Below are 72,089 nucleotides of genomic sequence, written 5' to 3' on the forward strand. Positions count from 1 at the left end.
CAAAGAATATCATTGTTTTAGAATATTAGTTGGAATCGAAAAAATCAACTAATTCAATAAAGTTTCTTTTTGGCAGTAATTGTGAGAAATAGCATATCCTTATAGCTGTCATATATTTACTCAGATTAAGATACATTTTAGAAGCTGAACTACCTGTGTTTTTTGGCAAAAAATGTTTTTATATTTTATTGAGTGATACATACATTTTCTTCCTCAAATTAAAAATTCTGTATCTCTTCTAATTAAAAAAATGCCTAATAACTTCATGTGAACGCTCAAGTGACCAATCTGAAATTTTAGAGAACTCTCAAACTCAGACCAGTGAACGCTGGTTGAACTTCTGTTTTTTAGTTGATTGTGCTTAGCATGCAGCTCAGGTTGATAATCTTGTCCGTGCTGACACTGAAGTATCTGTGCATTGATATTTGGCTGCCAGTTATAACTATTTTCGTAAGTGATAAACTAAATTTAGCTCCTGATAGTTCAAAAATATTTAGCTGTTATCATTAACATGTCTCAAAAAATGATATCGTTTTATTTTTTTTTTCATTTCCTAGCATATTTAGAATGGGAAACTTTCGCTCAAAATCAATGGTGAAAGGTGTGATTAGGTATTTGTGAACTACATGAAACTCTCAAGAGTAGTTTACATTTAAAAAATATATAGTGCAAATTTAATCTATGCTTTATACTTAAATTGAATCAGGCTAGATTAACTATAATAATCACAAATAGCATTTCTCGTTACTAAATTAATTATTCCTTAAGTTAATATATGGTAGTATCACAATTGGGACAACCACTGCATTAAAATAGATTACTTTTTACAAAATTAATTTTACATGTTGTATATTTCAAACCAGAATTAAATGTACTAGACTCTTATTTTTCAAATAATGCTGATGAAGCAAAAAACACCATGTAACAAAAAGATAATTCCTCTTGAGTGTTTACAGTATATAGTGATCATGAGATTTCTAATTTTTATTCCTGCATTATGGATATTGTTTGATCTACAATTTTATTAAGATGCTGGACTTTACCTGTGAAATTTACCTGCAAACTGTTTTATAACAGAAAGTAATGTTCTTTTGCTTTCAGTATTTCTATTGTAAGAAAAAATGGGCTGAAACTAGAATGTTAAGGTTTCCATTCTTTTTCTTCCTAAGGACAGCAAAGAAGTTACAATACAAAGTAAAATAAAAATAAGGAGAAAGCATGGATTTGTGAAGGTACAAGTCAGACTCAGAAATCTCTCCTAGCCTTAAGCATTACAACGGACATGGAAGGCAGGCAGCATCTTAAAGGGAGGCTCCTGTGTCATCAAGGCCTCGGTTACATCATCACTGATTTCATCTTTTCCATCTTCTAATTTTAATGGCTCTGCTTTCCCAAAGACTGCCATAATTTTTCCCATGGGTCCTCAAAATAAGTAAAATGTAAAACAGAAACATTGCTCTTGTGTTTTCTTTATTGTCTTTGTCATTTGCTGATACCACACCTATCCACAGAGATAACAAGTACCTTCTGCTCCAGTTCCAATGAAAACGAACTTTATATTTCCACTATTTTGTCAATGAGATCAAGAATTTTTGTGACTTGTGAAATGAAACACTAATAATACATTTACTCAGTTAGTGTAAAATTTAACCAAAATGAATTTCGCTGAATTTATGAGATAGGTTATAACCAAAATAAATTTGCCAGAAATGTTTTACGTCATGAAATACTTCAACCATAATTTTATTTTTCTTCTTAGATCATACTGGAGCAACCCTTCCCCAAACATGTTTTTAAAATAAACAAAATTACAGTAGTTCATACTTTCTAATATGTTCACTCCTTCAGAGATTTACAGGGAAGGAGTAAAAATCTTGAACAGGATAATGGTTACCAGCTGAGAATCATGTATGAAGACACTGAATGAATTTTTTTTCTTAAGACACAGATAATAAAGATAGAAGACAAGTTTAGCTATTTGGGAGTGTTTCTTTAAAGGAAAAATCTATATGTTGCCACCTTGAAAATAGGCAAATTGCAATTTCAAATTGCCTCAACTAATCTGAGATGGGGAAAGGATTTAAGAAGTATGAGCCATTCTCAGAGGTGTCTGCCATGTGGTGCCAATTCAGGTAGAAGTTGCCACTGGTCTCTGGTAAAGAAGTTAAATTTAAACTCCTTTTCCGGTACTGTTCTTTAGTAAATCCTTTAACTCCTTTGGTGTTAAAATAGCAATTTTAGGATGAAATACTGTGAAATTATAGCTGTTACTTTTAATGTCCTCACTTAGCAAGATAAAAAAAAATTGCAACCTTATATTGGTCCTCCACCCTTGCCCTGAAATTGTACTGGTTCATAAAGCCCCAAATTGGTGAACAGTGATCTAATAGAGCTGACATTACACAGATACTTATTGAGTCTCTGGGACAGATTGTGAACATAACACACAGGTATTGAACAGGGCCTAGAATCTAGTGATAGACACAAATAAATAATGATAATAATGCAGTGGGATAAGTGTTCTTAGGGAAAGGAAAGTCAGGGAGTACTGGAGCATAGGAGAAGGCCACCTAACCCCTATCTAGGGAAGTCAGGCAAGGATTTCGCTAGGAAAGCAGTAAAAAACATGAGGTATCTAGGTACCTGGAAAAGCAAAACAAAGGGCTTCTTTATTATCATAGAATAAAAGCAAATGTCCATAATAACAGCCTGCTGAACTTTGATGAAATAATCATGTCCCAGACAGTACAACAGTTGTTTAGTGGGCAGATATTAACTTCTCTAGAGACAGAGCAGTGGGATAACATTTTTGAGGTAAGAAGGGATATTCTCTCTCTCTTTCTCCCACTTTCCCGTCTCTTTGTCTCTCTGGAAGTGAAAATTGCCTCATCCTCCTCCAGACCAAATCATTGTCTCAGGGGGAGAAAACTGGAAATGCCAAAAACTTTCTCTCTGGTTTTGGTTTTCAAAACCCATCCAATAGGATATATGTAGGTGCCTCTGGATAAATCACAAGTAAGACAATGCCTCGGGAATAAAACCCTGAGGATATGGGGGAATCTCCCAGAGACAGAAATATTGCTCTTACAGGGCTGGGAAATGAAGGCAGAAGGGGGTGGAGAGATGTGTGACATGACAGATATGTGACCGGTATGGCTGTACTGGTTGACATATTAACAAAGTACTTTGTATTTATTGATAAATAACTATTTACTCAGAATCGCCCACTCTCCCCAAATTAAAGGATTTACGACTGGAATAGAAGAGGAGCTTCCAGGATGTTTCATAATCACTAAAGCCAGTGTCTGCACCCTATCTGATGGGTTGGTGTATCAGTTATCTATTGCTGTATAACACTTTATGCCAAAAATTCTCAGCTTAAAGCAATGATAAACATTTGTTATCTCACACATTTTCTGTGGGTCAGGGATTTGGGAGTAGCTTAGCTAGGCAGTTCTGGCTCAAGGTATCTCATGAGCTTGCAATCCAGGTCGCTGGGTCTACAGCCTTGACTGAGACCAGGGGACCAGTCCAGAGATGCCTCACTCACATGGCTGGCCTCTTACTGCTGGCTGTTACAGGAGGCTCAGTTCATCACCATGTGGACGTTTCTGTGAAGCTGCTTATATGTCCTCATGATATGGTAGCCGCCTTATCTCAGAATGAGTGGTCTAAGAGAGAGCAAGGCAGAAGTCACAACACCTTTTATGACTTAGCCTTGGAAGTCATACTCCATGGTTGCCGAAATATCCTATCAACAATACCAGTCATTCTATTTATTATGGGAGGGGCTGCACAGGATGTACTAACCAGAAGGTGAAAATCTTTTGGAATCATCTTGAAGGCTCCTACTACAGTTAATGACCTTGTCCTATGGGTTGTCACATATTTGGAATATCACTTTCATACATGAGTCAGAGTGGAACTGAAGAAGAAGGAGGGTATGGTGCAGAGCAAATTCCAACTTGAAATTAAATTTTTGTCTTCCTTCAAGAACAGTACCTCGAATAGAAATTGAGTTTTAAATAAATGCAAATGTAGTTCTTGCAGTTGCACACCTGACTTTGTGTGCTGAGATTTATAGCTACTATGTCTCATGTAAATGTTCCCTAAAATTAACTACCAAAGTTTTCTTTGTTCACCATTCCTCTTCTGTTGCTATAAATCTTTCTTTAAAATGTGTATTTTTTCAATAACTCTTTTATTCATGTGAATCTGGGATGTACTCTGCCTCCTCCCAGTAGGTACAAGGTGCATTGCAGTGGAACTTAATTCATTCCAGAAGACTGTTGGAGAAGCAATTTGTTTGAAAATCAGATGCGTGCCTAATCATACAGGTATTATCATGAAAGGGTTATCAGATGGAAACCCAAAGTTTTGTTTGACAACCAAGACATTTTTTTTTTCTGTGAACAACTTGGTTGAGAACTGAATTGTTTGAGATGGGAAACATTTGAGACCTAAGGTTTGACTGTACATCATTCCTCTGGCAGCCCAAATATGGACCACTTGTAATGGCCTTTCAGTTAGCACAGCAAATGCTAACTAGAGCTGCCTTAGCATATAGAATGGTGAAGAGCAAGTTGACAATGAGGATCTTTTTTGGGGGGAAAGTATTGATAAAATTTGGCCTAGTTTAAGTTTATTAACAAGCAATCATCAATGACAGTATGGCAGGTGCCCACTGAATTATCAAGGGGTATTCTGAGTGCAATGTCTTTGGAATTTTCTAGTACTTCATGGAGATCTTGAAAGTTTTTAGAAAATCTACCATGTTTCAGAGTTAAACTGTTATTCTTGGAAAGATGTTTGAAATTTTTTAATTATTTGGATATACTTGGAATCTGAGTGAAAGAAGAAATATGAAGTTCTAGGTAATTTATCAATGGTATTAGCATTAATTCCCAACCCAAGAAAAGAATGAGTGATTACTGATTTGTGTCTCATAAAAACAAGCAAATTGTCAAGCCTCTGTGGGCTATGTATATTTTACCGTGTCTTTTCTTCAACACGAGGCAACCATTGCTGAGCTATTAATCATATACCAGAAAAAGACATTCCGTAGAGTTGAAATATAATTTCCATATGTCAGATAGCTTCTGAATCTAGCTAGCACTTCAGGGGAACACACACCTCTACCCCTCATCAAAAATGAAAGATTACAGCCAGAATGAAAGAAGAATGGTTACTGTGGCAGCTGTGGAGGTTCACTGTTAGAATCTCCCTTCAAGAAAGAACTTGCTATTCCACTGCAAAGAGTGTAGGAAGCTGACAGCTCCTAGCTGTTAAAGCTTTCAGGATTATCTCTGCTTCTGTCCTGAAGCTGTGCTCTTCAGGGCAGCTGCCATCCAGGGATGGAACATGTGGGGGTCCTCGTGCTTGGCCACTTCTGCCCAATGTCTGCTTCCACTGATGGGTAATCTTTGCTCTGGAGCTTTTCTCATTGAGTTGGCTGATATTTCATCAGACCTAAATTATGGGGTGAGGCCTTTTCTGTCCAATCCTGCTTCCTACTCTCTTTTCTTTCACAGGTATCAAATGTGAATCATGGTCTGAAAGCTTTCTCAACCCTATCCTGCTCCCTCCCCCTTTTATCTTTTACAAAGTGACCTCTAATAAACCTCCTGTATTCCTAACTACATCAATGTCTGCTTTCCAGAGGACCAAATGACATACCTACTGGCTACTAAGAATCTACTATGTGAAGGAGTATATCATAGTGTGTTTGGGGAGGTTATTTAACCACTATCAGCTGTTTCCTCATCTGCAAAGTGAGGTTGCTACAAGAATTAAATGAAATAATTTGCAAAGAACAATTTGTATAGTGCCTGATATATAGTAAGTATTCAAATAGTTACTGGTATACAAGTATACATACCAGTATACATATCAGTAACTGGTATGCAAAAATAAGAGTACTATATGCCATATGCCAGATTCTGTGCGAGGAATTGTTTATTACTTGTAATCCTTGTTATAATCAGCAAGTATTAATATTACGATGCTCATTTTACATACAAGGGAACTAGGTTTTTATGAAGTTAAAATGACTTGCTGAAATTACTTGATTTACAAAGCCAGAATGTGTAGCCTGGGATTGAAACTCAGAAAGTTTTGTAGAAGAGAGCAATGTACATGTATGTTGGCAAAAAGTCCATTCCTATTACCTGGAATGTAAAGGAGCTCCACACCCTCTATGACATGGTATGTGCAACGGTAATTAATATGAAGTACCTTGAGGATTCTTTCATACATGTAAGTTTATGCTCTTAATTCTATCACATGTGTGACATTAGAATCTGTTAATGTGTCCGTAAGACTGAACATTTGTCTAACAGCTCAGAAAAGCAATATATAATGCTATGGCCACTCCCTGATGAGTACTGGTCAGTTATTTTTGCTCTTGAATTGGGTTTGTATGATGTTTTCCCATGATTAGATTGAGGTTATATTTAACATTCCATAATCTTGCTATTGCTAGAGAAATTACATCAACTTAAATCATTCCCCTGCTGCCCGTCCCTGCCTCCACCCACAGGACAAATGTTCAAATTCATTATTAAAAGATGCAAAATAAATCTTTAATGGAAACACAATGAGCAGAAGGAAGTTATTAAAATTGCTGAAAGAATTTCTAGTGAGGTGGCAGCCATTTAAACTCAGTGACATTTTGGAGCACACCTATATTGTTCCTCGCCTCATACATTTAAGTTAAAGAATTTCAAGTAAATTTTTAAAAAATATGTTACATAAAGTTAAAAAAATTGAGACTGTGCTGTATCCTTAGGAATCAGGTGGCGATGGGTGGGGCTGATAGAATGGATTTAGGCGTTGGACAGATTTTTTACAGCCATTCTGCCAGGAAACTCCTGTTTCCCGCCCCCCCCCCCCCCCCCAATTTACGGAGTTTAGTAAATAAGCTCTCCTATGTTCAAAAGAGCACATGATTTATGATCAGAAAGATGGCCATTTAATGCCCAAAGTGTTTCTTTGCCTTTTAACCAATTTTGGCCAAGACAGGTCAGCATCACCACAGGAAGAAAAAGATGACCAGAAAAGTAAATGACCTGTGGCCAGCTGGCAAGGGTAAGATACCTCAGCACTACAAGTCTGAGCAAATAACTTACTCACTTGTGGCTAGAAAGATGCTTCCAAAACACTAAAGAGAGGGACTGTATATTTTTATATGAACTTACCCATAATGCAATTTGCTCATTGAACATTTTCAAGCAGATTTCAGTTACAGTTCTATTGTAGAAAACGGAGTCTAGATGGGCTCCGAAGACCATTTGGGCGACAGTTATAGTATGTAGGGATTCCTGGATGTTTGGTACCCAAAAAGGATGGTTACAAAAATGCATGTCTACACAAGGACTGTTACATATGCACAGATGTATGTGTGTACGAGAACAGAATATGCACTTTGGGGAAATTAAATAAATACTGCCTGAAAAAGTGGATTCAAGTATGGTTATAAATCTCAAAAAGAAACAGCTCTAATTTACTGCCCATGTGGGAGAAATTCTGGGTGTACTCTTTCTGGATGTACTTTCCTCTTCACTGTTACAACTATGGCACAGAGGGGCAATTATCAGTTTGTGAATTCTACTGTGAAAGAACTAAAGTGACCTCACTGGAAATGTTTCCCAGAGGCTCTCCTTTGCTTTCTAAAATAATATAATTGGATATGAAATAAATGGCTGGCACATTTTAAAACCTATATGTTGCAAATGACGGCAAACTTGGAGAAACTAGAAGTGCTTAAATGCTATGGTTGTGTTAGCAAAGGAGGCATAGGTTATTGTGTTTTGGTTACATATTAAGTTACATAATGTTTTTAAAATGTAACAGAAAACAATATTCAAAAGGTTCCTAAAACAATTCCACATTAATTGGGCTTTTGGTAAATAAAACTCGAAGGAAAACTTCCTTCCAAAGGTGAATGTTACAGTGAAAATCTATTGACATGGAAAGAAAATAAAATGAGTATATTTTTTCCTTAAATACAAAGGGATATGGTTATGATTCACTATTTAGAAACACCAACATGACTTAAAGGCTATCGTAATTTTTAAAATTTATTGTTGTTCAAATACAGTTGTCTCCATTTCCCCACCACCACCACTCCCCACTCCCACCCACCCCAGCTATCCCCACCTCCACCCTTGATCCTACCCTCCCATTGGTTTTGTCCACATGTCCTTTATACTTGTTCCTTGATGGCCCTTCCCACTTTTTCCTCATGTTACCCCCCTCCCCCCCTTTTGGTTACTGTCAGTTTGTTCTTTATTTTAATGTCTCTGGTTATAATTTGTTTGCTTGTTTTGTTGATTAGGTTCCTATTATAGATGAGATCATATAGTATTTGTCTTTCACCGTCTGGCTTATTTCACTTAGCATAATGCTCTCCAGATCCATCCATGCTGTCACAAAGGGTAGGAGCTCCTTCTTTCTTTCAGTTGTGTAGTATTCCATTGTGTAAATGTACCACAGTTTTTTGATCCACTCATTTATTGATGGGCACTTAGGTTGCTTCCAATGCTTAACTATTGTAAATTGTGCTGCTATGAACGGGTGCACAGGTTCTTTTGAATTGGTGTTTCAGGATTCTTAGGGTATAATCCCATCAGTGGAGTTGCTGGGTCAAAAGGCAGTTCCATTTTTAGTTTTCTGAGGAAATTCCATACTGTTTCCACAGTAGCTGCACCAGTCTGCATTCCCACCAACAGGGCACTAGGGTTCCCTTTTCTCCACATCTTCTCCAACACTTGTTTGTTGTTTTGTTTATGATGGCCATTCTGACAGTGGGAGGTGGTATCTCTTTGTGGTTTTAATTTGTATCTTTCTAATGCCTAGTGATGCTTTTTATTGTATTTTTTCCCATTACCATTTAGACTCTTTTATTCCCCTACCCACAACAATCACTACACTGTTGCCCATGTAGCCACAGTAAATTTTAGAGTTGTAGTGAGACCAATTTACTTTGATGGGTAACTGTCAAAGCAAATACAGGTTACAGTATGAACTGTGCTGCATAGTGTGGGATACTTTAATTCACTATGATTAAGACAGCACAAAGGAGATAGCAGGTCCTAAATAAATTATTTGATAAAAATATTGAATACTGCAAAATCAGTTATGATGTCCTATTAAATATAATGTCCATTTTATAAATGCCATGGGTTTATTAAATTTAAGAAGTTGCTTTAGTCTTTTATAATGTCTGAAGATATAAATTGGATTAAGTAAACCCTCACTTTAAAACAGAAGCACTCTAAAGTGCTTTGTGGGCCAATGCGGCTTGATAAATAATCAAAGCTTATTCTATCACAAAGAAAATGTGGGCTTATTTAAAGTTATTCCTCTCTGACCCTAGTTCATTCTGATGTATATTATCATTATAACTATTCAAATATGGTCATGCAGAAAAAAAAAGAAAGCATCACTTTCGGAAAAAGCGTATTATAGTCCACAGTCATGTCCTTTTTCACCGAGCTTTTTAAGATCATTAAATGAGGTAGTGCTTCCAATGGTGCCTAACATGGCATAGTCTAATATTTAGCTGATTGGATATTTTCTTGATATTCGTCACCATATTGAGCAGTGTTCAATCAGAGAAACTACATTATATATTTTAAAATACATGAATAAACTCTCATTTTCAAAGGGGTAAGAGCATAAAGGCAAAACTTTGGGAACATCTTGTAAAGGTGGATTTATAGAAAGTATGATTGATATTTGTGTTTTCAGGGTATAATTCTATATAGAAAAGATATTTCTTTTTTATTCATAGTTATAATTACATTATATTATTTAAAAGAGGACTATAAAGAATACTGTCACTGACATACCAGTTTTTTTCCTGACTGTGCCTGTAGAAGGTAGGTTTTATTAGATATTTGAAATGTTACAATATATAAACAATCATGTTCCTCACTTCAGAAAATACTGTTGGTGACAAAATTTCCTTAAACATATTTTTTCCTGTAAATATTTCATTTTTCATCCATGATCTCAACAATTTATCTCCTCTATATGATTTTTTTGTTTTTTTAAAAAAGATTTCATTTATTTATTTATAGAGAGAGGAAAAGAAGGAAAAAGAGAGGGAGAGAAACATCAACGTGTAGTTGCCTCTCAGCCTCTACTGGGGATCTGGCCAGCAACCTAGACATGTACCCTGACTGGGAATAGAACTGGCGACCTTTTGGTTTGCAGGTGAATTTTCCATCTTTGTTACCTACAAATGGCAAGAACATGAGAAAAACCCACTCAACGTCTCAGATTAGAAAATACATATGGTTCACTAGTGCTTTACAAAATATGGGTCATTACCCCAATAGTGGATCGCAACTAATATTCTTATGAACAAAATGGAATTGACTCAATTTGAGTAGAAAATATGGAGGACAAGACACATTATAAAGGCAGTTTTTAAGTTTCAGTTTTAAATATATGTATCCATATTGTATGATGAGATAAAATATATTTCTTAATAAGGTTGCAAGCAAAACACTTCATACCTCCTAAGTCTATGAAATTATTCTATATTCCTGTTCAAAAGTTCTGAAAATGACCTTTTCAACCCAGTGTCATACACAATTTATTGCCTTATAGATAGTAAGTAGCTAGCTATAACGATGTTTAACGCAACTAGAAAATATTTACTCCCTCAATTAGTTATAGCAATTAACATCCATTCTTAAGTTTTTAAAAGATACCTCCTTGGGCTTTCATCCCCTCAAAAAATCCAACAAAATTTTGGGAATCAACAGTTTAGTACACATATTAGTTTGTATGTGTATGCAACATACTGTGGTAAGAAGCTGGGAAATATAACATGAATTGGCAGGGTCCCTGCACTCATTGTTATAATTTTTAGGACAGCATCAGACATAAAAAGAAAAATCCTATCCATAACCAAACAGTAGAATTTATATGGGTAGTACTATGTAATACTATCCTCACAATCACTAGTACAAACTGTCATTTTTTTACTATCTCATTCATTCATTCATTCATTCAATAAACATTTACTGTGTGTCAGGTATTTTTCTAGGTTGGATGTTCCTAGGTTAAAATGACAAAGTACATACTCTCAAGGAGCTCATATAATATAAGGGAAAATACAGAAAATATATAAAAATAAATATCATACAGTGTTATGTGTCATAATGATGTAACGAGCATTAACTAAGGCAACTTTTCATTGGATAGTCAAGGTAGGACTCTGTATGAGTAGATACATTTAAATCTGAGATATGATGACAAAAAGAAGACAGCCACTTCAAGCTATAGAGAGGAACATTCCAGAAAAAGAGAATAGCCAGGCAAATGTCAAACCCAAGGCAGACTGGAATGTTTGAAGAACAGGAAGTGGGTGAGAATAGCTGGGGGATGAAGAGAGTATGGTAAGCAATGAGGTACAAGATGTAGGAGGGAGCCGGACTGAGTAAAACTGTGTAAACTGTGGTAAAGTGTTTAGAGTACATATTTATTGCCAGGGAGAGCCATTTGAGAGTTGTAAGCAAAGAACTTTGTAGTCTGATGACCTTCCTTCATTCCTTCCTTCGTTCCTTCAAGACCTATATGGCTGCTGTGTAGAAAATAAATTTAACACAGCAAGAATGCAACTAAGGAGTTTAGGAGGTTATTAGTTATTCAGGTCAGAGATGGTTGTGGCTTAGAGTAAGGTAGTAGCAATGAAGATAAAAGTAAATAGATTTTAGGGATGTTTTGGAAATACAACATAGAATTTGCTGATAAACTGGATCTAGTATGGTTGGCAAAGAAGGGAATCAAGGAAACTTCCTAGAATTTGTTTGTGCAACTAGGAAGATGGTTTCATCAGCTGGGATAGGGAAGAACAATTTGGGGATATTGGCAGGAATCGAGAGTTCTATTTGGGATATGTTAACTTTGTGATGCTTATTAGCCATCTAAATGAATATTCCAAGAAAGAAGAACTGGGTTTCACAGATCAGTATGAACTACTGGATTTATGAATTTGGGAGTCATCAGCATATATATAGATACCACAAAACTGGCACCTCTGTGAGAATGCAGTCTCTTTTAATCTTGATAACAATTCAAGGTAAATATTTTCTTTTTATATAGATATAATTATCTTCTTTTTATATGTGTTCAACCCTGATGATCAGAATTAAACCTCCTGAAAGTCAACCAGCTACCAAATGATGGAGCCTGGATTCTGTCTGATAGAGTTCTTATTCTTTACATCATGCCAAGTTATTTTATTGAGGCATTTGAATGTGAATTTCTGAGTCAAGAATTTTTAGTTAAAAAATACCTTTTTTTAAATGTCTGTATAGTCTGGACAGAATGATGTCCATTCAGAATTGAATCCGAGTTCATAACTTCACTCTTCTATCTTTATGTATCTCCTCTGTGGCTAGTGCCATAGACAGTTCCTTTTTCTTTCTTTTCACTCCACTCCCTTAGCTTGTGGGAAATGACTCTCCTTTCTTCTTACATGCTGATTGCCTCTTTTCATTAACTTTTAACAATGGCTGATAAGTAGGAATTTTCAGCCTTCTTCCCTCACTTCACATATTCCCCCTTCACAATTTCATGGTCTCATTGCTTCAAATACTAAATATACGTTTATGACCTTTAAATTGTTTTGTTTCCTCTCCAGGCCACTTCTTACTGTGTAGGTCCCAAGGTTCCAGACAGCAATCTGACAGGTGGGAAAGGAAGCTTCCCCGTGAGGTTAAGAGGAACGAAGTGTAGGAGCCTTGATGGTCTCATTCGTACATTATTCAGTATTTATTCACTTATTTATAAACACCTACATGTTGGCTGCTCTTATGGAGTTTCAAATCTAGAGTGACAGGCAGACTGATCTACGAGGAGCAATTGACCAATGGTATGAGACGGCACGAAGTCATTAATGTAACACAAAGCCCTGAATCCCACTTAGTCCCTCAAAGAGACTTAACAAAACATTGGTTGTGCATCAGTTTAGTCGAACACTAAAACTTCAGTGGAGAGCGAATGCCATTAAATGAAGGAAGTTGGGGACAAACAAGGGATTCGGGCAGAACGCTGAACTGAAGCAGGCCATGACAAGAACGAGGAACTGATTAGTGAGTGGGAGGAGAAGGAACACCTATGTAGAGAAAAACGAAAAATCAGGAGTGTACTCCGCACTTGTTAAATCTAAACCCCCACGGCGAAAGGAACACCTCAACCCAATCAACTGCTGCAGAGGGAAGGAGACCAGCACTGAATCCTCAGCCTCCCGACCCACCACGCGCCGTGCTGCTCGCCCCGCCCCCTTGTTCCACGCCCTCCCCGCAGAGCCGCGTGCACGTGCACAGCGGATCCCGCCTCCTTCCCTCTCCCCACCAATGAGAAATGGCGTCGTAATCCGCTACCGCTAGGTCACAGGTCACGTGACGCGTCTCCCCGCCCTCTCACCCTGCTTCCCCTAGGTTCTGAAAAGATGGCGAAGGTTTCAGAGCTTTACGACGTCACTTGGGAAGGTAACTGCGGGTGGGGCGGGCAGGGGAACACCAAAAGTTAAGGGAAGCGGTGCGGGACGTCTTCTGCCTTCGGGGAGCTGAATTCTCCGGTCTCTCTTCCGCACTGGAGTTCTCACTGAGCCGAGCTGAGGTGGTGGCTGAGGCTCACCTGTTCCTGGCCGGCCACCGACCTGTGTCTGCGGTGTCACTCACCAATTGTGTTCCTCGTTGGACCGATCTACCTCCGCGCCAGTCCAGGGATCCTGGGCAGATTTCTTTGGGAGGCGGGAGGGGCTGCTGAGCGGCGCGGAGGAGGCGGAATAGGTTCCTGCTGAAGCTTCTTTGCAGCCAAGAAATACGGGACCTGTAAGGTCTTTTAATTAAGTGCCGTGTAGTAAGGGTTACAAGTGTGCGCCGGAAAGGTGTGTAAAAGACCCAGGAACAAATCTATTCTGCATGCTACTTTACATTTCGCTCTCTCTTCAAAGCTGAGTGTCTGATTTCTTCCCTTTTTAATTACTCCGTGTCCCACTCCTCCATGACACACATTTGCCCACAACACATTTCCTTCTTATTCCGTACCAGGAATTCCTTTTCTGAAGGGGGAAAGAGCTGGTTATCTTGGGCGTGTTCTCAAGTGTGATGGACTTCTTTCGCCATCCTAGTTTAATGTAAGGTGGAGTGTGTTCTTTAAAACTGGAAGCAGTCAAACTTTCAAAACATTTTTTTCCCCTTCTCAAAATCTTGAGCGGCAGAACGTGCTTGAGAGAAGGGCCTTGAGTTTCGCTAATGCGTGAAATTTCTGTAATTGACATTTATATTCCCAGCATTTAACAGTAGACTTCTCTAGCTTATTTAAGGAATGCCATCTTCCAATGGTTAGTGGGCTGACATCGTGTACTAAAAGGTATGTTAACTCATGGTGAATACATCTCTCCAGCATTACAAAGTTGCAAACATGTATGGGAAAAAGTAAAATTCTTTCACACTTGAGCAGAATTCAATGATTTATTATTGGTTTTGTGGCCTACAGCACATTGTGAACCTCAGTGTTTCTACCTGTATTGGAGAATGCCATTATATTAAACAAAAATATTAAGTGCTTAGTGCTAGCCAGATCTTGGATATATGACATCAAGTCACACACAGCCCCTACCTTCATGGAGTTCACAGTCTAATGGAGAAGACAAACCTGTCAGTGTGTAGTTTTAAAAGACTTGTCAGGATCTATTTCTTAAGCTGGATGATAGATGTGTAGCTGCTGTTTTTAATGCTTTTAAAAATGTTTTGAATATATCATGCTTTTATTTTTAGAAAGTGCCGTTTTGAAGGCGTGTCAGGATAGGTTTCTTAGATGATAGTATCAAGTACCTAGTCGAGGAATGAGTAAATGTGTACTACCAGGCAAGGTGATTAATACCACGGAACTTGGAATACCCTGTGGGCATTCTGAAAGGAGTGATTTAATTAGATTTAGAAGAATAAATAATAAGTACTTCACCAGTTTGTTGAGGAACAAAAAATAAAGCATGTTAAAGTGCTTTTAAACTAAGTACTGTATAAAAAGGTGATCTGGCTCCTACCCCATGTCTCTAGCTTTGTCTTAAGCTACTCTCCCTCTTACTCTGAGCTGGCAGTGCTGACTTTTGTTGAATTCCCTAAATGCGCCACGCTTCTCTTGTATTAGGGCTGGACATATGCTACTAGTGGTGTTCTTCCCTCATTGCCCCACTCTTGTCCCAATTATAGTTTATCATTTCTCAAAATCCCCCTCAAAGGTCATGTGTTTCAGAGAGGAGCTTTCCTTGACTACCCCACAGCCCTTCTCCATCCCTCCACCAGCATTTTAAAAAGGAAAAAAAAACAAACACGACAAAACCAAACAAGCAACAAAACCTTCCCCTGGTCCTTTATGGGGTTTCATGCTCTGGAAGCGCTTACCCAACTGTGTTAGATTTTAAAATTTTCTGTCTCCTAGAATGAAGGGAGGGACCAGGCCTCTGGTTCTAGTGCCTGACAAATGAGAAGAACAGAGTATTTGTTGACTAAATGAATTAGTAATTGACTAATAATAAACATTACAATGTTTTACAGAAAAGAACATAAGTAATTTTTCTAGAGTTGGAATAATTTCTTTAGTATCTTAGATAGACTTAGGCAATTCCACTAGAAGATATGGTTTGCTTATTTGTGAAATAAGGGTTTAGATGGACCTTCCCAGAATTCTTTTTTAGGGGACTTTTAAGAAAGAGCAGTTGAGATTTTTCTTTCAGAAACTTAATGGAAGGACTTCCAGAGATAGCTTTTTGTTTGTATTTTTTAGGAGGGAATCTCAGTTGGATCTGTGTCCTTAAGAATTTGATTGAATAGTATCATGAATTAAAGTTGTGGAAATGGTTAGTTCAAAGAATACTGTAATTCTTGTGATAGGCAAAGTGATCACATATTTATAAAAGAACTAATTAGTGCCTTTAATATTCTCCTAGTCTCTTGGGTTCTATAGAATAAATTGAATATATCATTTATTCAGACAATGGAAAGTTACTAAGGTTTATTAGAGATTTGGAGGTGTGAAAGAGTTATAAGGAGGGTGTAGTCAGGTTTTTTGAGAATAGGGTATTTGGACAGGATAGGGATAGGATGCCTAGCACAATGCCTGGCATATAGTAGGCACTAAATGAGTATTTGTTGAAGAAATATCAAAAAGGAATTTTACTTGTTGACATTGGCTCTATGTCCTCTCTTTTTATCTAGTCCTTCAAACAACCACAGTTTTGTTTCTGTGCTCTCCTACTCCAGTATGGTTTCAAAGGCAACCTGATGCTGGGTCTGACCTGTGTACGTATGTGTTTTGTACGTATGTACTGCATTTGTCATTGCAGATCACCCTCTCTGAACAATTCTTCCCTTGGTTTCTTTTTTTTTTCAAGATTTTATTTATTTATTTTTAGAGAGGGAAGGGAGGGAGAAAGAGAAAGAGAGAAACATCAATGTGTGGTTGCTGGGGGCTGTGGCCTGCAGCCCAGGCATGTGCCCTGACTGGGAATGGAACCTGCGATGCTTTGGTTCACAGCCCACGCTCAATCCACTGAGCTACACCAGCCAGGGCTTCCCTTGGTTTCTTAATAATACTAAAGTTCCCATTTTCTTAGACTTTCCTTTGCTTAGTTCTCTACACTATTCACTTTTTAATTTTTGGTTTCTTTATTGCTTCTTTCCTTAGCCCTTTTAAATTTATTATTGGTGGTTATTAAACTTGAGATAAATAGACTCCTTGCTGTATAGGCATCGGTGTTAAGTGGTACGTGAATTCCCTGACATTATATGTAAAATTGAGTGTATGTAAACATGTACTTATTTTTGGGGAAACGGTGATTCAAAGGTCTCATCAACTTCAAAGAGATCTTAAAAAAGGTTAAATGTCTTCTTTGGGCAACCTCAACCACACCTAGTTTTATTTAGCCTATATGCTAAATAACATTAATTAAACATATACTTGAATACTTTGCACCAGGCACTGTTCTAGTTCTTGAGGATACAGTTCAGAACAAGACTTGAGAGTTCAGTGAGAGAGAGGGAGGGAGGGAGGGGACAAGATCTGTTGACTCTGGTAGGTAGGCTTGAACCTGCAACATTTGGGTGTACAGGACAACATTCCTACCAGCTGAGCCACCCAGCTGGGGCTCTTCTTCCTCTGTTGAAATAATCTTGAAAACCCTTGTAATTTCCTGAGTGCTAGGGTTGATAGGAACATTTTTTTTACAATATTTTGTCTTAGTTCGTGGTTCCTGACACAAGAACTTCTAAGACATTAGAATTTCTAGAACCGTGTCTTTTTGTGCACTGTTGAGGTGACTGGTGGCTGGATAGATTCAGGATGGGGTTGGTCACTAGAAAGACCAAGGCATGATTAAGGGTTTTCAGCCTACCTCTTGACTTCTGGGAGGGGAGAGGATTGGAAGATGGAGTTAATCACCAATAATTCAGTCATTCCTGTAGAAGGAAACCTCTGTAAACCCCCCTAAACTACAGGATTGGAGAGCTTCCAGGTTGGTGAACACATCAAGGTGCTTGGAGGGTGACATGCCCAAAGAGGTCATGGAAGTGCCTCTGCTCTTCACTTCCATTGGGCTGTTTCTGAGTTGTACCCTTGAGAACAAACCAATAATATGTAAAGCACTTTCCTGAGTTCTGTGAGCCATTCTAGCAATGATAAGGGGGTAGGAGGAACCTGGGCTTTACAACCAGTTGGTCAGAAGTAGAGATGGCCCTGACTTGTGATTGGTGTCTAAAGTGGGTGGGGGCAAGCTGGTGGTACTGACTGAGTACCCTTCACCTGCGGGTGTGATGCTAACTAACTCCCTGCAGTTGGTGCCAAAATTGAGTTGAATTATTGGACAGCAAGTTGGTGTTCAGGGACTTGGAGAATTGATTGGTGTGGGGAAAACTCCTGACACATTTGGTGTCAGAAGTGTTCTGTGGGTAGGAACAGTTCCTAACAGTGTATGAGAAGGTGGATTAGATACAGACACTAGAGTTTATACTGTGAATTTAACAGTTTTCTAGATAGACAGTATACTGCTACATTGTTTTAATCCTATTTTCCTAATCTCATTTTTAAGAGTATTTTTAGTCAGATATTCATCACTGGATTTAAATAAAATAGCACTATTTGTTTTTGATTTCTGTTTACTAAATGAATAGGTTATGTTGTTTTTTCCAACATTAGTTTGATATCAGTAATTAAATCAGTAACAGTGTTGCTAATACATTCTTATTTTGGTAGTTAAAACTATGCAAGCTATATAACTTGATGAATTTAATGGGATAAAGCTTGGAGATGCATATTTGTGTGTGTGTGTGTGTGTGTGTGTGTGTGTGTGAGAGAGAGAGAGAGAGAGAGAGAGAGAGGGAGAGAGAGAGTTTTAAGCTGTTGTCTGCAAAGCATTTGTGTTTACTAATACTTTGGCATTCTAACTTTATTTCTTGAGATCTTCATGTCAAGAACCATGTGTTTTTAACCAGGCACAGGAAATATATCTCCATGGTGGTTTTGGTTGATACTGAGATTACAAAATATTATACAATAACAGTTTTATGAGAGATTTGAAATCATTTCTAGCAAACATAAGTTCTGTATTTTAAAACTGTTTAGTTAATAAATTTCCATGTCAGGGTCTCAAGGAAATTATACTGCAGCTCTACTTGAGTATATTTTGAACCTACCAATGTTTAATTTGGTAAAAGACAAATGGTTTTCTTCCATCTAAATTTTAAAGGACTATGCTCTTCCTTTTCTCTCTCCTTCCTTCTTCCCTCCCTTGCTCACTCCCCCTCCCTCTCTTCCCTTCACTCAGTCGCTCCCCTCCCCTCTCATTATGTCTTTTTATTATAAAGTAAAATAGAATGAAAACAAAATCACACAGAACAAATTTACTACTGAATTATTTATTACAAAATGAACACCCGTGATACCACCATCCAGGTTAAGAACTAAAACTTTGCCATCCTTCCCAGAAGTTCCTCCTGTGCATGCCTCTTGCCAATCATAGCTCCCTCGTCCTCTCCTTAGTAATCATTATCCTGATTTTTTTAGCTAATACCCACTTGCATTTTAAAATAATTTTATTGCCCAAATGTATATCCCCAGACATTATACTTTGATCTTGCCAATTTTTATAAAGTTTGATAAGTTTTAAAAGTCTCTTTTGACATTTAGGTTCCCATTCTGTCCCTTTGTTTTCCTTAAAATTTACCTGTTGAAGAATGTGGGCCATTTTCTAACATGCAGAATTGGTCATGTTGCTCTTGTTTTTAGTTCACCTGCACCTTCAAAAATCAACTTCTACTTCTTAACCATGAAATATAAAGCCTTTTAGAAACTAAATCTTCTTTCTACCTGCTCATCTCCTGATCCCACTCTGTTTCTTTAATTCTACCTACCAAGAGGAGTTCTGTCTGTGGGAAGTAACCTACTTTTCTGTTTGCCTGCTGAATTCGTCTACTTTTAAGATTCAGTTCAAGGTTATTTTCTTGTGCAGAGTGAGAGTCAAGATGATTTCTAGGTTTCGGTAGAAAGAATTACTGTATTAATTTGTAATTTTCTAAGACCATTTTTATATATTCATCTAGGGTCTGTTTTCACCTTATGATGATTTTTGTTTTTTATAGACTTTGAACTATAGAGACTCAGATAATGCATATAAAAGTAGTGAAAATCCCATGTGCTTCTGTTATATTTAGTCTCAAGGGGTCTAATGTATCCTTTATTTAACTGATTTGGCAACAGGTAATTAAACTTCTAAAATCTATTCATCATCTGTGTCTATAGAAGAAGGTGGTACTTCAGATGAGTGTGTAAGATTTTCAGAGGTAGGAAGAAGGCACATATGTGGTTGGTGAATTGGACAGTTAATTCTATGTTAACTATATAAAAGAAGAATCTTGTTTACTGGCTTAGTAGTCTTTCCCACCCCCACCCCCCAGTTATCTCTATTATTATCAAAATGCTGTTTTTTAAAACTCAAGTTTTCTATTGTATTACAATATGTCAGGTTGTTTTCTTGACTTTTGTGTTTGCTAGTGCTTTTCTCCTTACTTTACATTATTTATATTATTATTGTAAATATAATAAAAATATCTTTTGTTCTCATTTTTAGCTGTTTATTTCCTTTGCACAGTTTTACATTTTATGTATCTTTATACATTCTATGTATTGTTGTAGTAATGTCATGAAGGAAGTTTTGTGAGGAATAACCCTTCAGTGCTGATAGCCTCATATGATACTCTGATTATAAAAATCTTATATTGTTGAGACAGTAGGTCAACTTCAGGAGCACCTTGAATTTTTTAGCTTTCTATGTCTAACTTTATGCATTTTTCTGGGAAAATGATTCCTAGCTTTTATCAAATTCTGAATATTGTCTGTAACCTCAAAAATGTTAAGATATGTAATAGCTTAAAGGGATAGAGGATCTTTGTAGCAGACCCATGCCATTCATTACTTGTAAGTAGTTGTAATATCCATTACAATGCTTTTATAGTCTTCCAAAGGATCTGTTTTTCTTGTTAAATTGGCATTATGCTTTTTAAATTTTGGGATACATGGACTTTTAAATTAATGTGAGTTTATGTTCTTTACCAGAAAGGTTGCCTTCATTTTCTCAATTTCTGCATGTTGATTAAATATACGATATTTTACCACGTATAATGTGCTCCCGTGTATAATGCACACGGTTTCTTTGTGTGCATTACACATGGGGTTATTATACCCATTGTTATACCCATTGCATGTAATCATTGTAACCATGTATAATATGCATTCTTATTTTTCCCCAAAAAATTTGGGGAAAAAAGTACACATTATACATGTCAAAATGTGGTATTTATAATAACATGTTTTTGCTTTCAGAAATGCGTGATAAAATGAGAAAATGGAGAGAAGAAAACTCAAGAAATAGTGAGCAAATTGTGGAAGTTGGAGAGGAACTAATCAATGAATATGCTTCTAAACTTGGAGATGATAGTAAGTTTTTTAATGTATTACGTTTATGCTCAGCACATGTCTGTTTACTGTTCTTGGTTTGTTTAAAAACCTTCTTTTACTATGTTTTTTCTAGTGTTCATATCAATCTATTTGTGATTTGTCACTTTTGAAATAACTTCTCAGGAAGACTAATGATACTTTATTTTGAGAAGGCTTTATAATTGTTAGTAGTGAGGTTATCAACTAGCCATTTTTGTTTTAAAGCTCACGGGGCTGCAGTCCTGATATGGTCAAAATGTATTTCATAAAGAATCATTTAGAACAGTAGAGGTAGTAGGTCATTGGAGATTTTTTTTTTACTTGATAAGATTAAATATTTTACTTTGCTGAAAGTGTATAAGGATGCTTTCCTAATTGCTGATATAATACAGTAAATCAATTTTTAGTTCTAAGTACTATTCTCTAAAATATCAAACAGGAGGAATTTATTATCTACTTTCTGTTGGGAGATTTTCATGGTAAATTTAGTTTTTTTTTTTTCTCTCTGTGTGTATCTAGTTTGGATCATATATGAACAGGTGATGATTGCAGCCCTAGACTATGGTCGGGATGACTTGGCATTGGTAGGTATTTAAACTGATTATATTTTATATTTAATATGCTTCATGGATCATATATAAGCAGTAAAGACTTTAATGTATGGCTTGTATAGAATGCTTTCTATAGCTGGTTTTCAGTGCTACTCTTTGGAGTAGGTAGGACTGAGTAGGCACTTTGACCATAGTATGTTCTTAAACCTTAACAATCCTGACAAGTAGATATTTAGTATCCCAGTTTAACTGAACAGGTTAAATTAATGGGTGAAATTTATCTGCTAATGGGTAGATTATGCTATATTACAGAGTTTATAGTAAGAAACAGACAGTTTAAAACACGTTTATATTTTGGGTTGTCGAATGACTTTCATAGTATATATTGTTGAAAACTGTTTTGCAATATTGTAAATGTGTACCTTAAATTATTGTAAAATCCTGACATATACAGAGCATGACTTGAATTACTAATACTGCTTTTAAAGTAGAAGAATGATAATAGCTATATTTTGCACTCATCTGCTAGGTACTATGCTAAATGCTTTATTACATCATGCTTTGCTTTTCACAATTATTTCTTAATTTGTGTTTAATATTATCATCATATTCATTTTGTAAACAGGAAACAGAGGTTTCTGTTTTTTTGTTTTTATAATTCTGAGTTCTTAAACTACTTCATATTCTTTCCTCAGTTAAGCCAAAGAGTTTTATATAGAAACAGAAAATAGACATACCAGGAGAACACATGCATTGCTGACTTAGCATTATCCTTTTCGAGGTAATTACATTGGGTTGGCTATACACATAATTTCAGTGGAGCTGTCAGTGGTAAAAAGTATTCCGCAGAACCTTTTTGGATTACTTTTAGAACCTATGACATAGTTTTTTGAATATTCACAGAAGTAGCTTGTATCTTGAGGGAAATTTTGAAAAATTTTTTTGAAATAGCCAAAGCTATTTGATAAAATAGATCAGATTAGATAATATTGATAAACAAATCAGGAGATCAAATTAGATAACTCTTTGTAACACTATGTATTTTTTAATGTTTCAGAATTTTTACACAGCTTGATTGACTGACCTAGTAATATGAGTTTGCATGATGTCAAAGAAATAAATGAACATCATTTTCAGTTCTGACTAACCTGAATATTTTCCTTAGCATGGCAAGTGTTCAGCCACACAGTTTGAAGGTGTATCTCCATGTACTTCTATTACTAGTTAATAGTTTTTTTCACTATAGTCACTTTTTCTGTCATTTATGCTTTAGCACACTAGAATTGACCATTTGTATAATCCTTACCATTTCTAGCATATCTTAGACTCTTACAGTCTCTCATATTGTTGATAACATAGTAGGTACTCAGTAAATATTTCATTTATTTATTGAGTTGATGGGTGAATTATGGATATTTGCCTAAAAGAGACTGGTACTTCATAGATGAGGTGTCTGTATTTTATGATCCCAAATGATCCCACACATTTTATGTGTGTACTGACAATAAGATAATATATAATTTCAACAGGGAAAAATTAAGCAAAGTGTTAGTAGTACTTGCTAGGGACTTGAGAGTACTGCCAAAGAACTTAATTTTTATCTAAAGCTAATGTGTATTTAGGAAGAAAATACCAGGAAACTGTTGGAGGCATATAAGCGGGGCCTGACACATTATGTAAGCATTTTTAAGGAGTAGTAGTATGGCAGTATTTCAAGAGTTATTAGTGGACATATGGTCTGCCCATTTTCCCAGTTATTAGTATGCTAATGTCTGAGAACTGATTGTTTCTCTCACTGTAATTTCAGAGTTCTCCCTTCACCTCATTATTCATTAGATTAATTTCATTTCATGTCATTGGATCACTAATGAAATTATTTAAGATACATTGAAGACTTATGTAGGCCATTCCTTGTAGCCCATTTAGTATATGTAATATAATAACTCCTTTGCAAGTCTTTTTTTACCAATTATTTTTTTAGTTTTGTCTTCAGGAGTTAAGAAGACAGTTCCCTGGCAGTCACAGAGTCAAGCGACTAACTGGCATGAGATTTGAAGCCATGGAAAGGTAACTGAATCTTGTAAAAAGTGTGATCCTATTTTAAAATGTCAAACATGGGTCCTACCTTTATATTCTTCTACACTTTGGGCAACATCATTGATTGTGTAAGATCTCTTGCTTCTGAGAGGGTGCTTCTCAGAATAAATCCTGACGTTTACTCCCAGTAAATAGGATTTGATATAAAAGTGTAATCCACTTTACCATGTCTGGTCTTGTGAAATTGAGATTATACTTTGTGGTAAGAACTGGCTTCAAGGTTCTAGGATTTATTAGCTATTTCCCTAGCAAATTATTTAACTTTAAGGTTTTTCAGTCTTATTCCTCTAGAAAGCAAGAATATTGCCAACTTTTCAGGATTTTGGGGGGAATTAGTAATGATATATATATGTGGGACCCTCATAGACACTCAAAATATAGAAGCTATTATTTTATTGAGATATAATTGACACATAACATGGTATTATTTCAGGTGTGCAACTAATGCTTTTATAACATGGGGGTGCATATATCTTCTCAAGATAGTGCTTTTGTGCATAGTGAAATGATTATAGTAAGTTTAGTTAACAATCACCTCCCATAGTGATAAATATTTTTTCTTGTGATGAGAACTTCTAAGATCTACTCTCTTAGCACTTTCAAATATACCACACATATAACTGTTGCTACAGTTACAGTATTGTAACTGTCCCAGTTACAGTCCCAGGACTTATTTTGTAACTGGAAATTTGTACCTTTTGACCTTCTTCACATATTTTGTATATCCTGTACTCCCATCTCTGTCAATCACCAATCTGTTTTCTGTATATATGAGTTCAGGTTCTTTTTGATTCCATATATAAGTGAGGTCACACAGTATTTGTTTCTCTGTCTGACTTATTACACTTAGCATAATGTCCTTAAGATCCATCCAGGTTGTCATAAATGGCAGAATTTCCTTCATTTTTATGGGAAAATACTATCACATTTACATATGTCACAAACACACTCATCTCTCGATGGACACTTAAGTTGTTCCATGTCTTGTCCATCGTAAATAATGCTTTTATAACATGAGGGTGCATATTATCAAGATAGTGCTTTTGTTAATGGTAGTTTTATTTTTAACTCTTTAAAAAAGATTTATTTTATTTTTAGACAAAGGGGAAGGGAGGGAGAAAGAAAAGAAGAGAAACATCAATGTGTGGTTACCTCTTGTGCGCCCCCTACTGGGGACCTGGCCAGCAACCCAGGCATGTGCCCTGACTGGGAATTGAACCTGCAGCTCTTTGGTTCACAGGCTGGCGCTCGATCCACTGACCCACTCCATCCAGGGCTATTTGCAACTTTTTAAGGAACCTCCATACTGTTTTCTATAGTTGTACCAATTTCTATTCCCACAAACATTGCACAAATTTTCCCTTTTCTCCACATTCTTGGAGTCAGACTTGCTGCCATTGGGCTACAAGGTCACTCTTTTCTCCATGTTCTTGTCAACACGTATGTCTTGTCTTATTGGTAATTTCCATTTCAACAGGTGTAAGGTGACATCTTGTAGTTTTGATTTACATTTTCCTGATTAACAGTGACATTAAGTATCTTTTCATGAACCTGTTGGCCATTTCTGTGTCTTCTTGGGAAAAATGTCTGTTCAGCTCCTTCATTCACCTTTTACTGAGTTTTTTTTTTTTTTTTTTACTGTTGAGTTATATGAGTTCTTTATGTATTTGAATATTAACCCCTTATCAGGTATATGATTTCTACTTTCTTGTGTAGCTTGCCTCTTCATTTTGTTGATGTTTTCTTTTGCTATGTAGAAGCTTTTTAGTTTGATGTATTTTCACTTGTTTATTTTTGCTTTTGATACCTTTGCTTTTGGTGTCAAATCCAAAAAATCATCACCAAGACCAGTGTCAGCTTACCCCCTATGTTTTCTTGTAGAAGTTTTGTGGTTTCAGGTCTTATATACAGGTCTTTAATCCATTTTAAATTGATTTTTTGTTTATGGTGTAAGGTAGTGGTCCAGTTTCATTCTTTTACATGTGGCTGTCCAGTTTTTCAACACTTTCTTAAAAAGACTATTTTTCATCCATTGTATACTTTGAGTTCGTTTGTTGTAAATGAATTAACTATATATGTGTTTGTTTATTTCTGGTCTCCGTATTCTGTTACGTTGATCTATGTGTCTGTTTTTATGCTAATTCCATACTGTTTTGATTACAGTAGCTTTGAAATATTGTGTGAAATCAGGAAGTGTGATACCTCCAGCTTTGTTCTTTTTCCTCAGGATTGCTTCGGCTATTAGGGGTCTTGTGTGGTTCCATACAAATTTTGGGATTATTCTATTTCCATGAAAAATGCCATTGGCATTTTTATAAGGATTGCACTGAATCTCAGTAGTATGGGCATTGTACCAACATTAGTTCTTCCAATTCATGAGCATGGAATGTCTTCCACTTTATTTGTCTTTAATTTTTTTCATCAATGTCATAGTTTTATTTTAATGTGCAGGGCTTTTACCTTTTTGGTTAAATTTGTTCTTAGGTATGTTATTCTTTTTGATGAAGTTGTCACTGGGTTTTCTTAATTGCTCTTTCTGAAAAATCATTATTAGTATATTAGTGATTTTCAACCGGTGTGCTTTTGCACACTGGTGTGCCACAATAATTTTTAAAACATGCAATACTTGATTATTACTGACTAGTTAGTCAGGGGCATTGACTTTTTTTCTTTCAGATTGTCAGATTAAAACATCACAACAACTAATAAAATAGCCATCTGGTGTGAATGAATCAAAATTATACCCCCTTTTTTGGTCAAATTGGCAAAAAATATATTTTTTCGTGTGCTGCAGAATTTTGGTAATTAGTTTGTGTGTGCCATGAGATAAAAAAAGGTGTATTGAAACTGCTGATTTTTTTGTGTATTGATTTTGTATCCTGTTAATTCACTGAATTTATTTATTATTTCTGACTTTTTGGTGGAGTGGTGTGCTATAGTAAGCTGTGATCATCCTTGTTTACCTGTCTTCCAACTTGGGGACAGTGGTTTGCACCATGACTTTAATTCTCTGATGGACCTAAGAGTTGCTGGTTTGTTCAGTTTAGGTTTCTTTTCTTGTGAGGATGGGAGTGACAGCTTCTAAGGTCTTTACATGCTATTCCAGGAACCAGAAATCTTGAGCTCCTTTTCATATAGTTATTGACCATTTCTCTATCTTTGGAGAAATATCTGTTCATATTTTTTGTTTTTAAATTAGATTGTCTTTTTATTATTTAGTTGTAAGAGATCTTTATATATGGTCTAGATACAAGCTTCTTATCAAATATATGATTTGCAAAATATTCTGTCATTCTTTTCACTTGTTTAATGCAGTGATTTTCAACCTTTTTCATCTTGCAGTGCACATAAACTACTAAAATTCTGTAGCACACTAAAAAAATACACTTTTTCACAGTCTGACAAAAAAATAGGTATAGTTTTGATTGATCCATACAAATGGCTGTTGCTGTGTTGGCTGTTACCATTTTTTTATTTGACATCTAAAAGAAAAGAGGTCAGTGACCCTAACTAAATAGTCAAGTATTGTGTGTTTTAAAAATTCTTTTGGAACAACAATTGAAAATCACTGGCTTAATGATGGCCTTTGATTAGAAAAGTTTTTGATATTTTATAAAGTCCAGTTTATTTTCTTTTTCTCTATTTTTGGTGTCATATCTATAAACCATTGTGTAATCCAAGGTCATAAAGATTATACCTATCTTTTCTTCTGAGAGTTTTATAGTTTTAGTTTTTACTTTTAGGTGTTTGACACATTTCAATTTAATATTTTTTAAGATGTGAAGTAGGTCACTCTTCATTCTTCTTAATGTAAGTAACCAGTTGTCCCATTACCATTTACTGAAAAGACTGTGCTTTCCTTATTTGTCTTGACACCCATGTTCAAAATCAATTAAATGTAAATGTGAGGGTTGATTTCCCGGCATTTAGTTCTGTTCCATTGATCTATATGTTTATCATATACCACACCATATTGACTCAACACTGTATTGATTCTGTGGCTTTGTATTAAGTTCTGACATTGGGCATTGTGAGTCCTTTAGCTTTGTTCTTTTTTTCTTCCAAGATCATTTTCTTTATTTTGAGTCCTTTGAATTTACACATCATTTTTAGGATCAGCTTATTACTTCTTGCCTTTTTAGCATGGTATTTCAGGTAAGACAGTTAACTTGTACCTCAAATGTAGTAGTTTTTTTCAAGCCAGATTTATTGATGTAATTTTTCTCAACTCCTTCACTCCCGGGCTTACACGTTTGTGCATGTGCACATTTTAACCTCTTTGGATCCTTTGTGTATGTAAGCAAAGGGCATAGATAAAGAAAAGTTAGCAAAAACTAATTTTGAATCAGAGAACAGAATGGAAGAAACCTGAAAGAATTGCTCCTGAATCAGTGCTCTACTCTATTATCACTTTTTTATTTCAAGTATTATGAATTCCTAGACCATTCTTAAAATATATGAATAGCAGAACACATTCCATAGTCCAAGATGAATGGTTTTTGAAAACTATATTATAAAGGATTGAGAGGTACTAGCTTCCAAAGCACACATTTTAAAATTTACCACCCCTTTCCAACCATACAAAATACTGATATGGTAGCAGTAATTTATTCTTAAGTATTCAGGTTTTCTAAGAATCTCAGTGAACTTCAATTTCTTTAAGCCTTATTTTATTGAAACTCATGTCACCATTTTACTTAGTAATGTTGTAATATTTTTATCTGAAAGAGTGTCTGTTGTATGTGACTTTGTCAAGTAGGTTTATTAATCATTGATTCTCACACATGATTGTGTACCTTAGACTCTGGAATTTTTTAAAAAATATGTAGTTGCTGTCCTTACTTTACTGAAATCAGTCTGCTGGGGGATATAATCCAGATTTTCTTAAAAAAGCCCTGTAGGCGAAAAGATAGGTGGGTATTAGAACATTGTTTTAGCCAACAGTGTTCTAATTTTTGTGGACCTTCAGTGTATTAGATTCTCTAGAGGAACAGAGTCAATAACATACAGAACCAAATATATATGTATGTGTACACATTCACAGATATATACATCTGTATACACATACACAGAAATATATGTATAAATGGAGATTTATTATCAAGAATTGGCTTACTTGGTATTGGAGGTTTTGAAGTTTCAGGATCTGCTCTCTGCAAGCAAGAGACCCAACTAAGCTGGTGCTATAATTCAGTCTAAGTCTGGAGGCTGAGAATTAAGGGAGCTGATGGTTTAAATCATAGTCTGAGGATAGAAGGGAGATGAGGTAGGATGTTCCAGCTCAGAAGTGAAGCAGTAAAATAGGGTTGAATTCCTCCTTTCTTCACTTTGTTCTATTCAGGCTCTCAAGGGGTTGGATGATGCCCACCCACATTGGGGAGGCAGTCTGTTTTACTGAGTTTATGGATTCAAATGCTAATCTCATCCTGAAACACCCTCAGACATACCCAGACATAATGTTTAATCTGGGTGCCCCATGACCAGTCAAGTTGACACATAGTTAATTTTAACTATCACACTCAGTTTTTACATAAATGTTCAAATATAAAACTAGGTATTAGTTCCTTATGTATGTAGTTTTTGCATAGCTATAAAACAATGGTTTCATATCTTTTTCTGTCATTTCTGATCTTTTCCACAGGTATTATAGTTGGAAAAGATTCCCAGGTGATTTTCATATAATGTCTTGTGAGAATCCCTGATCTGTAGCATTAATTTTGCCCTTGTTTGGTATACTTTATTGTCTTTATTATTTAGTGATTTTATTTTCTGTGTTTTCATTTAGTTGTAGATTCTTTATGAGGCTCACATACCTAAATGTTATATTACCATGTATTTGATGTCCAAACTATTTTTTTTTTATTTGAACTACTGCTGAGTCTGATTAACTTAGTGTTCAGGGATGTGGTTTGCCCTTCATGTAGTATGGACACATTTACAAATTAAGTCTGCTTTTATTTTTTTCAGTAGTTGGCTACAGTTAGAAGTATTCTTACCTATTAGTGTGGTTATAATCATTAATCCAGGGGTGGATGCTACAATTTTGGTGCTAGTGTATAGTTAAAAGATGGATCACATGGTTGATACAGAGTATTCATATCTATCATTAAGAGAAAAATGTAAAATTAAAAATTTCCCATAGAGAACTTGTGAAAAAAATCCCTACTATGTTTGTTATTCTTAGTTTTAGAAACACTGTTTGTTGTAAAAGTATTTAAACACTGTTTTTTTTGCTTTCTTTAAAAGTCCATATTCAGAAGTGGAGCAATTGATAGGAAGGAAATTATGAATATTGTTAGGAATTTCAGAATCACTCAGCTGTTTCCCTGCATCCTAATTAGGATAATCATAAATGAGTATATATTTAAATAAAGTTCTCTGTGTGGTTTCTTATGCATCCCTACTTTGATTCTGTACCACATAATATTAATTTTGGTTTCTTAGTTATAAACTGTCATATTTGATTATTTTTTCATTTGATAAATTTGTTAACTGTTTCCCTTATGAGATTTTATCCCAGCAAAGAGTAATTATTACATATGCATATTTAATAAAGGCTTTGGACTAAACCAGCTCAACTAAGAAAAGCTACTATTATAAATACTCATGAAGGGGAGTTAATACGTGACCATTTCCTTGTAAATATATTTAAAATCAAACTTTTTCATATGTTTTATTGGCTGTAATTCTGGGTATATCTAGGACCACAAAGATATCTCTTTGTGCTGCTAGTTTTTACCTTTATATTTAGGCCAAATTGAATCAGTATGTTTTTGAAGTAAATTTTTCTGTAAGTACTTTATATGTTACTTTTTTCCATTAAAAAATGACACCAACAGACTTTTACTATTATATGAATATTGGAAGTAACTTGGATAGCAATTGTAAATGCATGTAAAGCACTGCCAGTTTAATTTTTTTCTGTATTTAGTATTTGTCACTCAGTTTTAAGATCATGATTCTTAATATTTCTTTTTCTTTTTAAATAGATATGATGATGCAATACAGCTATATGATCGGATTCTACATGAAGATCCAACTAACACTGTAAGTTAGCTGATGGTCCTGAAGATCATCTAGTTTATTTCAAAAGGCAGAATTAATTAATTCTGGAAATAATGGAAAAGTACATATAGAACCTTGTTTATCTTCTTATTTTAAATATTTCGTAATAGGCCATTTAAAAACAATAGATTTGAAACTCTTCAGTAAAACTTTTTATGAAATATCTTACTAGACAGAAGCTTGTTGAAATTAAGAAAGAGAATTTTATGTGCTTATGAAGCACTTATTCTTATGTGCCCAGAAGAGCTCAATGTTTTTGTAATATTTTGTTGAAGTTTATAAAATAATAACTTGTTTGTGTAGTTACATTTTAGTTATCTTAATGAAAAATGGAAGAAATATCTCAATAATTAGTATATGGGATTAATGAAGGTGTTTTGTTTTAACTTTGGCTTTTCTGACTTATATCTGCACAAGAATGACTATGTCATATATAAATATACTTAAAGAAAAATATCTTTAATTTATCCTGATTTTTAACAAATTTTATATTAGTTTATTGGTCAAAATGTTTGTTCTAAATATACTTACTTAGTATTATTTGTTTTAAAAATACCCTGGTGGAAAAAATTTGTTTTTATTGTTTGGAACATTTCAGTTCACTATTGGTATAATGGCTTCCCTCAGATTTACCTTTCATTAAGTGAAAAGTTAAGGAGACCAGGCATTTTTAATGCTTTATGTTATGTCCATGTATACATATGCCCTCTAAAAGAAAAATATCTTATTGTAATACATAACTCATAATAAGTATAGGGCATAATGGTATCTATTAGAGTGTTCATACCACACCTCTATGACTATAGAAGTTTTAGTTGCTATTCATGTTTATATTTTGACATTGCGTCATTTGTGATACTTGAATGCAATATTTTTAACAAGTTTCACTGTATCTATATAGTTATTTCATCTCAGCTGGTACAAACCCTGTAAAGTTTGGGGAAAGATATTAATATCAAATTAGGTAAGCCTGTGCCAGTTCTTTAAAGATCTCATGGGTGGAGCCTTTGGCAAGGCTTAAAACACAGCATTTAAGCACAACCAAAGGTAAAATGAAGGAAGATAACATTTAATACCATTATATTCTAAGTATTATGTTAGTTGCTTTACATTGATACTTGGAGATTTGGTGGTGTTACTGAGTTTTGTGGACATTAAATATTTTGCCCTTGGTTAGAAAGCTGTTAAGAGGCAGTAGTTGGGATTCAGTTTCATCTCCCCACCCCCCGCCCCAAAACCTGGACTCTGTTCTCTACTGTATTGCCTATGGGAGAACTAGTGTCATGAAGAATGAAAGGAATAAACAGTTAAATAATTTTCAAGTAATATTGGATTGGTGAGGTTAGATATTATGTGTCCAAAATAGTTTCTTCATTATATATTCATTTATTTCTCATCTGTTTTCAGAAGGACTTCAAATGAGGCTGTCCTTTGAAGTCTAATATTTTTCTTTTCATAAAGGTTTTAAGGTTGAGTTACTTTTGGAACTTTACTTCTACTTTCCTTATGAATTCTTGAGACTTTCTAAATTTTGCATATACAGGGTCCAGCACAAATAATGCCCCTTTTTTAATTACAAAATCATAAGCATGTAATTCTTTAACATAACAATATCACACTCAAGCACACCATGTGATATTTTAGATAAAGTGTCAAATTAAGACTATAAATTACCACACCCATATTATTACCCTACCAGCCACACTCAAGCAGGTGTTACTTCTGCTGGACCCTGTAGTGTGGTACTTTCGTTGTTTTACATAGTGGGCTTACTCAAATATATTTGAGTGCCTACTGTGTAGCATTGTGTTAGGCCTTTGGCGTGAGCAGAATATTAGAGGATATGCATTTTTAACAAATAGGTCATTTTTTTGTTACTAAAATATTGTTATCATTATCATTATGAATATTGTCCTTGGCCTTATTCAGGAATCTCTTGATTCTCCCTGTTGTTTCTCTGTTCTTCAACTCGAAACCCCACCTTTCTCACTCCATGACAGGTAGCTCCCTTAGTCTAAAGAGAATCCATTCATTGTCCTTCCACTGTCTGCATCTTGTTGAGTGTGTATTGTTACATAAAAAAATAACAGTCATTATAATTAAGTTTAACCTGGCCCCAGTGTGTTTTGTTGTTTAACCTTCTGCACTGAATAAAATAAAAGAGGTGGGGGGTTGTAAATTTAATACTTCATATAGTGCCCTCCAGCCCCTGACTCCTCACTCCAGCCTCAAGCGTGCAGACTTGACCACATACAACGTTGGTGTCTCCTGTGCCTTTGCTCCAGTGTTCCTCCTGCAGTGCAGTGTTCTTGACACTGTGTCCTCATTTGCTTTCTTAATATCTACTTCCCTTTTCTATTTCAGCTCAGGTGTCACATCTGGGACCCTCTTTGCTTCCTGACCTTCCACCTCTTCTACTCTGCTACAGCCTATTTGTATTAAGATCTACTCCTTGTCACCACAATTCCCTAGATACACAACTCCCCCTGTCATTGTTTTTCTCAGTATTTGATGTGTGTTTCTCTTTATAGTGTCATTGTCTAGCATACTACCTAGCAAATAGTAGCTGTTCAGTACATACTTGATGATTGTATAAATAAACGTCATTTGTTTTTTTTATATTTATCATTTAAAAAAACTTTAAAATGTAGGTTTAAATGTTTTGTTTTAAAATATGTCTTCAAAGACCTGTATTATTTATTTGAAAGACTCATAGGTAGATTGTTCTGTTAAAATTGTGAAAAAGTTATCAGAAGCCATATTTGTATAATGACATTCAAGTGGCCATGGTGGGACTTTTTTTTTCTAAGCTTCACTTTCCCTCTGTGTCTTAAGATACAGATCTTATGAATGAGACAGAGTAAAGGACTTTAGGCTGGATAAAGATTAGGATTCCCTGCTGGCTTGTAATTATCAGAATCTGGATGGTTATTTATTTGAATGAAATGATGCATACATTGTGTACATCAAAAGTAAAGCATATGTGATTGTTAGAGGAATGTTTGAATTCCCTGGTGGGATGTCATGGGGTATGTTTATAAACTCCCACTAAGCAGTAGTTGTACAATGGAGTTTCACTGGCATTGAGATAATAATTTGCACAGTCAGATTACCTTCTTTAAGAAAACCCAGGGAATCATGAGTGCCTAATCCTTTATTAATGTCAACCCGTAGGCTGCAAGAAAGCGTAAGATTGCCATTCGAAAAGCCCAGGGAAAAAATGTGGAGGCCATTCGGGAACTGAATGAATATCTGGAACAGTGAGTGTCTTACAAGAGGATTGTGTTTTGTTATTCCAATAAATCTTTTTTAATTAAAATGGAATTTGCATTTGATTTTCCTTTTTGCCTACATGCTGTTTATTTACCTAATATCTACACACATATTTTTTTTTCATTTTCCTTCACTAGATTTGTTGGAGACCAAGAAGCCTGGCATGAACTTGCAGAACTTTATATCAATGAACATGAGTAAGTGGTTACGCACACATAAAATTTTGTTAGGCTTGCAGTTTTCACCACTATATAAGTTCAGACGACCTAGTGGTTTCTAAAGGATCGGTGGGAAGATATGAATCATGTGTCATTTTAAATGAACAAAATAAATAAACAGTTAAATGAAAAGAAAAACAAATCAATGATTTATTGATTATATTTGTGAATTGCTTCAACTAGGTCATTTGTGTTTTCTAAATTATTTTTGTTTGGGAAGTTAAGTTTTTCTTTCAAATACATAAAGTATTCTTCAGAGTGAGAAAGGCCTGCATTTGCTGAGTTAAGGTTATTTTCAGTGAATCAAAATTGTGAATTTTGAGTTCAAATTATTCTTACAATACAAAGAGTATTATACTCCCTGCTGTTTAAAAATTCTGTCAATTGTATGCATTTATTAGCCTTAGTACTAAGAGAATCAACTCTTCCAAAGTAGAAGCATTCTGTTGCCTGGGTAAAAAACCAAGAATAATCAAGAATGTTGAATGCTGTAGGAACTGGCTTATTGGATATTTAATGTTTTTGTTAGCTTTTTTATTGCTGCAGTGACAGGAGGAAATCCCAGTGTGAGAGGATTAGCCCTGTCTTAGTGCAAGTTTTCTAATATCACAGCATTAACGCTAACCTCCATGTAGAGGCAGGACTTCTTTTTCTCTTTTTTTTACCCTTAGTTCTTCTGAATCTGAAGTATATCACATTGTGTCTTTCCTTCTTTTAGAGAGAATAGAGTCAGATTCTCATGCACATATTCTTACTATGCATGAATAGTTAATCTCATTCTCATAGTACAAATAGCTGACACATGAAATAAAATAGAATGAAGACACTTTGTGTCTTGCCTTTGCCCAGGGCTGTATGTGTAATGTGAAATGGAGAATTAAGATAGTAAACTGCATAATTCTAAGATAAGTAGGAGCTAAAATTAAAATAATAGCTGTTGTTCAATGAATGTGTCTTATAGTCTGGGAAGCAGTTTTCAGTTCTCTACCATACTTTGGTTCAGATCCTCTTTGTTTTCCCTTACAAAATTATTTTCCAAGTCATGTTCAGTATAGATGTGTTTTATGCTTGTGTGTTCACATATGTAAACATACTCAGTATTTCCTTATGTATGAGAGTGGTGGTGTATTTGGTTTAAATGGTAATTTATTTTCATAGTTTATAAAGTATGCAATATATAATTTAAATAACATGAACTGAATTTTCAGAATGCCGTAAAAAACCTATTTTATTTTGTCCATAAAACAGATGACAGTCATTTCAAATATTTTGTGCCTTTTGAAGATTTGTGATTAAAAGCATTTAAAAATATTTTAAATCATCAAATTTTGAAAATTAAAAATGTAAAAAATTTGTATAACCCAATAAAGAATAAACACAGAAACAAAAATCATGTGTAATTACATCATCCTAAGTTAACTACAGTTTATTTTTTATTTTTTTACTACCTCTTGAAACAAACAAACTTAGAATGATCTTTTGTAGCCTAATGCTTTTCACTTAGTTATATTTTATCTAAAATTTCTTACCACAATAAACATTTTACAATGTGATTTCAGTGGCTTTATGTTATTCTCTCTTATTAATGTAACCTAGTTTTCTTAGCAAACTTTCTAGGGGAATATGTTGGTGGTTTTTCATTTTCACTGTAATGGTGTACTGATTTTCTTTATTTTTTTAGAGAGAACAGATATTGTTAGGATTGTCTTAATTGTTTTGTTGGGCTACATTCTTAGAATTACTTGATTAAATGATACATACATTTTTAGGGATTTTGATAAATCGTTCTGAATTGTTAAGTCTCACCCCAGCAATTCTTAGTGTTTAACAACACCGTGTGCTGTCATTCTTTTCAATCTTTGCAAATTTTGATAGATTGAAATTGGTTACATCTTTTAAAAAAATTTTTTAAGAGCTCTTTATATAAATGGTTGGAAGTTTTGTTCTTTCAGAAACATACCCTTGTTTGATATATGTCTTTGTCATATTGATTTTTTAATCTTACAGATACATTTTATTTTTAGATGATCAGATACCCATTTTTATTGCTTTCATGTTTTCTATCCTTTAAGAACTATATTAATATATCACCTCTGTCTTGCATAGTTTTAATATTTCTGTATTTAGTTCTCAAATAGATAATACTTTATTTTTAACCTACCATTAAATTTATTTTCTCCACCTTGTAATGGCCATATTCAGTTTTGCTTTGTTTTAAATCTCTAAAGAGTTTGTTGAGATAGGTGAAAGTACACTCAAGAGAAATGAACTGAAAAATCCCAAGAAATTTAAAAAGATGGAAAAGCACTTGAAAAATTTCTTTTTAGAAGAAATGACAATTGTGTTCATTTTTACCTCAAAGCATATCACAAAATTCTTTTTGGTCTTAAAGCTTGTTATTCACAAAATGGCCATTTAGTTTTTTCAAGGAATAGTCAGATTTCGAGTATGTGGAAATAAATATCTTCATATTTTTTTGAAGTGAAAATTAGAATCTTTTCACTTACTTGTTTGGGCAAGCCATTTCAGTAGATAGGATTTTTTTTTTTTTTGGTAGAAGTGATAAATTATTGTGGTATGTCAGCTTAGCACAGTTTTATGGATACAGTGACAAAAATGTAGCAGTTTAGGAATTGCTAGATATATTTAACATTTTGAAATGTTCTGCATGTAAATAGTTTATAAGCTATTTTAAATATAATAGGCCACAGGCAGCATTGCTTGTTTAGATCTAGTACTTTGTACTCTAAATTCTGTAGTAGAATGTTCATACAAGCCCACTTAGTGTTTTTTATAGAGAGAGAAGGGGATATAGAATTCTGCCATACATTTTTCTATCTTTAAGTTACTTTTGCTTAAGTTTGTTTATCATTTATAAATTGTAGTGTGTATTTTGTTATTCAAGTGGCGTGTGTTACACCAGTTGACCATATTGAGATACTTGTTTTAAATATAAAATTAGTTATAATTTGTTAGCACTACCAATGTATATTATAAACAAAAACACGTATTTTAAACAAAGACACTTTTACTTGATATATAGTTAAAACTAGATGTTATACCAGTAAACAGCAGCTAGCAGTGTAAATTAATTGATAGTGATTATGGTTGCTTTCTGTAGGTCCAGCCTCACTGTAAAATTTTATAACTAATGGAATTATTAAAGTGCTATAAGGAAGAATCATAAGTTAATAAAGCAGTCTAGTGACAAATACTGGAACCTGTGCATATGCTTTTGTGAAGAACAGAAGAACTTTGATAAAGTTAGGTGTTTAAAGTAGAGACCACTTTCCTCTTGTTTTATAGAATAAAAAATAAATATCAGATAAATATCAGTACTTCTGTTCTAGACATTTATTCAGTCGTTTGTTCATTCATTTATTATATACTTAAAGTCAACAACCAGGTTTTGGATATAAAAATGAAAGGGCTAAATAGCTGCATGATCTTTGATGATTATATATAAGAATCTTTTTTTTTAAAGATTTTATTCATCCATTTTTTGAGAGGGAAGGGAGGGAGAAAGAGAGAGAGAGAGAAACATCAATGTGCGGTTGCTGGGGGCCGTGGCCTGCAACCCAGGCATGTACCCTGACTGGGAATCGAACCTGTGGCACTTCGGTTTGCAGCCCACGCTCAATCTACTGAACTACACCAGCCAGGGCTTATATATAAGAATCTTTATAAATCTAAAATATTGTGATACGGGGGTAATCTGCAGGGTGTTTTTGGTTCCTCAGACCCTTTGTATTTCATTGTTGTACCTGTTTTTATGTTACCATCAACATCTTCACTAATATCACCATCAGAATTTTTTATTGTGGTGTGTAGTGCTCAGAGGCAGTATATGCACAGTGGTTAAGAGGAATGTGTCCTGTCTGGAGTGGCACAGCTTGGGTTTCAGTTTAATCTCTGTACCTCAGTCTTCTTAACTATAGAATGGTGATATTAATTTCCTACTTCCTAGGGCTTGGGTAGTATTAAATGACTTAATACATTTTAACACCTAGAGAATAATACATAATGAGCATCTGATAAAAGTTAGCTCTTATTAGCCATGTTTGTGAAATGGCAACACGCGTATTTTGAAAAGTAAGTATATTAGACTTTAGTGTAAAGACCTTTGTATATTGGTGACAAATGCCAAAAATAAAATAACTATAGGTAGCTTTTTTCTGATGGGTACTCTCATCACCTCCTCACTGGGAATAAATCATAGGACTCCTCTGTTCTTTAGGATTTCCTGTAAATAGTGAGGATATTCACATGACTTTAAACATATAAAATATATTAAGGGGGATTATAGTCACATGGTATAAAACAATTTTTCCAGAGCCCTTTGCAGCAGTTCTCTCCTTAAGTTTTCAGCAAGATTTTTGTTTCTTTACCACATGATTAAATAGTGGTAGAGTGTATATCAAAGTCACTAACTTGATCTATTTCTCATGGGTTTAGAAATTTATAACTTTATTATGATTTTGTGTTTAACAATAAACTTAAGTAATGAAGAGTCTTTGTAGGAGACTATGTTGGTAAATTTATGTGTGTAAGGGATTTTAGTAAATAGTACTTAATAAAATGTTTATTTCCTCCTTACACTTTAGTTATTTGATTACTTTATTAAATGATTTGTGGAATTCCAGAAATTATTTTATATGTAACTTGATCCAAGGTCTTAAAGTCTATGTTATTAATGTTTGGATGTCCTATTAGTGACCCAGTTTAAAAAATGTAATATGTATTGATTGTTTGTAGGCTGCTTTAGGATTTAAGCTTCTGTTTACTCATTTCATTAAAAAACTAAATACTATTTGTATTTATGAATTCAGGATAATAAGTCCTTTATTAATAAAGCTATTTAAATTATTTAGGGATAAAAATAAAATGTCTGACTAAGATTGTTTTTAAGTTATTTTAAGGCATTACTAAGATAAAATTTGTGACTTTTAAAATTAATTTTTCCTATTGATATTTTTCAGTTATGCTAAAGCAGCCTTTTGTTTAGAGGAGCTTATGATGACTAATCCACACAACCACTTGTATTGCCAGCAGTATGCTGAAGTGAGTGTTTTCAGAAACAACAATTGTATGTGATTTTATTTTTGTTGGTTTGAGTGTTATTATGGAACTAAGAATATGTCCTTAAAGTTAGGTAAGCATATAAATATTTAAAACATCTAATGAAAATTGACTTGTGAGAGTAAAAGTTTTAAATTTTTAATACTGTAATGGAATACTGACTTCTCAGTTAAAAGCACTATTTAAAACAATGAAATTCTTTGTATTTTTATGTGTACACTATTTGCTAATAATGAATTAATTATATCACAATTGTCACCACTTAATGGCTTCTAAAACATTTATAGTGATTATGATTTTTAAATTTATATGCTAGAAAATCATATCAAGGTCAGTGTTTTGGAAAGTAGCAAGTATTTATTTATTTGTTTAACTATTAAGGATAGCAAGATAATTCAGTTCTGTAAGGTTAGAAGGACTTCATATTAAGGACTGTTAATAGTTTTAGGGGGAAAATTAGACTTTAAAATTTAGATTAGTGTTAATAATTTTAAGATGAAGTGTTTTAAACATCTTGCATTTGTTTACAGAATATGTTAATTATGTACTAATGCCAGTGGTATGATGAAACATGCTATATTTCAAAGTAGTAAAATAAACAGCTTTCAGCACTCTGCACTTTTTAACAGGTTAAATATACCCAAGGTGGACCTGAAAACCTTGAACTTTCCAGGAAGTATTTTGCACAGGCATTGAAACTGAACAACAGAAATATGAGAGCTTTGTTTGGACTTTACATGGTGAGTTAAGGTGCATGTTTAATGTTATTTTAACAGATATGTCGTTTAAAATCCACTAACCTATTTAATCACTTTTCTCTCTCTTTTTTTGATAAGCATATGAATATTTTTCTCTAGTTAATTATGAGTTAAAGGTTATAAGGTAATTATATTTTTTAGTGTTAATATATCCTACTAGACATTTAATTGTAAAGTTTTTTATTGTGTCAGAAATGAAATTTTACCTTATAAAATTAAATAGTAACAGATAAAAATCCATCCTATCTGTTTCTTAGTTGTTTTGACATTTTCGGGTTTATGCCCAACATAGTTATATTTCTTACCTTAAATTAAAATTGTATGAGATATTTTTAAACTATGGCAATAAGAAACATTATAAACAAAATCTCATGTCAAATTAAAAATATTTTTATGGTATAGAAAAAATTTGTGAGAAGCATGTAATTAAATATTCTTATTGTTTATTTCTGTCAAATGACAAACTTAGAAAAGTGAATTAACAAGAGCTTTGGAGTAGGAAGAATTTGCTGAGATTTAAAATATATGTAAAACGAGCCCCCCTTTTCAATCAGAATGCCTGGAAAAAGAAACTTTAATAGGTCAGTTCTTTGAAATTTTAATTTACCCTAGTCTTCCATGGATTTTTGGATGAATGTCTTATTGGGGTTCAGTGAAAAGAATTGATTGCAGAGATTGAGGCAGAAACACATGAAATCCCTTTCCAGAAAGAAATGGAATTTTTAAGAATTATAGTAGACAACTAATAAAATAATTTTAGATATTATTTAAGACATCTTTTTCCATCACTTTGGATTATTCAATATTTTAATATTGTCATTTTTTAAATTTTAATTGTTCAAATACAGTTTTCTGCCCTTTACCCCCATCCCAGTAATATTGTCATTTTTAAACACTACAGTTTTATTCAGCATAATTTTATATTAAAAGTTGTTTTGCTACAATTTTTAAAAACTTTGTTATCATCCCATTGCAACTGTGACCTTACATGTTTTTAATTATTTTGCTAGGAAAAGGGCATTTGTTTTTGATTGTTTTGTTTTGTTTTGTTTTTAGTCAGCAAGTCATATTGCTTCTAATCCAAAAGCAAGTGCAAAAACAAAAAAGGACAACATGAAATATGCTAGTTGGGCAGCTAATCAAATAAACAGGGCTTATCAGGTTAGTATTGATAATTTTATATTATAAGTTAATATATTTCTTAGTTGTTGTTTTTTTCCTGCAGACTACAAAGGCAGATGTTTATCATTGAACTTTTATGCCTTTGAACCTTTATCAAATGTGTTTTAACTGTGTGGAATTAAATTGTAGTGGTAAGGATCACTTTTTTTTCAAGAAGAGTCTGTTACTGTTATGATCAATCCCATAATTAGTCTCACCATCTAGAAGTCTCAGTAGTTCTTCATTTGGCAAATACAATGTAATTTTGAAAATCCGGAAAGGATAAACAAATGGCAGAATGCATTTCAGAAGCAATTGTATATGTGAGTGTATCATTAATCAGAGGTATCTCAATGAAAAAAAGAGGAAGAAAAGCCTAAAAATAAAGTAACCAAACTATAACAAAGTTTATGTATTTTGCTTATATGTCAGACCTGATTTTATGAATCCTGTTCCTAAGAGATTCTTCAGGAAGGCCTCATGGAAAAACAATCATCTTACATCTTGCATGTACCTGTCTATAAGCAGAGATGTCCAACCCATGGCCTGTGGCCCAGGATGGCTATGAATGCAGACCAACATAAAATCATAAATTTACTTAAAACGTTATGAGATTTTTTTGTTTGTCTTTGTTAGTGTTTGTATATTTAATGTGTAGCCCAGGACAACTCTTTTTCCTTCAGTGTGGCCCAGAGATGCCGAAAGGCTGGACACCCTGGTATAGTCTTTATATTTGAAGGATGATTTGGCTTTTTATAAAACCTTTAGTTTACATTACTAAGTCTCTTAAACATTTTGTTCCTTTTTTTTTCAGATAAAATACTGCTGTAAAAAAATCTGATGCCATCCTGATTTTCTCTCCCTAATAAGTGACTTAGCTTTTTATCTGGTTATCCTAAGGAATTTTTTATTTATTTTTAAGATACATTTTATTTATTTTTAAGATACATTTTTAAGATATATTTTGTTGATTAATTCTTGGGCTAATTTTCTCAAATACACGATAGACCCATTAATATGTAGGTTCAGTCCTCTCTTATTTTGAGAAACTCGCCTTTAAAATTATAGTTTCAAATACTTATTTTATTTGATTGCTTAAGTTTTCTTTTTCATGTTTCCAGTTAAAAGTTTATCGGCTCTCCTTTCCAAACCCCTGTATCATTCATTTTCTTTCACAATTTTTTTCTATCATTTTCTTTCTTTTCTCCCTAATAATTTTTTTGGAGTTTATATTCTTTTTCTTGTTCTCCATATTTCAATGATATAACTTTCCTGGGCTATTGGGAGAAGGTTTTTATAGAATAGGGGAGTCAGAGATAGAGTAGGGTAACTTTGCCAGCATTGCTTTCTCTATAGCCTCCTATTCTTTGGTCTATTCAAAGCCTTGGTTTTAAAGTCTGTTTTGTCAGATACAAGTACTATTATCCCATGTTCTTTTCCTTTTTCATTTGCATAAAATGTCTTTTCCTATCCCTTTACTTTTAGTCTGTGTGTATCTTTCAGTCTGAGATGGGTCCCTTGGAGGCAGCATATATGTGTGTCTTGTTTTCTTATCCATTCAGCTACCGTCTGTCTTTTGGTTGGAACATTTAAGCCATTTACATTTAGGGTGATTATTAATAGATATGTATGTAGTGCCATTTTCTTGTTTTAGAGTATTTTCCTCTATTTTTTTTCCTTTCTCTTTTTCTTCTTCTTCCTAAAGCAAGACCTTTAACATTTGTTGCCCTTTAACTGCTTTGGTGTTGACAAACTCCTTTAGCTTTTTCTTATCTGGGAGGCTCCTTATTTCTCCTTTGATTTTAAATGATAGCCTTGCTGGGTAAAACAGCATTGGTTGTAGGTCCTTGCTTTTCATCACCTTGTAAAATTCATGTCGTTCCCTTCTGGCCTGAAATGTTTCTGTTAAGAAATCAGATGACAGTCTAATAGGTACTTCCTTGTAGGTAACTACCTGCTTTTCTCTTGTGGCTTTTAAGATTCTCTCCTTGTCTCTAAGCCTTGTCATTTTATTTATGATGTGTCGCAGTGTAGACCTCTTTGGGCCCAACTTGTTTGGGACTTTTTGAGCTTCCTGGACTTCTATGACTTTTTCCTTCACCAGATTAGGGAAGTCTTCAGTCTTTATTTCTTCAAATAGGATCTGGATCCCTTGCTTGCCATCCTCTCCTTATGGCATTCCCATGATGCAGGTATTGTTATGCTTCATGTTGTCCAAAATGTTTCTGAAGCCCCCCTCATTTTTTAGAATTCTTTTTTCCTTTGGCTGCTGTGCTTCGGTGTTTTCCTCCTACCTTGTCTTCCAAAACACTGATTCAGTCCTCTGCTTCAGCTAACCTAGTGTTTATTCCTTCCAGTGTATCATTTACTACAGATATTGCATTCTTTATTTCTGAATGGACCTTGTTTATGGTTTCTGTGTCTTTTTTCATGCTGTTGAGTATTCTTGTAATCATTACTCTGAATTCTGTATCTGATAAATTGCTTGCCTCCATTTCATCTAGTTCTTCTGGAGAATGCACTTGTTCTTTCATTTGGGATCTGTTTCTTTGTCTTCCCATTTTGGTTGCTTCTTTGTATTTTCTTCCTTAGTGGTTAAACTAATCTGTTGTTAAGCTGGTCAGTTAATCTAATCAAGCTGTAACCAGTAGTTGAGCTTAAGCACCATAGGGTTGGGCAGGGTAATTCCTACAGTGGGGCTGTTGCTTCCTCTCAGGCTATGTATGCCACTTGGAGAGGAGTGCTCTGCCTGAGAGAGATGACTCCTGCAATATGGGGAATGACTCAGCACAGGGGTCCTGTTGGCTGACCATTCAGTTTTCTCCCCAGAGCCACCAACCCCAGACTCTCCTTAAGCATCTCTAGTCCATTCTACCTTCCCTTTGCCATAGCCCAGGCTAAGTGGCTGCAAATGGAATTTTGTGCATTGGCCCTTTTAGAGGCTCTGTGTCTCCCCCTGGCAGACAGAAACCCTGTTGCTTTTCACAGCTGATGTTATCTGGATTTCTTTCTGGCTCTGATGCTTTAGGTTGGAGAGCTCAGGTTGGGGTTTAGACCCCATACTTCTCAGGGGAAACCCCCAGCCACTGAAATATCCCTCCAGAACTTCTGCTGCATCCTGTGGGAGCCTAGCCAGCCCTCTTTTGTCTCCTCTGCACTCCATACCAGCCACATTTTGGTGTAGCGGTTTCTTCTGTCTGTCTGTCTGGTTATAAGGCTTTTCTCCAGCTAGAGTTCATTCTGGATGATTTCTCTACAGTTTAGTTTTAATTCCAGATTGGTCCTTGGAGGAGGTTAGTGTAGCTTCCACTTACTGTTCCACTATCTTGGATCCTAAGAAAAATGAATATACATTTTATTTAGTAAGTTGATTGCATCTACCTGTTGACTGGTGAGGTTCAGCAGTTTTCTCATGTGTATTGGCTATGTGAAGCCTTATCTTTTCCTCAGTTTATGACTTTTTATTTTTTTTTATTTTCCTAGTTATGAACCTTTTGTTATATGTGTAGCAAATCCCTTCAACTCCTTGCTTGTTTTTCCTCAAAAATGATTTTGATGAATAAAAGTTCTGAAGTTAAATAGGTTCAGCCTAATCTTTTATTTCCTTTATGGTTTGTACATTGTGTGTTCTGTTTAAGAAATTATTAACTACACGTGGTTATAAAGGTAATCTTGTCTTCAGAGTCTTTTTTTCTTCTGCTTTCACATTAAGATACAGAATCCATTTGGGACTGATTTTTTACATATGACGTGAAATACTCGTAGTTGTCAGTTCCCCCCGTTAGCTGTCCAGAGTGTTCCTGGCCATCTGTGTTTTCAGACATGTAAAATAGGACTCAGTCACCACCCACTGTTAGCTGTCCAGAGTGTTCCTGTCCAATACTGTGTTCTGTCATGTGAAACAGGAGTCAGTATCCCTGGTAGCTATCCAGAGTTTCTGGCCCATCTCAGTGTTCTGTCATGTGAAATAGAATTCATGTCCCCTCCTCCCTGCCTTGGTTAGCTAACCAGAGTGTTCCTGTCCATCTCTGTGTTCTGACATGTGAAATGGGAGTCAGGCCCCCCAACCCCACCCGTTAGCTATCCAGAGTGCTTCTATTCATCTCTGTGTTCTATCTGGGTCCCACTGCATGGAAGCCAGTGCCATGTGTTAGTTAAGGGAAGAACACAGATAGTTAGATCCATGTTATCTGGCTCCAGAGTTTGGCTCTGACATTCATTAGCTCTGTAACTTTGGATAAATTATTAACCATCTCTGGGCCTCGTTTTTCATCTGCAAGATAGGCATAGTGAAAGTTTTCTGAGGATTAAAGAAGTTAATAAATAATTTTTACCAAATCACAGTAATACACAGTACATTGTGTTTGCTAATCACATGTTCTAAATTCACTTGATTATTCCTGCTGTGTTCATTGAGTTATAATGTTGAAATAACAATAACAGAATAGTAAACATTTATAGGAAGGTTATTATATGCTCGATATTTGTCCTGCTCTACAGTGAGGATATTAAAGCATGAAAAACTTCAATTACTTTCCCAAAGTGACATTGCTGGTTAATGACAGAGCTATTTTCAAACTTAGGCAAATCCAACTCTAGCCTTGGTGCTGTCAGCGGCCTGAAGGTACTGCCCCTATAAAGAGATGTCAGGTATAAATGTATCTGAAGCTGTAATTACTGTTTCCAACTCTTCTTGGTATTTTCTCATATGGACAATCAATACTGTACCCCCATGTGTTTCTTCATTTCAGACCTAAAGCTGTCAATATTAACTAAGTTCAGAGTTTTGTTTTCTTCATTTTTTTATCTTTTTTCTTTTTACCTATCTCTTCAGTAACAAACACAGTCCCTTCCCTGCATTGAGATGCTCTTTATTACTAGCCGTGACTCCATTTCAGTCATTTAAGCCATTGTTCAGACATCCAAGCTCTATTGTTTAGTTATACTTGCTCTCCCTGCCATTCTTGGTTTTTAAAACATTTTTAAGTATATTTTATTGATTTGCTATTATAGTTTTCCCAATTTCTCCCCCTTTTCTCCCCTTCCCCCTCAACCCTCCAGCATTCCCTCCCCTCTCAGTTCAGGTCCATGGGTTGTACGTATAATTCTTTGAGTTTTCTGTTTCCTATACCATTGTTGACCTCTCCCCATCTATTTTATGCCTACCAATTATCTTCTTCTTCTCTGTACCTTTTCGCCCCTATTCCTTCCTCGCCACTGAAATCTGTCCATGTGATATCCATTTCTCTGATTCTGTTCCTGTTCTAGTTGTTTGGTTAGTTTTTGTTTTTGTTATTTGTCTTTTCTTTTAGGTTCATTTGTTGGTAGTTGTGAGTTTGTTGTCATTTTATTGTTCATATTTTTTATCTTTTTTTAGATAAGTCCCTTTAACATTTCATGTAATATTGGGTTGGTGATGATGAACTCCTTTAACTTGACCTTATCTGGAAAGCACTTTATCTGAATGAAAATGAAAGCTTTGCTAGGTAGAATAATCTTGGATGTAGGTCCTTGCCTTTCATGACTTGGAATACTTCCTTCCAGCTCCTTCTTGCCATTAAGGTTTCTTTTGAGAAATCAGCTGACAGTCTTCTGGAAACTCCTTTATAGGTAACTCACTCCTTTCCTCTTGCTGCTTTTAAGATTCTCTTCTTTATCTTTAATCTTGGGTAACTTGATGATGTGCCTTGGCATGTTCCCCTTTGGGTCCACCTTCTTTGGGACTCTCTGGGCTTCCTGGACTTCCTGGAAATCTATTTCCTTTTCCAAATTGGGGAAGTTTTCCTTCATTATTTGTTCAAATAAGTTTTCAATTTCTTGCTGTTGTTCTCCTTATGGCACCCTTATAATTCAGATGTTGGAACATTTCATATTGTCCTAGAGATTCCTCAGTTGCTCTCCTTTTTTTGAATTCTTGTTTCTTCATTTTGTTCTGGTTGGATGTTTATTCCTTTTGTTCCAAATCATTGCTTTGAGTCCTGGTTTCCTTCTTGTCACTGTTGGTTCCCTGAATATTTTGCTTTATTTCATTTTGGGTATCTTTCATTCGTTTTTCCATTTTTCAACTAAGCTCAGTCAGTTCTGTGAGCATTTTGATAACCAGGGCTTTAAATCCTCCATCAGATAGGTTGGCAGTCTCCTCATTGCTTAGCTGTCTTTCTGAAGCTTTGCTGTGTTCTTTCATTTGGGCCATATTTCTTTGTCTTGACACACATGATAAGTTGTAAAGGGGTGGGGCCTTAGGTTTCACCTGAGCAGGGCAACCCTCCTTGTGGCGCTGCCTATGGGGGAAGGGCCAGAGAGGGAACAGTGCAGCTCACCTGCTCAGCTCTAGGACACTTCCAGTTCTTCTCAACTAGGAATCACCCATCATTTTTGTCTCTAGACACCAGTAATACATTTTAAATAAGATCTCTTGTTGCTTTTGAAGCTTTTATACACTGTGTTTTTTCTATAGATTGTGGGTTCTCTTTATGTGAATGTGAATCCATAAATACTTATATTTCTTACTCTTTGCTAACTTGATGGTTTAAAATAATGACTTATTTCCTTATGATTCCGTAGGTAGGCTGTTGGGCTTGGGCTCTCCTGAGTAGTTCTGCCAGTCTCAAATGGGCTTCTTTATATTTCTGTCCTATGCTAATGGTTGATAGCCTCACTTAAATATCTGAAAGTTTGCTGTCTGTTGGCTGGAGTGCTGATCCACGTGTCTGTCATTTGGCAGGCTAACCTGGACTTAGATGGTGGTCCCAGAGTTCCAAGAGTAGCAAACAGGCAAACTCTAATGTACAAGAGCTTTTCAAGCTTCTGCATATTGCTAATCTTCCATTGAGCAAAGTAAATCATACTGTCAACCTAGATCAGGGATGCAATACTTTACCTCTCAGTGAGAAGAGAAATATGTAGTCATTTGATAATTTATTACATATTGTATAACTCCATAGTCCCATCCTTCTGCTTGTGTTTATTTTGCTTTTCTTTTTATTCACTTTATTTAGGAATAATTTAGATAAAATAATATGCACACATTTTACGTATACTTTTGAGTTTTGGTAAGTATGTGCTCCCCTCTCACCACCACCCCATTTAAGATGCACGTCATTCATCACTCCAGAAAATTCCCTTTTGCAACTTTGTGGTCCTTCCCACTTTGTACCACAGACAAGTACTGATGTGATTTTTATCACTCTAAATTAGTTTTGCTGTATTGGGCTTTATATAAATGAGATCATAGGTTATGTACTCCTTTGTGCCTGGCTTCTTTCACTCATTATAATGTTTCTGAGATTCATCCAATGTTTCATTTTATTTATCCTATTACTTTGTACACTCACATTGCCTTCCACAAATTGTGTAAAGGTAAATTTTAGCCCAACTTATACCAATTATTACAATGAATAAATCATTGACCTTTGATTTTAATAATCAAAATTTTATTATTTGTGTTCTTTTGGTGAGTTTTCTTTGAGATCCAACAGGGAATTATGAAAAAGGTTTACTTAAGCAAAGTATAACTGGATAAAAACAAAAATGCAGAATTTGTGGTTAATGTGAAAAAGTATAACTTCGGAGATTGACATTTTAGTAAGTAAATCTTTAGGATCTAATTGAGAACTTCGTGACTCATGTCTAGGCATATAAAAAGTATAAAGAAAAATATTCCTTAGTGTAATGTTTTTCTAGGTACTTATAAATTAGAGAAAATGAGGTTTTAAGAACTGCTTTTCTTTCTTTGTTTCTACTTAATAATGAAACAGAATATGGCTACTACTTGCTCTTCAATTAGGTAATTGGTTTAGCATGTTCCATAAAGGCAGGCAAGTTTGATTAATGCTCACGAAAAACTTTAATGTGAACTTACACACAATAATTATCCAGATAAATGCTTCTTTGGTACACTGTTAAATTCATCTGTGCTAGTGATCCATATGTTATTTATGATTGTGGAGGTGATTCTGTTACTATCCTTTTGGGAAATAGAAAATTAAATCATGATTTGAGGGAAAAATAGGATTACAGCTTAATCAGTTAAATTGCCATATAATTCTGGAATAGACAAAATAATTGCATGTCAGGCAAAATTTGAAGTGATTGATTTATATTTCCAACTTTCTTTTTATTTATCCTGACACAAATAAGTTTGTTTCATTTATTCTAAATAGCACTGGTTGTCGGTACTCTTGATACACAAACTAGATAGTATTTTTATTAACTAATTTTTTAAAAAATCACAAATGCATATTCATTATTTTTATTATGTTTAAGTGCTAACCAAGAAAAATACTTTAATATTTTAAAATACAGTAGTTTAAGATACTTATTATGACTAGCTCTACAGGAATTTATTTTTAGTTTGTTATGTAAGTGTTACTATGTGTTATCCTATTTTTGTACCTCTCTCCCATCCCATCAAAGCATTTTCTTAGAATTAGACCTTTAAGTATCTGATTAAGACCATTCCTGTTTACTTTGGGTAGGCAGTGGTGAAAGAAAAGGCTTTCTGTTCTTGGTAAGTCCTTGCGAAAGTGAATCTATCAACTGGATAATAGGAGTAATAAGCACACCCACATCCTTTACTCACAGAAGGGAATTACAAAAAGGCAAAGTTTTTAATGTGGTGTTTCTGTTACTCTGTTTTGTGGTTATGACTTGTATATTTAACATTTGAATTCCTTAAATTAGTGATATCTTCTTAAAGGTAAAGGGATTTTGAGTCTTATGAGCTTTTCTTTTTTCCTGGCATTTCCTCTAGAAATCCCCTTTATTTACTCTATCAAATCAAGATTCAACTACAGAAGCTAATGGTTTAGGAAGTAGGGGAGTCATAATGTTAAGCTGCAGCCAGAGAGGTCAGAGGCAGGTTACCAATTCCCCGCAGCCTGTTGCTTCTATGATGTTACCTGTGCTTGATCACTTACTCTTTCTCAACAGGTCATGAGAAGTTTGCCAAATTAAGTTAATTACAAAAGAGAAGGAACACATCATAAATCAAGCACTAAGTACTTAAGACAGCATTGGTATTTGAAAGAAAGATCAGTCACATGAAAATGTATTGAGTGTTTAGATGTTGGTTGAAAATACTATATGCTGTTAATAGTAAATGTTAGGCAGTGCTTTAATTATGGGGAAAATAGGTAATACAGATATAATAAACGTACCCCCATAAGGAACACACTTAGCAAGTAAATCTGTAGTGTTAAATCAAGCTGATAAATGATGGGAATTGTCAGTTTAGTTAGAAAACTCATTTTGAAATCAGCATGAAATCAGCAGTATTTCCCTCCTGATTGTGTGCACTATATTGCATTTAATATGTCATGAATTTGGTTTAAATATGTAAAGATAGTATTGAATGTTATATTGTTTTCATTGTAAAATTCAATCTAATATGCATATATATACAGTAAATTACAACTTGAATTAGAAATGCATATTTTAAAACATGTTTACATCATGGCAATATGTAACAAAGTTTTATTTGACAGGTCTTTGCTGTGGAAACATAGTATTACCTAGACAGTTATTAAATCTGGAAAAATTTAAAAAATTACAACAAACTTTAAATAATTATAGAGATATCTTGTACTTTAAAATGTTTAATAGAAAATACTTTACATTTATATTTTACCTTTGTTTGAAAACATTTGATTTCATGCTAGTGATAAAATAGATAAAGTTAACTCTCATTAACAGTTTGAAGGTAAGGTTGTGCTTTTGAACCTGCCACTGAAGTTGAGCCTAATTGTGTTTTTTAAAAATTAGTTTGCAGGTCGGAGTAAGAAGGAAACCAAATACTCTCTCAAGGCAGTTGAAGACATGTTGGAAACACTGCAGATTACCCAGTCTTAAGGTTTCAAAAACTTTCACATTCCATTGCACAACTGCACAACTTATTGGCCTGTGACTTATTTACTAAATGTCCAATTCTATTTATATACTAATTTTCTGTTAAAGCAGTTGTAAATAATGTGTTTATATAAACTTAAAAATGCCTTTTATTAATAAGCAGGAAGATGGGAAAAGTCCATGGAAGAAAAATTTAAGAAGAATCTTATTGATTGTACATCATTCTCTTAATATCACACTGCTTTTAAACCATAATGTGATATAGAAATAACCTCGTTAAATAAACCATGATGATTTATTAAACTTGCATGTGAAGATTATAGATTCTGTTACACTTAAATAGTGAACATGTTTTAGCACTCAATTTCTAGTTAATTCCTTTTTATCTGTGGTAGGAAATACATAGCATATATAACTGACACAAACTAAATACTGGTATATTATCTTGAGTCTCTTTTAATGTCAGGTTGGATTTTTTCTCAGTGTTTCAATAGACTATTTTGTGTGCTACAATGTTAGTCTGCTAAATCATATTAAAATATGTCACACTCAAAAATTTGGTAATCTTTGTAAACTGCTTTGCCATAGGATATAATTATTTATACCTATAAACTGTTTTATGGTTTATAAATGCTTTAATGATATTTAACCTTTATAGAAGTTATATCTAAAAGTTACAGTTATTGAACTTTTAACTGTAAATTATACAAAGAAAATTTAGAGGTGTAGAGAATAGGAGCTAAAAGGGTTTCAGTGGCTGAGTTATTTTTACTTTAGGAAAAAATAAAAAAAAATCTAAACTATCTTTAGAGGAAAAACAATCCTCATATCTCATTACCTTCTTAGTAATAATTGGAATTTCTTCCTTTTTCTCTTTCCTACTAATTAATCATTGTAATACCTTCAACAGTAGTTTGCATGTCTTAGTAGAATAGAAAGAACTTTTATTTATGTCATTGAGACGTATATAGGTTTTTAGAATAGGCAGTTGTTCATTTAGGACCAATATTTATCATTAGTATTAGTTTGTAATTTACATATATGTTGCATATAATACATATGTGAATAATATTACTTATTTTTTAATACCAACACTATACAGAAACTTCTCACTTGTCATTGCTGGATTTGGGCAAATGGAGATCATGGAGGAATTGACAGTCTTTAGGAAGAAAACTTACCAATACTAGCATTTTAACCTTTACAATAATTCTGTTATTCTTCCCGTCTAGTGTAATTCTTTCATGTTGCAGTCCTTTTCATTTTATTCTGCCATGAGTAATGAGTAAATGTGAAATAACTCTTGTCATATGAAGATAATTCTCAACTAATCTTTGTTATCACAAGATGTACCCTTTTTGCTCATGAATTTAATAACTGCATTTTCAGCATAATCAGCCATTTCAAATTTGTTTGCTACAAAGAAAATAGTGCCCACATACTACTGCACTACCTTATTCTCTCAAATCTGTTCCCATCTGTCACTAGAATAGTGTTTTCTTTAACAATTAAATTTGTGTAATAATTTAGTGCCTCATTACTCTCAACTTTAGTTTCACTTTATTTTTTCAAATTTTAATACCTTCTGGCCAAGAATTTTATTACACTGTTAATATATAATTTATGGACCACAATTTAAATGTAGTGATAATCCCATTGTGGGACACAGTTGCCTGCCCAACTATTCCCTTCACTTTTTCCTTATAAGTAGTATCTTATACTGTTCAAATAGGAGCAGAGATCCCTATTACTCAAGGAAGTTAGGACTTTACCCCAACCCCAGGGGATGCATCATGATTGATTTAAAATGGCAGTGGTTTCATTGTATTTCTTAAAAAATATTTTTCACTATTAGTATTTTTTTTAAAGGGAGGGGAGGGAGGGGGGAAAAAGAGGGAAAGAAACATCCATGTGTGGTTGCCTCTTGTGTTCCCCCTACTGGGGACCTGGCCTGCAACCCAAGCATGTGCCCTGACCAGGAATCGAACCGGTGACCCCTTGGATCTCAGGCCAGCACTCAATCCACTTAGCCACACCAGCCATGATGGTTTCATTCTTTATGGTCTGTGATATGCCAGGCAGAACTTTTTGCAGTGGAGAAAATAGTCTGTATTTGTGCTGTCTAGCATGATAGCTATTAGTTATATGTGGCTCTTGAGCTCTTAAAATACGGTCAGTGCAACTGAAAAGTTGAATTTTTAATTTAACTTTATTTAAATTTAAATAGCTGAATGTGACTTGTGGCCACCATATTGGACCGCCCGGAAATAAAAAGTGTAGGCATATGACCTAGTTAGAGTTAAAAGTGAACAGAAGAATGTTGGGAAGGGCCTTCCTTTCAGATTAAAAAGTCAAAGCTTTGTGAGATGAAGCTTTTCGTTTCTCCTCCTTCTGGCCAACATGCCTAAGGGAACAACAGCCATCCTATAACCATGAAATGGTAAATATGAGATGAAAGCTACATTTCAAAGAAGTTTCCTTCGAAAGGTGAAGGGTCTCTGGTAGCAATTTTGAACACCTAAATCTATGTAAGGAATTGCCAGTCTCAGTACTTACTATATGAGAAAAACAAACTCTTGATTTCTGTTACTTTAGTCATATATGTTTCTGACTAATATATCCACCATGTAACTTTTTAAAACACGAAAAACTCTTATTTTAGAATGCTATTTCAGAATATAATCACTTAAGGTTAAGTAGATAGTTGTATATAATAAAAGAAGTAATATCTTATTACAACTCAGCCCCTAGTATTAAGCCAACAGAAGTGAGAAAAAGGCATATTAAAACAACCTTAACCATAAGGATAATATTGACTTGGGATCAGAGAGGGAGGTAGAGAAAATAGAAATGGAAGACCAATGTTTTAGAATACTGGAAGCATATAATTTTTATTGGCAAATATTTTAAACAGTTTTTTCTAATGCCACAATCCATTGATTCTCAAAGTAACTTCATTTTATTTTATTTTGTAGAACTGTAGGAATTTAGAAAGGAAGAAAAACACGATAGTTTTACTCCATTTTAAGATGAGGAATCAAGTTTCAGAGAAATTAAGTTCTCTGTGATGGAGCAAGGAATAAAACCAGGATGTCAGGGGCTCCCAAGTCAGTGCTCTTTCTAGTATATGCAGAGGCATGTATCTGTTCTTTGATATATTGTTTCCTTCTTAGAGTAACAAAGATAGAGACAGATATGTTCAAGGGACACTCACTGCTCATTCGAAGAACAGGGAACAGAATTCAGATTTTATGATTTGGCAAAAAATGTTTAGCGGAATGATAAAGTCAAATTTTATTTTGAACTAAATTGATTTAAATTAAGTTACCCATTTAAAGTGTTGCTTCATTTATAGTCAATGTGAGAACTATTTTAGACTGTTTAGAACTATTTTAAACCTCTTTCACCTGAACCACAGATGCATGCAGTCTCCCTCTTAATGTTGGTGAGGAACCTCTTGTTATGGGCTGAATTGTGCCTCCCCCACATTCATGTTGAAGTCCTAATCCCTCGTACGTCTGAATGTGACTTTATTTGTAGATAGAATCTTTAAAGGGGCAGTTAAGGTAAAATTAGGTCATATGCTTTGGCCCTAAACCAGTCTGGTTGATGGCTTTATAAGAAGTGAATAGGACACAGACACACAGAGGAAACAAGGAAAGACAAAGAGAAGACGTCCGTCCACAAGTCAAGGAGTAACTCCTCAGAAGAACCCACCCCTGCTGACACTTTGATCTTGGGCTTCTGGCCTCTAGAACTGTGATGAAATAAATGTTTGTTGTTTAAGACACCTAGTTCTTTGTGTACTTTGTTAAGACAGCCATAGCAAACCAAAACAGCTTTCTTACTATTTCACAGAGAAGAAGAATTTACCAGAGGAAAAAAAAACACCCAGTGTCAGATATCCTTGTACCCAACTCTACCTCCTCTAACAGTAGAAGAAAGTAGCCGTACCATTTTCTGAGCTGTTTCCCACCACTTTCCCCTTAGTTTTTATAACTTTAGCTCTACTTCAGTTTCATGAATTTGCCATACTTGACAACAGCCAACACAATAGCCATCTGGTGTAAACAAATCAAAATTATTCCTTTTTTGGTCAGATTGGCAAAAATACATATTTTTGCTGTGCTACAGAATTTCAGCACATTAGTTTATGTGTGCCCTGAGATGGCTGAAAATTGCTGGTATAGACCAAAGACTGCCTTGATTCATTCTCCAGAGGTTAAGCCTCCCTTTTTCCTACTGGTATTTTACATTTTACTTTAAAATACTTTGAATACTCACAGGAGATTGTAAAACAGTACAAAGAGTTCCCATGTACTAGTTTCTCCCTATTATTTTAAGTGACCACAGTACATTATCAAACCAGGAAATTGACATTGCAACAATACCATTAACTCAAGTACAGACCTTACTTGGATTTCACGATTTTTACATTTTAGCTTTTTCTGTTTATGAAATGTTGCATGTCAGGTTATAGAACTTCACAAATTTCCTCTTGCTACTCCTTAATAGTACCACCCTAATTCGACACCGATGCCTGGTGTATAGTGATCCTTTGTCCATCACTTTAATTGTGTCACTTGAAGAATGTTCTGTAAATAGAATCACACAATATATAACCCTTTCCCACTTGCTTCTTTCAAAATATTTCCCTTTAGAACCTGTGTTGCTGTTGCATGTGTCAATAGTTTGTTCCCTTTTATTAATAGGTAATACTCTATTGTATGAATGTACCACAGCCTGGTAATCCATTCACTGTGCAAGGACATGTGAGTTGGTCCACACCTGAGTAGGTTTTATTTCAGATATGCAAGATTGATTCAGTATTTGAAATTCGGCCAATGCAATCCATCATATTAAAATTAAAAAAATCATATCAATTAATAAAAAGCATTTGACCCATTTATGATTAAAAAGCTAACTTGGTAGTAGAAGGAAGTTTTCTCAGTCTGACCAACACCAACAATAATTTACAGTTACTATTGGACTTGAAAGACTAAATGTGTTCCTGCTAAGGTTGTGGATGAGGCAAGGGTGTGCACTCTTAAACCACTTCAATTTTATGTTGCAGTGGTTTTACAGTCATGTTGGGACAATTGAGTATTTAGAAAACAGTATTGGGACAGTTGGATATTTCATAGCAAAGTAAAAAAATCAACGTAGATTCCTACCTTGTAAAAATTAACTCAATGGGTCATGGATCTACATGTAACATGTAAGACTATAAAATTTTCAGGAAAAAAAAAGAAAGAAATATCTGACCTATCTAACCTAGGGTTAGGCCAAAATTCTTAGAGGACCATCAAAGGTGCAATCTTTTTCTTTTCTTTTTTTAAAGAATGATTTGGACCTTGGTACAAATCAAATCTTGTGAGAGAGACCTTGTTAAAGAAGATGGGAAGACAAACCATAGAAGACCTAAAAGAAGACAAGTCATAGACAAATATTTACAAACATCATGTCCAAGATACATAAAGAAATTCCAAATTTGATAGTAAGAAAACAATGTAAGTAGAAAATGGACAAACACACTTCAACTAAGAGGCTGTAGAGACGGCAAATGTGCACATGAAAAGATGTCAACATCATTAGCTATTAATAGGGAAGTGTAAATTAAAACTTTAATGATACCATTGAACACCTATTAGATTGGCTAAAGTAAAGCACTGATAATCCTATATGATATGCTGATCATTGTGTGAAACAACTTGGAAATGTCAAATGTTTAGCTCTGGAGAATGACTGTGTACTTTAACATTATCACTTACCTTTCATTTGGATCATTTGCCACTACATTTTCAGGTCACTGTCTTCCCCAGTAGGTTCTTTAATTAAATGAGGTCAGAGACTACCGTATTTCCCTGTGTATAATGCACTCCTGTGTATAATGTGCACCCACATTTTTGGCCCAAATGAAAGCAATCTTCATTTTAATTTTTTAATTCAATTATTTATTTAAATTTAGATACTTGTGTTTTGTATTATGAAGGAATTCTAGCATTTATTTTTTAACATAGTATGGTACAAGAAATTCTATGTGACAAATAATGACAACCCACAAGAACAGAGACAAGGTATAAGAAATTTTATGTACCACTACCACCCATGTATATTACATATCCTTATTTTCCCCTCCAAAATTGGGGCAAAAAGTGTGCATTATACATGGCAAAATACATTAGTCTTTGTCCACCATTGTCTTTCCAGCTTCTAACAATGTCTGCATATAGCACATAGTGGAATGAATGAAAAGAAAAATGCTGTGCACATTATGGTATACTTCATTTGATAAACCTTCTGTAAGTAGGTTAGCTTCACTTTACTTTGCTGGTAAAAGCAATTGCAATTGGGAAGTCATTTCAAAAATTTAATCTGCATATCAAGAACAACATTATGGTTAAGGCTGCCAGTCAAAAAAAAAATATATATATATATGCGCCACATAAATCACAGGAAAATAATATCTCACAATTTGACGACGCTGAGATACATAAGCCTGGATCATTCTCCATAGCTGCAGAATTTTCTCCAACTCTGAGGATATTGTGAATGATCAAGAGTGATTAATGGGCTATTGAGAGTTCTAGTTAATGGTTCTCAAAGTAGGGTCATTCTTGAAATTGATAGAAATGCAAATTATTGAGTCTTACCCTAATTTGCTACATGAGAGACTAGCAATTTATGTTTTAACAAGCCCATTACTAATCCTGAGGCCCACTAGAATTTGAGAACCATTGGTCTAGACAAGAGTTATTTGAAGATGGATCGGAAGAAGCAGACAATCCTGTGGATTTTTGTGTTACTCCCTTTTTTCATTATGGCTGTGTATGACATTCTTCACGTTATTCCCTTTTAAAAAAAATTATTTGTTTATTTATTTATTTTTAGAGAGGGGAGGGAGGGAGAAAGAGAGAGAGAAACATCAATATGTGGTTGCTGGGGGCTGTGGCCTGCAACCCAGGCATGTGCCCTGACTGGGAATGGAACCTGTGATGCTTTGGTTCACAGCCCGCACTCAGTCCACTGAGCTACGTCAGCCAGGGCTTATTCCCTTTTATTCTGCTTTATTTTTCCCATTATTTTTCTCTTCTGCAACCCTATTTTCTCTAGATGCAATAATAAAGAACTGAGGCATACATGTTTGTTTTATATATTGAATGAAATATTTTTCTCCTTGTAATTGTAAAATTAGTTTCTATGTAGAATTACTGCTCTTATTTTTTTCTCAGAAGTTGGGCTGAATTTATTTTATTTATATTAGTTGCCTTCAGTACCTTTTTAAATTTTTTTTAAGGGGATGGAAGTGGTTCAGTAGTCTTTTAAAAAGAGAAATTCTGTCTACCCGCGTATACACAGATGTCCATATATACATCTCCCTTCTCCCCCCGTATGTATGTATATTTGTATTTTTGTACCCAATTACAGTAACTACAGTGGGGTGTGGAAGGTATGAACTTTGTATTAGACTGGGCATAATAGAAAGCAAGAATAATACCAAGTCTTGTATTCTTTCCTCATTGTTTCTTAATATAAAAGTCTGATTAATAATTGGAAAGATTTTGATGCCCCCCAAATTAAATTAGAAGCATATTGCATCAAACCATTTCAGCCACAGATAAGTGAATTCCAATAGGGCCAATTGCTTCTCTATTATTTATTATAAGAAAACAATGTTATTAAGAAGTACGACTTGTTTTCAACTCTAGGTCCTGGAAAAACTTCTCTACCTTAAGAAATTGCTGCCACCAATACAAGCTTGGAGATAGTAATTCAGCAAATAAATCACTGACAGGGAAGCCTTCTTGTAGACATCCAAGTAACAATGAATCTTTGTCCATAGAGAATGGATAGTCACTTTGAAGAAATCTGAGTTTGTGACTCACCAACTTATGAGATATACTACTAATAATTCCCTTTAACTGTGAATTCCACTCCCTTTTAGTTAACAAATACTACATGAAAACACAGCTAACGATTATGAGAGAATGTGGTTGTATCAGGTCAATCATCAAAAAAGTTAGGTGTATCAAAAAACATGTTCTTTAAACATAATGTATACCATAATACCACATCAATTTAAAATTAATTTGAAGGTCTCCAGAGTGGTAACTAACTAGTGGTTTCAAGGGTCGGACTCAAATGCCAACTGATGTCTGGATCCAGTTTCACTGTACTGGTCGACATGTCATGCATGCCCAGTGTGACAGAGAGACCCAGAGACAACACAGCCCTATTGGTTGATAATTCCCCAATCCCCCCGCTAGTCTGACCAAATCAGAGTTGGGTGGTTCCAGATAAAAACAAGAAAAAACCGTAACAGTTGTCTTGCTAAAAAGAAGTTCAAATAGCATGATGTGTTTCTGATCTAAGAAAACAAGTTAACAGTCAGGAAATAGAAATAGTACCAAACAAATGGCTGCATCTAAAGAGGCCCCCGAGGGCCGGAGCTCTGGTGCTGGCACAATGCAGTCTTGTGAATATTAGAATGAGAGGGACTTTTAAAAAATAAGTTAAAGATGCAAAAATAGTTGAATACAATATTTTTTCTTTTCATACTTGGGGGCTACTACGAAGTATTTTCATGTTTCTGCATGAGATTTCTCTAAGGTTTTTATCACAAGGAAATATTTCTTATCTGAGGAGATAAATTATAGAGTTCTGTTATTAATTATATCCTAATGTATCTTAATAATTTTAAGATTCAACTGAACTTTATATTAACAAATCTCAACTGTTGGTGGATTTTTCAATTTTTGATTTTAAGTCACTGATTCTAAATAATAGAGTGATTTTCAATTCTTTTTCTTCTACAAGCTTATAGAAGTGCGCCACCTAGAGTATGTTTTATATTTTTTAAAGTATGAAAACTGCTGTGCTAGTTTTCAACTATGAAAGTAGTCGTATTTTAATCAAAATCAAATTAATAATTGTGAAATTTCTTCATATATTTTGTTTTTGCATGCTACTTTAATATTTCTGTATATATGAGATAGATTTTTTGTTAATAGTTCCAGAATTAGCAATTTACCTACTATGCCCTTTTGAGATAGATAATAAATCAAGTTTAAGAACTATGATTTTTAAAAATCTAATTCAGTGAACTAGGACTGATTTTAATATGTTATTACCAACCAAGATAATTATGGAAATATTTGACAGTATAAATTATGAGATGTATGCATACATAAATACACATATAATGAACATTAATTTTGGTGTGTTCAGTGGATTTTAAAGTATAATTGCAGAAGACATAGTCATTGAGTAAGCTTTGGTGCTAGAGATTTGAACATACAAGTAGGTATGGTTTTTCAAGTGCTAATAAAATGTAAATGAAAAGAACATTTGTGTGTGTGTGTGTGTCTTGCCGTTTTTCAGTTGGACATGAAATATGCTTTTTTCTTAGGGGAACCATTTAAAAGAACAGGTTTTAAAATTTATCCACAGACCTACATATTTTTATTGGAAGAACACTATGTAAAGCATTTGGACCTATAGGCTTCCTTCACTGGGCAATGTTAAAAAGTATTGATACTTCCTCTTTTTTTACTGCTTTATTGAATTATAATTGACCTATATAACATTGTGTAAGTAAATGTTCAAGGTGTAAAATGTGGTAATTTGATAATGCACACATTGCAAGGTGTTTACTAAAATAGGGTTAATTGACACATCTTTTACCTCACCTTATTAGTATTTTGTTTTTGTTTTGATGAGAACATTTAATATTGACTCTCAAAGCAACTTTGAAGTATACATAATACAGTAGTGTTAACTATCGTCACTATGTTGTACATTCGATCCCTGCAATTGACTCATCTTACCATTGAAAATCTGTGCCCTTTGACCAGCGTCTTGCCATTTCCTCCAGTCCCCAGCCCCTGGTAAGCATCATTCCACTCTCTGTTTCTGTGAGTTTGACATTTTTAGATTCCATGTATAAGTGAGACCACAGAGCATTTTTCTGTGCCTGATTTATTTCATTTAACATGATGGTATCAAGATTCATCCAGGTTGTCATAAATGGCAGGATTTCCCCCTTTTTTTTGGCTGAATTTCATTTCAGTGTGTGTGTGTGTGTGTGTGTGTGTATTACACCACATTTTTTAAGTCTGTTCATCAGTCAGTGGATGCTTAGGTTATGTCCATGTCTTACCCATTATGGATAATGTTGCAAAGAACGTGGGAGTGCAGATATCTCTTCAAGATAGTAATTTCATTTCTTTTAAATTCGCACCCCAAAGTGGGATGGCCAGATCATATGGTAGGTCTATTTTTAAAGTATTAAGGAATCTCTGTATGGTTTTCCATAGTGGTTGTACCAACTTAATGTTTCTACCAACAGCGTGCCAGGGTTCCTGTCTCACTACACCCTGCCTAGTATTTGTTACCTCTGGTCTTTTTAGTGGTAGTCATTCTAACGTGTGTGAGATGGCATCTCATTGTGATGTTGACTTGCATTTCCCTGATGGTTAGTTTTGTTGAGCACCTTTTTATATACTTGGTGGGCCATTTGTATGTCTTCTTTGTAAAAATGTCTGTCCAAGTACTTTGCCCATTTTTAATTGGATTACTTACTTTTTTCTTTGCTTTTGAGTAGTAGTAGTTCTTTGTATTTTTTGGATATTAACCCCTTATGAAATACATGATTGGCAAATATTTTCTCACATTCCTCTGTTGCCTTTTAATTTTGTGGATTGTTTGTTTTGCTATAGAGAAGTGTTTTAGTTTGATGTGGTCTTGTTGATTTCTGCTTTTGTTGTTTGTGTCTTTGGTATCATATCCAGAAAACAATTTTCAAGACTGATGTCGAGGAGTTTTTGTCTTTTGAATATTTTTGTAGGAGTTTCACAATTTTAGGTCTTAGTTTAAGCCTTTAATCCACTTCAAGTTAATTTTTCTGAGGGGTGTAAGATAGGGGTCCAATTTCATTCTTTGGCATATGGTTATTCAGTTTTTCCAACATTATTTATTAAAGAGACTATCTTTTCCCTGTTGAGTATTCCTGGTTTCCTGTCAAAAGACTCAAAACCATCAACACCAAGATCAAAAGATCAAGAATCCTTGAAAAAAAATATATAAGAAGAAACTCCTAAAACACTGAAAGGATCTAATTCTGTAGAAGACATTAAAGCAAAAATTTGCAAGCAAGTATAGAAAAAGGTGGTTCGCTTCCCAAAGTGGAAGCCAAGTTCATCAGTTATGGTATATGAATAATTGACCAGAGGCTATTCAAGATCTCTGGCAATGGAGAAAGTCTCTTTAGTTTAGCAGTTTGTTAAAATTTTCTATCTTATTTCATTTCTGTAATAGTTGATATCTGGCTGTCCTTTTTATAATGCTGAGTGAGATCTTCCCCTACCGTGTCTGGTAAATATTGTCCAGGTTCCATTGCCAAGAATGTGTTGTCCAAAATGCCTGTTTAGTTTTTAAAGATGGAACTCCACCCTGTGCTTGGTTTTAAGTATGTACGGAGTATTTTGATGGAATATAGTATTGGTGGTGGTCAAGTGGAATGGTGGGGAGACAAAAACATACATGTGAAATAAACTTAGTCCTTTAACAATATATGAAATTCATAACTACATTTGTGGAGTTATTTCTGGGCTGTCTGTTCTGATCTGTTGGTCTGTGTGTCTGTTTTTATGCCAGCACCACACTGTTTTCATTACCAAAGCCTTGTACAATAGTTTTAAATTAGGATGTGTGATGCCTCCTGGTTTGTTCTTTCTCAAGATTGCTTTGACTAATTAGGGTCTTTTGTGGTCCATACAAATTTTAGGGGTTTTTTTTTTTTGTGAAAGATTCTATTGGGATTTTGATAGCTATTACATTGGATCAGTAGATGATTTTGTGTTATATGATGTTTTAACAATGTTAAATTTTCTGATCCATGGACATAGGATATCTTCCCATTCATTTGTAACTTCTTTGATTTTTTTTCATCAAGGTCTTATGGTTTTGGTGTGTAGATCTTTCGCTACCTTGGTTAAATTTGTTTCTAAGTATTTTACTGCTTTTGATGCTATTGTAAATGGGGTTGTTTCCTTTTTTCATCTTCAAATTATTGTTATTGTATAGAAATGCAACTGATTTTTGGGTGTTGATTTTGTACCCTGAAATTTTACTGAATTTCTTACTAATTCAAAGGGTTATTTGCTAGAGTGTTTAGGATTTTCTACATACAAGATCATATGAGCAATCAAAGGTAATTTTACCTCTTTACTTCTTCCTTTCTGGTCTGAATACCTTCTTTTTAGTTTTTTTGTTTGTTTGTTTGTTTTTTGCCTAATTGTTCTGAATAGAACTTCAGTATTAAATTGAATAGGAGAAGTAATAGTGGGCACCAATGTCTTGTTCCTGAGCTTAGGGGGTGGATTTTTTAATCTTTCACAGTTGAATATGATGTTAGAAGTGGGTTTGTCACATATAGACTTTACTATGTGAGGTATATTCTTTCTATATGGAATTTGTTGAGTGTTTTTTCATGAAAGAATTTTTAATTTTGCCCAATGTTTTTTCCATATATAGTAAGATGATTATATGATTTTTTGTCTTACATTCTGTTGACATGGTCCTTCACACATTGATTTGCAAATATTGAAACTATTCCTACTACCCTCTTGATTATGGTGTGTGATCCTTTTAACGTGTTGTTGAATTGGGCTAGCTAATATTTTGTTGAGAATGTGTTGAATATTTTGTTGAGAAATGTATATTTATCAGGGATATTGGCCTGTAGTTTTCTTGTAGTATTCTTATCTTACTTTGACATCGAGATAATGATGGTCTTGTGAGATCAGCTTGAGGGTGTTCTCTTCCCTTCTATTCTTTTTTGGAACAATTTGAAAAACATGGACATTAATTCTTCTTTAAATGTTTGGTAGTATTTACAAGTGAAGTGACCTGGTCCTGGGTTTTGCTTTGTTGGAGGGTTTTTTAAAAAAATATTTTATTTATTTTTAGAGTTGGGAAGGGAGGGAGAAAGAGAGAGAAACATTAATGTGTGGTTGCCTTTCATGTGGCCCCCACTGGGGACCCGGCCCGCAACCCAGGCATGTGCCCTGACTGGGAATCGAACCTGCGATACTTTGGTTCGCAGCCCGCGCTCAATCCACTGAGCTATGCCAGCCAGGGCGTCTTGGAGGGTTTTTAATTACTGATTCAATCTCCTTACTAATAATTGGTCTGTTTAGATTTTCTGTCTCTTTATAATTCCATTTTGATAGGTTGTATGTTTCTAGGAATTTATCCATTTTTTATAGTTTGTCCATTCCATTGCTATATGATTGTTCATAATATTCTCTTATAATCCTCTGAATTTCTGTGATTTCAGTTGTAATGTCTCCTCCTTAATTTATAATTTTATTTATTTGAGTACCCTTCTTTTTTTCATGGTGTGGCTAAAAGATTGTCAATTTTGTTTTTCTTTCACAAAACAATTTGATTTCAATAATTTTCTATTGTTTTTCTATTCTCTATTTTACCATTTTGTGTTGTTTTTGCACTGATCTTTGTTATATCCTTACTTTTGTTCATTTTGGGCTTAGTTTGTTTGTTTTTTCCTAGTTCCTGGAGGTGTAAAGTTAGGCTATTTATTTGAGATCTTTCTTTTTAAAATGTATGCTCTTATTGCTGTAAACTTCTGTCTTAGCACTGCTTTTTCAGCATCCCATACATTTTGGTGTTGTGTTTTCCATTCCATTTGTTTCAAGATTTTCTAATTTCTTTGACCCATTGGTTTTTCAGGAGTGTGTTCTTTCATTTCCATAAATTTGTGAATTTTCTCTCTTTCCTCCTCTTAATGATTTCTAGTTCATATCAGTGTAGTCAGAAAAGATATGTGGTATAACTTTAATCATTTAAATTTGCTAAGAGTTGTTTTTGTGACCTAACATATGCTCTATCCTGAAGAATGTTCCATGTGCATTGGAGATGAATGTGCTTAGCTGTTGGAGTGAATATTCTCCATATGACTGTGAGGTTATTTTGGAGCAGGGGTATCCAAACTTTTGGCAACTCTGGGCCACACTGGAAGAAGAGTTGTCTTGGGCCACACAGTAAATACACTGTGACAAATAATCACCAAAAAATCTCACGATGTTTTAAGTAAATTTACAATTTTGTGTTGGGCCACATTCACAGCTATCCTGACTGAGCCAGATGTGGCCTGCGGGCCACAGGTTGGGCACCCCTGGGACTCTCAAGTATGTTTAAGTCCAGTGTTTTCTGATTGGTGTTCTGTCTGCATGATCTGTCCATTGTTAAAAGTGGGGGATTGAGAGTTCCTACTGTATTTATGCTGTTGTCTATTACTTCAAGTCTATTAATAATTGCTTAATATATTTAGGTGTCTGATATTGGGTATATGTATATTTATAATTATTATACTCTCTTGATGAATTGACCCCTTTACCATTAATCTTCTATTAGGACCTTCTTAATCTTCCATTATAATTCTTTTCATTTTTATTTTAGTTTTTTATTGCTTCTTCACTAACATTGTATTTTTTGTTTTTTAAGTATATTTTTATTGATTATAACAGTTGTCCCTTTTTTTCTTTCCTTTATTCCCCTCCACCTGGTACCTGCCCTCCCACCAGCATTCCTCCCCCTTAGTTCATGTCCATGGGTCGTAAATGTAAGTTCTTTGACTTCTCCATTTCCTATACTGTTCTTAACTTCCCCCTGTCTATTTTGTACCTACCATTTATGTTTCTTATTCCCTGTACCTTTACCCCATTCTCCCCCCTCCCTTCTCCACTGATAACCCTCCATGTGATCGCCATTTCTGTGATTCTGTTCCTGTTCTAGTTGTTTGCTTAGTTTGTTTTCACTTTTTAGGTTCAGTTGTTGATAGTTGTGAGTTTGCTGTCATTTTACTGTTTGTATTTTTATCTTCATTTTCTTAGATAAGTCCCTTTAACATTTCATATAATAAGGTCTTGGGGATGATGAACTCTTAACTTGACCTTATCTGGGAAGCATTTTAGCTGTTTTTCCATTCTAAATGATAGATTTGCTAATACCGTTTTGACTTAAAGCCTATTTTGTGTAAGTATAGCTGTCCCTGCTCCTTTGCTTTCTGTTTACATGACATATTTTTTCTATCCCTTCACTTTGAGCTTATGTGTGTCCTTGAAGTGGAAGTGGGTCTCTTGAGTATCATATAGTGGACCTTGTTTTTCTTTTTTTTCATTCATTCAGCCACTCTATGCCATTTGATTGGATAATCTAATTCATTTATATTTAACAAAATTATTGATAGGTAAGCACTACCTATTGCCATCTTTTAATGTTTTCTGGCTCTTTTGTAGTTCCCTTGTCCCTTTCTTCCTCTTTCATTGTCTTCCTTTGTGAATTGATGTTTTCCATAGTAATAGAGTCCCTTCTTTTTATATTGTCTGTATCTGGTGTAGGTTTTGTCTTGTGTTTCTCTTGTGGCTGACATAAAACATCTTATAGATATAACAGTCTATATTAAGCTGGTAACTAAACTTTATTCATGTACAAAAACTACCCTTTTACTCCTCCATGCTATACTTTAGGTTTTTAATGGCACAATTTACATCTTTTTGTGTTACGTATACACTAACAAGGTATTGTAACTATAGCTATATTTAATACTTTTTCCTTTTAGCCTAGAGTTAAGTGATAAATACAACATCACATTACACTATTAGAATTTCCTGAATCTGACAATATACTTAACCTTTACCAGTATATTATACATTTTCATATGCTTTTAATTCATGTTACTAATTAGTTATCTTTTTCTTACAACTTGAACAACTCCTTGCAGTATTTCTAATAAGGCAAGTCTAGAGGTGATGCACTCCCTCGGATTGTTTGTTGGGGAAGCGTTGACCTCACCTTCACTTCTGAAGGACAAGTTTGCCGGATCCAGTATTTTCGTTGGTGGCTTTTGTCCTCTCAGCACTTTGCGTGTATCGTCCCATCCTCCTGGGCCTGCGCGGCTTCTGCTGATGGGTCCACCGAGAGCCCTATGGGGATTCTCTAGTATGAGAGAATATTTTTTCCTCTTGCTGCTATTAAAATTCTCTCTTCATCTTCAATTTGAGACAGTTTTCCTATAATATATGTTTCAGAACATTATTTTGGATAGAAATGTTGGCCTGACGTATTAGCTTCCTGAATTTGGAATCTGTCCCCAGGTTTGTGAAGTTCTCAGACATTATTTCTTACTGAAGCTTTCTCTCCCCTTTCCTCGTTTTTCCTCCTCCTGGGACTCCAGGGATGCATTTTCCCCCCTCTCTTAATGGTGTCCCATGGGCTTTCTTCACTTCATTTCTTTCTTTTCTTTTTTTTTTGGGGGGGGGGTTCCTCTAACTTGATAGTTTCAAATGGTATGTTTCTGAGCTCACTGTTTCTTTCTTCTGCTTAGCTGGTGCAGCTTACTGTTGAAGCTATTACTGATTTCTTCAGTGCATTCACTGTAGTCTTCAGTTCCAGAACTTACTTTTGGTTCTTTTTCTGCATATCCTCTCTTTGTTAAACTTCTCATTTTGTTCTTGTCTCGTTTTCCTGATTTCATTAATTGTTTACTGTTCTCTTGCAGCTCTTTGACCATCCTGAGAACAATTATTTTGAATTCTTTATGACGTAGTTTCTGGATTTCCATTTTTTTTTGTATCACATACTGGAAATTTACTGTGTTGTCTTGGTAATGTCATGTCCCCAGGTTCTTTGTGACTCTCAGTACCTTTGCATTGGTATCTTCACATTTGAAGAAGCAGTCACCTCTCCCAAGGTTCATGGACTGACTTTAGTAAGGAAGGACCTTCACCTGCATGGGGGTCACAGTAGGATGTGTTATGACTCTGGATCTAGTGGTTCACAGCACCAAGTGTGGGTGTGTACGACAATTCTGGGTTGTAGGGGGCGGCCAGGCTGATGTCTCAGTGACTCATGCTGCTGGCATCCATAATATCAACAGCTGTGTAATTTGAGCATTGGGGGATCTGCAGTGGATGCAAGGGTTGTTGGTACCTCAGTGCCACTTTAAGATCCAGGGGCTAGGAACTAAGACAGGCATTGGTGGTTACTGGGGCCACTGGTGTGCACACCTTGGCTGTGGGAACCAGCTACAGGTGCCTCTGTGGTGACAGGTGCCCACTGCAGACACACACCTAGTGGTGGGGTAGGGCAGGCAGCAAGGGTTGGGGCCAAGTGTGGGTACACTGGCAACTGTGGGGTCCCTGGCTGTCAGTGTGCACTCCTGTGGCCACAGAGTCTTGCCATGGGTGTGCACATGACAGTGGAGTTTGGTGACAGGAGTCGGGTTGGGGTATACAAGTACACAGCTGGAGCTAGCCTTAGCCTGTGTGCAGTGATGGGGTCAGCCACCAGAGTCCAGGCAGCCGTCTTACCCTCATACAGCTGCAGAGGCTGGGCATGATGTTGGTACAGATGGCAAGCTCTGGCAGGGAGGGAAGGAAAGGTGTGGAGGGGGGACTCAGGCACCTGGAGTGTGTGAACCCAGAAAAAAAAAAAAAGAACAGTGACATCTATAGGGGGGTTCTGTCGCAGCTGTGCTGGTTTCTGCAGTGACTAGAACGGCTAGGGTCTGCTGTGGAGGGACTCCGCTGGGAGTGCCCGTCATTTCTGTTCTGTGATTGATACAGCCAGCTCCTGCCCTTCTTTTTTGGTCCTGGACATCCCTGTATGTCTCCGCTTGGCTGGTCTCTGGGTGGGGTGAAACTGAAGTGCATTTGGGAAGCTGATCACTCAACTTCCAGCTCTCCCTTCCCCAGCAAGGGAAACTTTCTAGCTGGGGAGTTCCCTCTTGGCGCTGAGCAGTGCCAGCCTGGGGGATGGGCTGATGCACATAAAATGAAGCTGTTCTTTGTTTCCTTTTTTTGCAGTTATTCTCAGGTTTTTGTTGTTGTTGTTGTTGTTCCACAGTGTTGCTAAAGTTTCTTAAGTGGACTCCCGAGCTCTCCCAGAGCTGTTTTTGTCGATGGATAGCTGTCTAACTGCTGATCGTTGTGGGGAAAGAGGCCAGGGGTGTGCTGCTCCACCATGTTGGTGATGCCGCTCCCTAGCATTGACATTTCACAGTGATTGTGATGGGGAAAGAGTTCATAAAATTCAGTGCACAGTATTTTGGACTTAAAACCAAAGCTGACGAGGTCTTGAGCCTCTATTTCATCTCTGCCCTAAAAGATTCTTTTCTAGTTTTTGTATTTGTTGATAGGTAATGCTTGGAATTTTTGCTTTGGGGAGTTCAGAATTTAGAGCAATTGTGGGCAAATGATGTTTCTTGCAACATCCCACAAGGATCAGATTTTTCTAGTGAAATACTGCTTTGATTTATGAGTGTCCTGTATAAGTGATTTCTATGAACTAGAGGAAAAATTCCTTTAGAGTAGAGGTCTTGTCTTCAGTTTTTCCCCCCTACAGTGTCTAACATACACTGCTTCCACAGTAGATGCTTATAAATATTTGTTGTGTCCACATTTTGTGCCAACGCCAGCTGATGCTGGCGAGCAGTGTCATTCAGTTGCTAAATTTTAACACCCAAATTAGTTTATCAGACTGCGAATTTAGTTAGCAAAGTTCGAAAACTGCTTGTGGTTTTTGTTACTTTATTGAGTATGGCAAATTTTATTTAAGGCATAGCAGGGCCTCCTTGATTGCGGTTATGTATTACAGAAGTTCAGAATGAAAGATTTATAAAATTTCTCAGTCCACCAAGAATATGAACTAGACAACAAAATTACCCACTGAGTAATAGTAAATATTAGTGTTGTAAAAAAAAAAGTAACTTATTTTTTAGTTGTAAGGAATGCATGCATTTTATTTATAATATAGTTTCAAGACTTAAATATGCTGCCCAGAATACCTTCCAGTTGCTATGGGGAGTTCTGTTATCCATCAAAGTAGGGTTTCCTCCTTGGCAGCATTATGTATTTATGATGGCATCTGTGTTTGCTGGTTGTTGCATTTGCAGTGGAATTTGTATTTCAGCCAGTTGAAGAGGAAGGGGAAAAGAAAGCAAATTAAACTTGACTTCTTGGCAATGAAGCAGTAGCTTCTTGTTTCTTGGACCCATAAGAACGCCAAATACAACTGCAGTTGTGTGCCATAGTCACTGTGCCTATAACTGACCGTTTTTGCATTATAACAAGCTTGTATAATAATATTAAAACCCCAAAGTTAAACACTAAATATTATGCCTTGTCCGTTGACATTAGCCTATGTAGGATAAGGCTTTATTTATTTATTTTAGCCAGAGGAAAATCATCATTATCATTAATATCATTGTATAAGCTTTTATTTACTTGAAACAAGTCAAAATTTAAATGAACTTAGTAAAAATTCTTCCCTCAACTTTTAAGAGAGAAACGGGATAGAAAATTAAAGCAAACTCAATATCTGGGATTTCTTTCTAAAAGCAACAACATACTTACTGTATATGTTTTAGAGTCAGTGCACATTCAGCTCAAGCCAATATATTTTTTAACTTATTTTTTTATTGTTGTTCAAGTACAGTTTTCTGCCTTTTCTCCCCACCCCACCCCAGCCCTCCCCACCTCCCTCCCGTCCTGCCCCCTGTTATTGTCCATGTGTCCTTTATAATTGTTCCTGCAAACCCTTCATCGTTTCCCCCTGAAATTCCCTCCCCTCTCCCCTCTGGTCACTGTCAGCCTGTTTTTTATTTCAGTGTCTTTGGTTATATTTTGCTTGTTGGTTTGTTTTGTTGGTTCCTGTTAAAGGTGAGATCATACGGTATTTTGTCTTTCACCACCTGGCTTATTTCACTTAGCATAACGTCAAGGCAATATTTTAAGCCCATCTTTATCTACCACATAAACCTGTGGTATTTTATGTTCTTAAAGATTATCTTCAAGTATCATAAGAAATATTGTTTTAATATTAAGAACATAGATGCACCATCTTAATGTTGATTCTAAATCTAAAGAACCAACAATTAACTCCTTAATATTTATTACATATAACATAATATATTGCAATATAAAAATATATTTAATATTTACATATTAAATATAAACATTATATATTATAATATAATTTAATGTGCAATGTTAAATTATGTTTACTGTAATTTGTAGATTTTTAGATTATATTCATTATAATTTATGTATGTATTTTATTTGTTTGAACACTGGCAGTCTCTGAGGCACAGTTTAGTTAAATACCCACTAAGTCAACTTAGAACTTTGTGTAAACCCTGACTGTGTTGCAGAATTGTATTTCTGGGTTTTGGAAGCTTATTATAAATGAACACAGTGGTGGTGCCACTAGGTATGAAACAGAAGGTAATAAGGACACAAAAATCTAATACTTAGATCCTGTCTTCAAGGAGTTTAAAATTTAGTTTGAGAGGTAATGAATAAGAATGAATAACGTAATGAATGAATAATGAATGAATGATATATATATATATATATATATATACACATTCACATATATATATATATATATATATATATATGCGCCTGCCCAGAAGGTATCCAACAATGTAATATGATAAATATAGACATTTATTGAAGAAGATACATGTGCATATTTGAACATTTGCAAGATAAAAGAAATATTGTACGTAGGACAATGTTGCCTCAGTCCCCTTGAATGTAGGCACCTTGGGACCTCACACAATTCTCCCAGTCGCCATCATCTGCCCCATTGTATGTTCCTGAATCTCACTGATGGTCTGAAATATCTTCCCTTGCAAAGGTGATTTTAGTTTTGGGAAAAAGCCAGAAGTCACGGGGTGCCAAATCTGGGTTTAGAGGGCCTGAGTCACCTGGGTGATCTGATATTTTGCCAATATCTCTGCACAAGATATGATATATGAGCAGGTGCATTGTCATGATGAAGCTGCCAATCACTAGTTGCCCATAGCTGTGGTCTTCTGAATCATATGAATAGCTTCTGCAGAGGAGTGTTCAAGCTTATTGCAAAATTTGATGCAGATTTGTTGCTCTACTCACTCAGTCATTTTGAATGTGACAGCCACACAGTACACATGCTCACTCAAT

At 34.9% G+C, this 72,089-nt stretch overlaps 1 protein-coding gene across 2 annotated transcripts; it reads left to right on the forward strand.

Annotated features, from left to right (window-relative positions):
- Positions 1–13,399: 13,399 nt before the first annotated feature.
- EMC2 (ER membrane protein complex subunit 2) lies at positions 13,400–52,641 on the forward strand. 2 transcript variants are annotated; one of them, XM_028533905.2, is made up of 11 exons: positions 13,400–13,508; positions 20,899–21,012; positions 21,532–21,596; positions 23,545–23,630; positions 30,650–30,707; positions 33,900–33,985; positions 34,136–34,195; positions 39,196–39,277; positions 39,925–40,035; positions 41,110–41,214; positions 50,977–52,641. In XM_028533905.2, the coding sequence occupies exons 1-11, from the start codon at positions 13,469–13,471 to the stop codon at positions 51,061–51,063; spliced, it is 894 nt and encodes a 297-aa protein (XP_028389706.1). In that variant the 5' UTR covers positions 13,400–13,468; the 3' UTR covers positions 51,064–52,641. The 2 variants fall into 2 exon arrangements, with proteins under 2 accessions (XP_028389706.1, XP_028389707.1); XM_028533906.2 differs by lacking the exon at positions 41,110–41,214 and having other exon boundaries at positions 13,450–13,508; positions 50,977–51,838.
- Positions 52,642–72,089: the final 19,448 nt, after the last annotated feature.

This window comes from Phyllostomus discolor, chromosome 7 (assembly GCF_004126475.2).
Source record: "Phyllostomus discolor isolate MPI-MPIP mPhyDis1 chromosome 7, mPhyDis1.pri.v3, whole genome shotgun sequence".
NCBI lineage: Eukaryota > Metazoa > Chordata > Mammalia > Chiroptera > Phyllostomidae > Phyllostomus > Phyllostomus discolor.

Coding starts and splice junctions, on each gene's coding strand:
- EMC2 (XM_028533905.2), top strand. CDS start 13,469: ATGGCGAAGGTTTCAGAGCTTTACGACGTCACTTGGGAAG. Junction 39,278..39,924: donor ATTGCCAGCAGTATGCTGAA/GTGAGTGTTTTC, acceptor ACTTTTTAACAG/GTTAAATATACCCAAGGTGG. Junction 41,215..50,976: donor AAATAAACAGGGCTTATCAG/GTTAGTATTGAT, acceptor TTTAAAAATTAG/TTTGCAGGTCGGAGTAAGAA.